The 72,089-nt window shown below is 33.1% G+C and overlaps 2 protein-coding genes across 15 annotated transcripts; both read right to left on the bottom strand.

Annotated features, from left to right (window-relative positions):
- Window positions 1–16,274: 16,274 nt before the first annotated feature.
- LOC149527997 (uncharacterized) lies at window positions 16,275–18,404 on the bottom strand. Its single transcript, XM_089810846.1, has 4 exons — window positions 17,112–18,404; window positions 16,597–17,003; window positions 16,411–16,483; window positions 16,275–16,301 (listed from the first exon to the last, which is right to left on the bottom strand). The coding sequence occupies exon 1, from the start codon at window positions 18,094–18,096 to the stop codon at window positions 17,167–17,169; it is 930 nt and encodes a 309-aa protein (XP_089666972.1). The 5' UTR covers window positions 18,097–18,404; the 3' UTR covers window positions 16,275–16,301; window positions 16,411–16,483; window positions 16,597–17,003; window positions 17,112–17,166.
- Window positions 18,405–36,731: 18,327 nt separating this feature from the next.
- Window positions 36,732–71,670, bottom strand: PRP40A (pre-mRNA-processing protein 40A). 14 transcript variants are annotated; one of them, XR_016358591.1, is made up of 32 exons: window positions 71,403–71,670; window positions 66,961–67,052; window positions 66,769–66,834; window positions 66,289–66,633; window positions 65,974–66,159; window positions 65,757–65,836; window positions 65,351–65,420; window positions 60,005–60,057; window positions 59,833–59,890; window positions 59,221–59,702; window positions 59,017–59,077; window positions 58,151–58,252; window positions 57,894–57,962; window positions 57,715–57,792; window positions 57,480–57,566; window positions 57,309–57,343; window positions 57,084–57,189; window positions 55,882–55,962; window positions 55,695–55,787; window positions 55,562–55,615; window positions 55,359–55,475; window positions 55,129–55,227; window positions 54,937–54,984; window positions 54,771–54,863; window positions 54,327–54,434; window positions 54,092–54,156; window positions 53,881–53,983; window positions 38,685–39,050; window positions 38,452–38,581; window positions 37,947–37,996; window positions 37,490–37,620; window positions 36,732–37,184 (listed from the first exon to the last, which is right to left on the bottom strand). XR_016358591.1 is itself a non-coding variant. In XM_089809358.1 (31 exons), the coding sequence occupies exons 1-30, from the start codon at window positions 71,488–71,490 to the stop codon at window positions 37,989–37,991; spliced, it is 3,423 nt and encodes a 1,140-aa protein (XP_089665484.1). In that variant the 5' UTR covers window positions 71,491–71,670; the 3' UTR covers window positions 37,403–37,601; window positions 37,947–37,988. The 14 variants fall into 14 exon arrangements, 8 of the variants coding, with proteins under 8 accessions (XP_089665482.1, XP_089665490.1, XP_089665488.1 ...); XR_016358590.1 differs by having other exon boundaries at window positions 36,732–37,197; window positions 37,490–37,601; XR_016358589.1 differs by having other exon boundaries at window positions 36,732–37,197; window positions 37,490–37,598.
- Window positions 71,671–72,089: the final 419 nt, after the last annotated feature.

Below are 72,089 nucleotides of genomic sequence, written 5' to 3'. Positions count from 1 at the left end.
GAATTAATTCTAGATTAAGTAAATATTGGTTCAAGTAAAAAATAAATATCTATAAATAAATTATATATTATTAAAAAAAATGCCTTAGTAAAAATCTAAATATTTTATTAAGATAAATGTTGATAAATATTACATTAAAAGAAGGTTTACCAAATTCATTTTATGACATGGTTTAAATTTGATATATTTTTAAAATGTTAAGTTCCACAAAAGTTTAATAATAACACATTTGTTGTTGTCACTTAATTCTAACAAAAATTCTTTACAATGCTTCATTGGTTGAATTTGAGAGATAGTAAGAGATTAATTTTAATCTTATGGATTTTACATACGAATATTTATAAAATTAATACTAATATCAAAGTAGAAAAGGAAAACTTAAACTAATGTTTACTTCAAAAATCTTGTATAACAATGAGGAAGCAGTGTTTTCATTTTATAGAGAAATTTTTATTTTGATAATAATAGAATAAAATATTTGAGAAGTAGAAAATATGCAAGAGAAACTAATTTAGAAAAATAAAATATTCAAACAAATTAAATAAATCAATAAATATTTGTTTACTTGTTCAAAATTTAGGCTATGAACTTTTATTGTTTATTTTTTTGTTGATTCTTTCTATTTTTAAATTTATTGATTTAAAGTAGATATTTAATGCAATTCTATTGACAAGTGGTAGATTTGGAAGAATTTGTATTGATACTTTGATGGAATTTAATAGCTTAAATTTTTTGAATAATCTTTCAAATTTCACATTAACTTTTATGCAAAACATTTTATATTTTAGAAAAATCAAACCTTTTTGGATGCACAAAAGGAAATGAGTGTTGGTAATTATTAATTTTTTTTTTTTAAATTAAAATATACTTAGATTATTTTGATTAAAGATTGAGTAAATTAATAAAATACTTATTGATTAATTTTTAAAAATAAAATCAACAAGAACAATAACATTAATTAGAATATTACACATATTTTTTCATACTTAAGTTTGAAACATAAGTAACAGATTGCATCCTACTATAAAAAAAATCTTTTATCAACAAAATCAATTATGAATGTATGATAAGATAAATTGATGAGCTTAAGGGGCTTTATAATGAATGGTTCATAAGGCACAACACTTGGTGAAGGTTTTGCAAAAGGGGTTGCAAGCTTTGGGTTTAACCATGGAGGAAACTTCGTAGTTAAGCGCGCTCAGGCTGGAGTAGTACTGGGATGGGTGACCTCCCAAGAAGTCCCAGTGCTTCACCCCTATGAGCATCACCTAGATCCAATGAGTGCTAAGTGTTCCATTTATTCTCATGAGAGATGGATTCATGTTGAATCACTACTCATGAAACATGGGTCAATGAGTCCTGGTGCTTCATCCCTGTGAGCATCACCTAGATCCAATGAGTGCTAAGTGTTCCATTTATTCTCATGAGAGATGGATTCATTTTGAATCACTACTCATGAAACATGGATCAATGAGTTTGACTCAAAATCACACAGTTAAAACCTAATAGCAATGTCACAATTTGACTTGCTGTGGAAATTATCTCATACTTATCAATTGATGAGCTTAAGGGGCTTTCTAATAAATGGTTCATAAGGCACAACACTTGGTGAAGGTTTTGCAAATAAGGTTGCAAGGTTAGGGTTTAACCATGGAGGAAACTCTGTAGTTAAGCGCGCTCAAGCTGGAGTAGTACTGGGATGGGTGACCTCCCAAGAAGTCTCGGTGCTTCACCCCTATGAGCATCACCTAGATCCAATGAGTTCTAAGTGTTCCATTTATTCTCATGAGAGATGGATTCATGTTGAATCACTACTCATGAAACATGGGTCAATGAGTTTGACTCAAAATCACACAGTTAAAACCTGATAGCAATATCACAAGATAAATCATGTCTAACTAAGTTTGATAATAGAAATAGATTTATCATTTACTTATTATCAATTCATTCTTACAACCATAAAAATAGAATATATAATTATATTTTTAATAAAGTATACTTATTTACAACATATATAATAATATTTTACTATTAAGATTATAATTAATATGATAATTATAATTATAATTATATTTTCTTTACAGAAATTGTTACCACTTTTGTAAATTAAGACAACTATAATATTGTTAATTTTAGACTAAGGCAACTATAATACTAAAGCTATCATCTAATAATTATAGATTAAAGCTCTCCTTGAACCATGACTATAATTTATAATGACAAGTACTAGCCACTACGTGACACTTGTTTATTTATGGTTAAAATGTGTACACTTAGATTTTTTACGCCGAGAGGCGTTCTATACTATCACAGCACAAATCCCCAGCACAGGAATATGCCAAAATAGATTCTCCGTCAATAAAAAAGAAATGGGAGCGGTTACACACTAATTTAATAAAAAATGATTTTATAAATGCATTTTCAATTTGCATTTGCGTTTCATTTCAATATTTCTTCCTTTTCATTTTTCTTTTTCCAACCGATAGAATGCAAATAGATTGGCAATCTTGTAACAACAAGAAGCCATAAAGTCATTCCAAAACTTTAAAATATGTTGGCCTTGTTGTATTCAAACATACATAGAGATATCCGATTTCTACTTTGTTTTACAATTTCTCTTGATTCCCTTGCTTGGATACGGCATCCTTAACACCCGAAATTATATATATTTGCATGCCATAATTCATTGCTTCTCGTGGAGATCTGAAGAAGGCATCTGAAGTTCAAGTTATAGCCAATTCGACTAAATAGCATTGAGTCAGGTAAGGAGACCTTTCTATAATTCTTTCCTTATTCTTTTCTCTCAACTTGTTAAGCTAAGTCAACAGTTGAGCATTATTCATATATTCCAGTCAGTAATTAGTTGTATGAATAACATTGGCTAAAGACTAAATTTCATCTTCGAAGTTTGAATTCAAGTTAGTTGATTGAAATTCACATTTGATGACCACGAGAGAGTGGTTGAATAAGGTTTTTTTTCTGAATGAAAATTAAATACGTTGTTCTTGTTTTTGCATTTGCAACCTGTCATTTCTTGGGACTGCAAATGCTAATGTTTATGTCTGAATTGCGTTGCAAAATCTAACGTTGTTCTTGTTTGCATGCATCTGTCTTAGAAAAAATTCCCCTAACTAAAATAAAATTTCCACTTCATAGTCTTCTTCATGTGAATGGACCATAATATAAATGTGTGCATTTGGTGTGAATTTGGCCATTCTCTGTATTCACTACAACATTAGAGAAAGACTACTCTGCCTTTCGGCTTCAAAACTATAAAGCTTTTTCATTGTTTACCTTGTTGACTCGAATTATATTCTTGATATTCAATATTCAACCTGCTCTTCCTTGCATGTCGCTTTCCATTGTTGGGGCATTCTTGGATGGGGCATCAATTTTACAAAATGGGAGGAACTGAAATGCTTTGTGAGCATAGAACATTATGGAGTTCAGTGCCTTATGCTGAACCATACAGTGAAATGTCGAATTACCTCTCTGCTCAACATTGATCTAAGGATTTCATCAGACACTCCTGCCATCATTGACGAGCCTAATGCCAACATTTTGTCAAACATATGGCGCACCTCCTTATACATATTTGACAAGCCTAATGCGAAGTTGGAATTCACAGGCCTTTCATGTTCTCAAAGTAGCCATTTGGAGGTCACCGCCATTGAATTATATTCAAGCTGATTTGTCATCGATGTTTTGTCAAACATATGGTGCACCTCCTTCATACGCCTTTAATCATGGTCTCAATCGATTGTCATCGTGTTCTTGGAGCTTGATGATTTTATTGATATATTTGTAGCTATTATAAGTAAGATATGTCAAAGGTATACTTTGTTATTTAATTTATTTATATTAAGTAGATCATATACTAAAACATCTATGAAAATAGATTTCAAGAATGAGAATATAAGCTAATAGCTTGAGTCATATGAGTTTGTGTTAACTTTTAAAAAGTTAATGTTTGGTCTTATTCTTAAAAATGATTTTTTATGGGTGAAATTTGCAAGGTCATGTTATTTTTCATTTGTTTTGGCATCTATTTCATGAATGGTAAAACAATCTAATTAGTATGAGTATAGAAGAAAGAAATTAAAGTAAAGATAATCCCTCTATTTAGCAATTATTTTTTCCAACATTTCAAACAAGGAAACTATTGCATTTGGAAAAAGGTACAACATGGTTCATTTATTTCTATAAAAAGTATTATAGGTGATCATTTATGAATGGTTCAATTATACAATTTATTGGCATTAGAGATGAGAATTATAATGAATTATTATTTGAGATATATTTAAAATATTTAATTAAATATAAGAAATTTTTAATTAAATATAAGAAATTATAAAATAAAGAATTAAAGAAATAAATGTTAGAGAATTGTAATGAAAAAAATCTTAAATAAAATAATAATTAGGAGTGAGGAAGATATGTTCAAGGAGTTGGGTCAAATTAGTTGATGATGATAGTACTATTAACGATAAAAATGTTTTAATTGGTTTGTCCTACAATATAGTTTATACAATTTGATAAATATAGTATACATTCCATTTGAATAAAATATAAAGACCTTCGATTGAAATAAATCAAAATGATTATGCTTCATGAGTTTCAACCAATACATTGCTACTCAATATTTGAAAAGGATGTTTGTATATTCTTCACTATCCTTCAAAGGTCATAATATTACCATGTTTCCATACCCAAAATTTCATTACCAATTTTAATACAATTAGGTTTTTATATTCATTTTCTCCACACTTGATTATACTAAGTGACCTATTATGTTTTTTCAAAACCATTATTGATTTAAAATTTATGTCCCTCTCATTAACTATGCATTTATTCTTCTTTTTTATTGGTGCTAATGCTTTCTAAATTATTTTTCAGGATTTTTTTCAGGCACGGCAACCTCTAATACATAGTCAAGCATTGTTGACATGAGCCCAACTTCTTCTATAGGATCAAATCATTTTTTCGAGACAGAGTTTCAAAAGTGTACACGAATAATTAAACAATGTTGTGCAACTATGGTAAAAGCACTTGAGAATGCAGCTTTATCAATTGATCATGTACAAGAGATAGAGATAATGGAGATGGAAGATGTTGCCAAATATGTATGCAACACTTCTGCAAAAGTAGATGCATTTCAACCCATGATGAAAGAGGTCTATGATGATCATATTACGAACAAAGGTCATAATATGATTTTAATCTCTAAAGAATATGTGATGTACTTACATCATTATGGAGAACTCTACACGTGGTCCATATGATGATTTCTCATCTTTCATTTTTTCAATTATTACTTCATCTAAATAATTGTATTAGGAGATATAGTTCTCCTTTCATCTATGTGTCAGAATAATAAATAAACGATTTAACTTGTTAGCTCAAATTCTTCTTGACTATACTTGCAAATATTTGAAATGTTTTTCCTTGACCTTTGTGTTTGTAGCTACACTATTCATGCTAAGCATAATTAACATTAACCAATGGCCTATTTATAAATGTAACTAATAAAATTATAAAAACTACTTAAGGAACATTGTAATCCTTATATTTCTCTTTAATTCTAAGAGGCGTGTCTAACGACAACAAGCTACCCTCCTAGATATAACTATAAACATAACATTAATCGTAACTCTAACCACGGTCCTACTTTATCCCCTAACCCTAACCCTAATCATAATTCTAATACTTTGTCTACCCCTAACTCAAGCTATAACCCTAATTTTAACTTAAATTCTAACCTGACTTATATTCTAACACTAAACCTAGCCCTGACCCTTACTCGAACAGTAACCCTAACCCTTTATTTACCCCTATCTCTAACCCTAACCTTAAGCTTAACCCTAACTCTAATCCTAACCTAACCATAACTGTAATCCTAACACTAACCCTAACCTTAACCCTACCCCTACCCCTAACTCTAACCCTAAAAATAACTCTAACTCTAAAGAAGAATATTCATTTTATACTCATTTTAAGTGTAATCATTACCTCAATAACATTTACTAGCCCTTCGTTGTACATTATTCACGCTAAGCATAATTAACATTAACCAATGGTCTATTTATAAACCTAACTAATAAAATTATAAAACTACTTAAGGAACATTGTAATCCTTATATTGCTCCATTATGCTAAGAGGCATGTCTAATGAGAACAAGATTCCCTCCTAAATGTAACTCTACACGGAACATTAACCATAACTCTCACCACGATCCTACTTTATCCCCTAACCCTAACTCTAACCATAATTCTAATGCTTTATCTACTCCTAACTCAAACTATAATACTAATTATAACTTAGACTCTAACCCTAACTTATATTCTAATACTAAACCTAACCCTAACCCTTTCTCTACCCCTTTCTCTAACACTCTCTGTGATCCTAGTCTTAACCCTAACCCTAACCCTAACCCTCATCCTAACCATTTCTTTACCCCTGTCTCTAACCCTAACCCTAACCCTAACCCTACCCCTACCCCTACCCCTACCCCTAACTCTAACCCTAAATCTAACTCTACCATAATTAAACTCTAACCGTCATACTAATCTTAACCCTAACCCTTATCCTAACCATTTCTTTACCCCTATCTCTAACCCTAACCCTAATCCTAACTCTAATCCTAACCTAACCCTAACTCTAATCCTAACACTGACCCTAACCTTAACCCTACCCCTACCGCTAACTCTAACCTAGATCTAACTCTACCATAATTAGACTCTAACCCTAACCCTAACCTTAACGGGCTAAATTTAATGTTGACTAAAACCCTAACCCTAGCCTTAACTCTAACCTTAACCTTGACTCAAACTCCTATCCTAACCTTAACCCTGATGTAGCTCTATATATAACCCTACCCCTAACTCTAACCATTAATCTAACTCTACCATAATTGGACTTTAATATTATACCCAACTCTATATATAGGTAACATAAATAATATATATATATATATATACTTTCTCATATAATTTAGTATTAATCTGAATTGATGTTAACTATATATATATATATATATATATATATATATATATATATATTACTCTAGCTCTAATTGTAACCTTAACCCTAACAATAGCCCTAAATCTAATCCTAACTCTAATTCAAACTCTATCCCTCACCCCAAATTTAATCCTAACTCTAACTCTAACCCTAACCCTAACCTTTACACTATCCCTAACCCTAATTCTAACCTTAACCCTAACTCTAACCCTAACCCTAACCTGAACCCTAACCTTAACCATAAACATAACTCTACCCCTAACCCTAACTTTAATCCTATCTCAAACCTTAACACTAGCCGTAACTCTAACCTTAACCCTGGCTCAAACCCTAACCCTAACCCTATCCCCACTATAACCCTAACCATAAAGATAACGATAACTCTAACCCTAACCTTAACCATGAGCATTACTCGAACCCTAACCTTAACCATAAGCATAACTCTAACCCTAATTCTTACTCTACCATAATTGGAGTCTAACCCTAACCCTAACTATAAGCATAACTCTAACCCTAACCCTAATGTATTTTATTTTTTTTTTTTAAATCGACACTAACCTTAAAAAATAGAAAAAAAATTAAAATACTTTTCTTGTTGCGCCGCGATTGCCACTAGCTTTTATATATATATATATAACCCTAAGAGTAATCGTTCTTGAGGCGCCTATTTTCATTTTCATAAATCCCACCTGTGATTAAAATAACCTTGGGATTAAATGAAAATAGGCGCCTTGAGAATGATTACTCTCAGCATTATATATATATATATATATGGGTGACCGCAAGAAGTTGGGTCGCAATTCCACGGAAGTCAGATCCGTGGAATTGTACTTCTCAGAAACGAGTACCCGATTTTTTTAAAAATCGGGTACCTATTTCTAAAATTACGCTTCGGGCACCCGAGCCGAATTTTAAAAATCAAGTACCCGATATTTAAAACGGATCGGGTTCCCGAGCCGCTTAACTATTGGGCGCCCGTCTTTTTAAAAATCGAGTACCCGATTGCTTAAAAATCGGGTACCCAATTTGTAAAACTTTTATATAGCGCTTTTTTGGCATTTTAGAGGTCATTTTCATGACCTAAAAAATGGGAGCCCAATTAGAGACGCATACAGGAGCCCGTTTCTCAGCCCTACCGACTACCCCCTTGCTGCTAGTTTTTGATACACAAGTATTTTAATATGTTTTATACTATTTTACTTTATTTTTTTCAATTTTCAATTTAATATGTATGTTAATTTATTGTTTTTTCACTTTTCATATGTACGTAAAATTGTAAATTTACATTGTTAATGAACTTAAATGTTTAAATTTTTGTATTTGTTAATTAAAATATAGTTTCGTAAATATTTATTTAAAAATTATTATTTTAGATATTTTGAAATGTATTTAATTTATGTATTTAATTTATGTATTTATTACAATGTTGAATGATTAGATTAGATGTAAATTTATTGTTTAAACATGTAATTTTACAAATAAATATAACCTCGACCTAAAACCATATAACGTTGACCTTGTTTTAACTATAACCTCGACCTAAAACCATATAACCTCGACCTTGTTTTAACTATTTAACCTCGACCTAAAACCATATAACCTCGACCTTGTTTTAACTATAACCTCGACCTAAATTTATTGTTTAAACTATAATCTCGACCTAACCATATAAATAAAATCCTAAACATATTATAAAATACTTAATCGCATAACAGCCGGCCAAGGGATCCAAACAAAAAACTTATAGTATTTAAAATGATTTTACTTAAATTGTATTGTACTTTGTTTCATGGAGTGAAAATAGATGATGTAAACTATTTTATAAATGTATATTCTTTCAGCCTTTCATACCCTGTGACATGTACAGTGGATGATTGTGCATTCCGAATTAATTTGCCAAGTGGCATTCAGAACAAATGTATATAAATTATTTAAATGGATTGAACCGAAGTAGTTAATATGAACTTTCATATGGACACGTTATTTATTTTACTTTTAGTAGTTTATAATTATATAAAAATGAAATGTAAATGTGCTCATTAAGGAATGCAATCTCTTATGTTTTTTATAAATGTAAATTTTTGTGTGTATGTTATTGCTTGCTTGGTAAAACTTTTGATTAGTTCTTTGGATCCCTTGGTTGGGCATCATTTAGGATTAGTTCTATAATGTCAATTTGTATTGAATTTAACTCTAATCATAACCCTTACTATCATCTTAACCTAAGTAATCTTAATTTGCTAAAACCTACACTAGGTAATATATAAATAATTAAATAACTTTCCTATCTTACCTTGAGTACTAATTTTATAAATGTCAAACCCTAAGATTGAAAGGTAACCTTGGCCCTTAACTAATTAATATTATACTTATAAACCAAATTGAGTTAAACCATGATCATAAACCTAATTATATATCCCAACTTAAGAGTAGAAACCTTGAATTTAACCTTAAAAATCCTTTCCCCAACCATTAACCAAATTGAACCATTACCCTAGAAGATTGAACCAAGTTAAACGTTGACCTTAAGACTAAACCAAATCACCCTAAACTAGAACTCAATAATATATTGAACACTTTAAAATAAAATTCAAACCTAACTTTTTTGAATTAATGTTGGTTTTTAATCTAAAAGCTCTAACTATAATTCTATATCTAAAACCAAATTTAGCACTTTAAAACTTAATTCAATTTATTAACTCTTGTCCTAATTGAAACCTAAGCATGTAAACCTAATCAAACAGTACAAACCAAATTGAACCCTAATCCTAAAACTAATTAAACATTGATATCAAGGTCTCAAAATGATACATCATAAAAAAATTAGAAGAGACTTGAACGAATCAGGCATCTAATTAAGTAACCCTCCCTGACCATCAAGAGGTGGAGGTGTCCACATCAGTGCGAGTACAAGCCCGGACTAGACCCTTGGATGGGTAGCATAAATGTTTATTACCTTTGTAGAATGGAAGGCCACATAACAAAATATTGCCTTATTCTATAAAAAGAAATACCCACCCCCTAGTGATTAATAGTAAGATCTTTTTCCTAATTTTACTATCAATTTTTTTGGTTAGAAGACGATGATAGTTCAAAATGATTTAGAAGATAGGGATAAAATGAGAACCATCATTCCTAGAATGAAGATGCATTATTCCAAGTGATAAACCCATTTCTATCATAAATCAACTCCTCCATCCAAAAAATTAGTAATGAGAAATCCCTACGTCAAGTAATCAATGGAGGGCTCATAAAATTGGTCAAGTGATCAATAGAGGGCTCATAAAATCCCTAGGTCAAGTAATCAATTGATCCCCAAGGGGAGATAAGAATCTCATAAAAAATTAGAGACAGGAAACTCCTAAATGCGTATCATACAAAATAATTAATGCCAAGGTCTTAGCCTCTAGACTAGAAGATATCCTACCCAAGATCATTAACCCTACACAAAAGTGTTTTGTTAAGGATATTTATGCATATTGGAGAACTTGATAACCTATTGGAAGACTTTGGATTGAGAAACATTTCTAGGATAGAGTGTAGGCATGCTCAAGTAATTGATTATGAAAATGTCTACAAAAGGGTGGAATGGAGTTTCACTATGATGATGTTGCAAGCCCTCCATCCAATATTAAATGTCAAATGGTTTCCTCTCTTATGATTGGTGTCAAGTTTTTAGTAAAGAAATTAATGGGGTTAGATCATAATTTGTAGGACTCTCTAGATCAATTATGAAAGGGTGTCCCCTTGCATCCTCTTTATTTTTTATTGTTGAACATTGACTCATTACATTATCTCCTTAGAGATAACCAGTTGTCTCTAAAAGTTAGAGGATCTACTCTCCAAATAATTAATAAGTATCTAATGTACATAGTTTGTTGATAATATATTTGTATTCTTTTTAAGCTAGAAGAGTGCAACACGAGTCATTTAATGATCAAATTGGACCTCTTTTCTTTGTATCGGGTAGTAAGATTTATGTCTCTACATCTATCTTATTGGGGCTAAATATTGAGTCCCCTACCATGTGTAGTAAATATGGTATTGGATGGAGATTTCATAATTAAGTGGTTAGGTACCTAGGGATTCCATCTGTAGTAAACCCTAACATATAAATGAAATGTGTCTTTATATCAACAAGAAAATCTTTGGAAAACTCAACAACTGGAACTCTAATTATCTCACTTTGGTTGGTAGAATTCAAGTATGTTAAAAGATTCTCTCTTTGAATATTGGGTGTAAGTTTGTCTTCTTCCTGCTCATTTTATTTAAATCAATTTGGTCTTCCATATAAATCTATTAGGACCATTTCGTGGATAGCCAAGGGATTACTTCGACAATAAAATGGATAGCCAAAGCTTCATAAGGTAATGAATTATGGATTACAATTAGAATTAGGATTATTATACGTGGTCAGGGATAGGGTTCACATGTAAATTAGTTCATTACCTGACATGATCTACACTTATAGTTTGCAAGAAGGTTTTCAACTTGGTGCCATACTCTATTTTGAGATCTTCTAAAATTGCTTTTGTAAGAGATGTTTATCTCAATACCTGTATATGTACATAATATGATGGTGCTTCCCCATACATATATACTCAATATACTTTACACATTATATGTAACTTCTTATATTTTCACCTTTACATCTTTTCCCCCTTTCTAATGTAAATGCCAAAGGTGAATTTTACATGGTTATTTCAAAATGTGACAAGAAGTCAGAACATACCTTTAGAATTAGTGCCATTGTCTTGTCCCAGTTTTCTTGTAACATCTTTTTTGTGTGCAATGTAATCTAAGCTTCTGCTGATAATTCTATCATCTGATCAACAATGGAGAAATCATTAGCATGTGCTCTATGACATGAGTGTTTTTGACACCTTTCTAGAGAATATTTTTATTAGCCAACTACTTTTTGTAGAACTTCATATGACCAGGTTTACAACAATAATGCATGAGTTAAGTTTTAGATTTTGATTCTTTGAAGAATCATGAAGTTTTTCGTATCCTTTCTATATAGTAGAATTGTCCCCTCATTCCCAAAAGCCCCAAAATTCCCCTCATCCCTAGGTGACTTAGTTAATGGGGATGCCTATTTTAAGTGTTGAGATTTGTACTTGTGTCACACAAGGTTTTTCTCTTTGTTCTTCTCCCTATTCTATTATGTTTATAATATGGTCATATGATTGCATAGAAGGTTGACTCCTTTGAATGCTCTATGACAAGAGCATTTTTGACACCTTTCCAAGAACAATTTTTTATCAGCCAACTGCTTTTTGTAGAATTTCATATGACCTACTTTACAACAATAATGTCATGTGATAGATTTTAGATTCTTTGAAGAATTGTGAAGTTTGTTCTATCCTTTCTATATATAGCATAATTGTCTTTGCCTTTGTCCTTGGTATTTAATGTTTTTTCATGTTGGATGTGTCATTGTTGATAGAAAACTACTTATGTTAAAAAGTGGATAATAGTTAGGATTCAAACTACAATCATAAATATTTTTTAATCAATTCATAATTCTATCTCTAAGCTTTCATTAGATAATTGTAACCTTAACTCTCGTCTTAGGACCATAATAAATATCTGATACAGGTAAATATAATTGTAACTAAAACCATAATCCTAGGTAAGTTCCCTAACATTAAAGGATCGCAATCATTATAATAATCTTAAGCTTAGCCATCATGAAAACTGTTAACATAAAAAAACTGTAAACCATAACCTTGTCATAATCTTAACTTTGTTTCATCCTGAGACATGAACATGTATAATCCATAATGAGTTCATACTTAAAAATTTAGTATTTAATGTTTAATTTGACTTAAGTGTTTAACTTTATTTATAATTTAATTGATATAATTTTAATAAAGATATGCACATTTATATAGATCTAGTTGATAAATTTTAGATTTAAATTTTATTAAATAGTAATTTTATCATACATGTATTATGTTGTGATGTATTTTTGATGTGTTTTATGTTTTATGTTGTTTAAATATATATGCAGATTATATTTGATGGACCCACCGCCACCCCCTCCCCCTCCCATACCCCCACCTCCGCCACCTCCATCTCCACCTCCACCTCCACCTCCACCTCCACCTCCACCCCCACCCACACCTCCACCACCCACCATGGATGAGCTTCGCGAGACCATGAGGCGTAACCTCAATGACCTCATGAGTGATATAGAGGCTATCCGACGTGAGAGGCACCCCCCTCACCTACTACGTCTTGCAGATAGCATGCAAGGCGTGGTTGACTCCATTCATCATTTTGATATAGACATTGATTCATTTAGATCATGGAGGGAAAGCATGCGTGCCTTCTACTCTGATGGCTTATTATATAGAGAGGTTTATAGCCTACATATAGGTAAAGAAAATTTTCAACATTATTTTGTAAACCCTAAGACGGGTGAAGCAATTAGTGAGAAGAAGCCTCGCATTTCCATTAGGTGGTGTACACATCCGCGCATAGCAGCACATTTTTGGGAGCGGTGGTGGATGGTATTTGACCATCCACCACACGCTAATCATGAGGTGCCCGTGTACTTCCTTAGGAATTTATGGACTGAGTTTGAGTTGGGTTTGAAACCCAACTATTTTGATATGAAAGCATTTCAGGGGGTTGGTAGAGGGATGCCTCAAGATAGGCCTGGGGCAAAGCTGAGTGACAGAATGAGAAACTGCAGGCGAGCTGAGCCCCTTGTACCTCTTCCTGCGCCTGTTGTGCCTGCTCCTCACCATCATCATGCAATTTCATCTGCTTTTACCCATTTGAGTGCCCTTTCGAGAAATTTAGTACAGCAGTGGACGCAGGCGGTACATGCTCCTCCACTTGGACATGTTTGTACTAGTTGTGGAGGCATATGCACAGGCCCCCAGAGTGATCCTGGTGCAGCACACGATGGCCATTATGTTGAGGGTGCAGATTTTGATGACGATGTATACGCTACCCATGGTGATGGTAGTGACGAGATAGATGTGTCATCATTTGTTGACCTCATGCAGCAGGGAGAGCTTGGAGAGAGTCAAGAGCAGCAGGTAAAATTTTAATTTCAATATAAATATAAAGTGCACATAATTATTTACTTTCTACATATATGTGTAATTTTATTAACTATATTAATTTTTACTTTTCAAATAATAGAGGATGGATGACACTATTCCTCCTAGGAGGCAGTATAGTCTTTTTTCGAGAGCTACAAATGTTGGCGTCCCTTATACGATATGCACTTTGAATTACACTGTAAAAATGTACATTCAAATTCGAATTTAAAAACATGTGCTCATATGTTCTTTTTATTTGATTTTGTAGTGATTGTCTGCATCTACACATACTGATGTTAGTACAAGTCCTACTCCAGTTACCACTGAGGCACAGCCTCAAATACATGCGGTATGAACTTTTGACTGAAGACAAATAATTTGTATTATTTTTATGTATTTACATTATTATTAACTTATAATCTAAACAATTTTGACTCACATGTATATATATTTTATGTGTTTTGATTTTACGAACAGGAGCATGGATATCATACTCATCCATACAGGCCTCGGTATAGTCTATTTTCGACTCCATCTTATGATTATTGTGCTAGCATACCTGTAGACACATCTATGACATTGGCTACCACTCAGGTATGATATATACATTATATATACATGTTTAATTTATAGTGTATAAAAAATGTAGTGTACAAATTATGTACTTTGTAATTATATTCATGTATATTTAATTTTGACTAAACGTTTATGTATCCATAATTTTAGGAGTGCGTCACCACGAGTGTTGCTGAGAGCACAGGACTTAGCCAGATGGAGGTACCTACATCGTCCTTTGAGGTCGGTATTGTGATTTATGTACATAATGTATAGTTCATTATGCTCTAAAATCAAATTAAAAAAATGTATGTATTGTAAATTATAGGACCTCACCACTGCTGCATTTGGTAGTTTTGACAGTGCGCCTCCTCCCGTTACTAAGGGACACCCATCTCATGTGGTATAATTTATTTTATTATGTAGTGAATATTTAATTTATTTGCAAGCTAGATTTTGAGACCCATTTCAATTAAGCAAGTACATGATGAGACGTGCCTCCTGTTACACAGGGTGATACATCTACCTCACAGGGTGTCCGACATGACGAGACGACTCATATTACACATGATGATCCATCTGAGTCCTCTTCACGTGGAGCAAAGAGGACATTTGATCAGATAGATTAGGTCTTTTTGGCACCTATAGATTGTGTTTTTATGATGTATATATATATATATATATATATATATATTATTTATGATGTATGTACACTTTGTGTTAGGATAGTTAAAACTGTATGTTAGACCATGTATTTTTTCACTTCATAGATCATGTTATGATGTATGTTAGACCATGTACTATTTTTTTACGATTTCTTATCATGCTTGTGTATGTAGTACATATATTACTATGTTTCACCATGTTTTAAGTATATTCAAACCATTTTCTTTATTTTGACATATTTTATTCATGAACACATGACACATTTTGTAAGTATATATGCAAGATGAACAATAATTTTAACTATCTATAGAGCATTATTGGATAAATATCACATCAAATTTATGCATTGAGATAATTCATACAAATAAAATTGACCTACTCGATTAAAAAATGTATTGATAACGTACCTAACAATGTATCATAAGTGATCTTAATGTGTTGTTTGGTAATGTAAGACTCATTATCACCTAATAAGACCTATTATGTGGTAGTAAACATATGAATACCTATCATAACGTATAACAGACATAATGACTTATTAGGACTCCCATGTCTCCTTAAGACACACATGTATGGATAACGTACCTAACAATGTACATCATGTAAGTGATCTTAATGTGTTGTTTGGTAATGAAAGATATAATCAATACAATGAATACAATGAGTAATGATCTTTAAATTATCATGTGCAAGTCACTTGTTTTTAATATTACAATCAATAGTAATTTGAAACTTCAAACAAACATTAATTTAAACATGCTTGAATGTAAAAGTAATAGAACAAAATAGGAGGTCATTACTTAAATTGACAATTAATTTATAATAATTTATCAAGTGCACATACCTTTAACTTTCAAATAGAAGTAAACTCTCATTTTTGAATTAGTTTGTACAACATATTTCACAATATATGTAAGACAATGTGAATGATATATTTATAGTTCACTGAACTCATTTGAAACATAAAATTGGTTGAACGCATCTCTTCAAATGAGGTCCTGTAAAATAAAAATGTAAAACAAAAAAACACATTTCAATAAACACATAAATTAATATTCAAGGTATCTGAACTATGTAAATATATATGTGTAATTTGTATGTACTTACTATGTGAAATTGCACAAGATGTTGATGTTCGATCCACTTTAACACTTAAATTTGCATAAATTGTAATTGAGACCTGAATAAGAGGTATATAAGTTCTCTAAATTGGTAGTGACAACACAAACATACATGTAATTAAATTATATAAGTACATATATATAAAAATAATACAATAATGAAAAAACTTACATGTGTTTGATTTAAATATAGTCATCCCACTGTACCATCTGCATCCTCTCTCTTTTGCAATGCATCTATGATTGTCTCGTGCTCGTCCATTGAAATTGTCCATAATACCTTATTGGCGGGTCTCCCTTTGTACCTTTCTAATTTGATATTTTTTGCCACAACCAAATGAGAATAGTGTAAAATCTTCTTTTCGGTTTGGTAGTCTTCAAATGCTAGCAAACCATTTCTTCTTGTTAGGTATCTATGTAGCCAGGTGCTAGCTACAAGAATAGACCCGATTGGATACTCAAAACCATCATCGTCTACTTGATGACATGTCATTTTTTTCTTAGGTTCCACACATCTAGCTAGCCAATACTCAGTCTGTTCATCATTATCACTAGGTGCAATAACAGCATAAACATGTCCTACAAGATAAGATAAAGTATAGAAACACTTTAATCACTCGTGTACATATGCAAATTATATAAATTGAAGCATGAGATTGCAAAAAAATCTAATTAAATTGTGCATACCAGGTTCTATGAGGTCTGAAATACGATCATAGTCTTCTGATGCAAAAGTAACATTCTAGCCTTCATTTACTATATCATCTTCAAAATGCGTGTCAGTAGGTGCTAATGATCTTTGTTGCCAATCTTCAACCCATTCTGTATTCTCACATTCTTCCCATTCACCTGCAAGACAAAATTGACAAAAACAAGCAAGCTCCCTAATCCATATAGTCCAAGTGTTAGAATCTGAACTCCTAAATGAATGACATTTAGCTGAACCACTAATTGTATCACAATCATATCTTGAAGGGATATTATTTTCTTCAACTAGGAAGAAGAAACGTTTGATTGTAGAGTTTTGACTTGATCCTGTGTATAAATATTTGTTACACCATTTGACAATCTCATGCGCATTTTTGAATTTAGCTCTTTCCTCAAATTTTAATTGCTCTTTACTAAGGGCTCTCTTCACACATGCACCAGCACCATCATGTTCTCCTTTACCATGTTCAGCCTCAAAAAAACTCCACACATGTTGGATGCTAGTTTGCTTATGTGTCCTACTCAACCAATAGAACATTCTAGCATTCTTGAATTGTCCTGTACAATTATCTGACCATATCCAATGTTGTGTCATTTGAATTTGTCTCTCTTTTAAATTATCATAAAAGACCTTGAAACAATATTGGACAAACTCAGATGAATGGAGTTTATTATCACTTAAATAAAAATGGTACTCTCTCAATATTTTTCGATCCTCCTCTGTACTATCAGGTGCATGCCTATACACTATATGAACATAAATTGTTACTTGCACTGAATTGTAATATTGTGGTTGTACCTCTTCTTGCAGCGCAAGCGTGTAGTTCTCTGCAAAGTCAACAACTGAAAGTATAGTACCAATTGGAAATGTATTCTTACATATGCGAAATTGTCCATCAAGCCATCTAGAATATTGAGAGTGTTTAACATATTTTGGTATGATCACACTCTTAAACTTATCCATAAATGCATGACAACTAACTTTATCTGTAACTAGATCACACCTTCTTCCAAACTTCCCATCCTTCAATGATATTCAATAGTTTTGAATTTTTTTACCTCAACTAATTGTTGTCCAAAAGTAGACAAAGCATTTTCATACAAACATTCATCTAACAAAGAAAGATTGCCGCACATATCACATGTACTAGAAAGACATGCATTGAAAAGAAAGTATTGATCATTAGGTGGCTTACAAAACAAACCTGATATGAAATCTTTTATAGTTTGAGGTGGTATTTTTATACCACATTCTTGCAACATTTCTTTACTATGCATGGTACCACATATAGATTGAAATACATCATAATGGTAACGAAATTGAATATGAGTTTTACAACAACATGTGATTCTTTCCTTGTTAATCCTTACATATCATAGTTTACACTTTTCAAAAGATCTTTGACTAATGGTAACATTTAATACCTTACCATCTACAAAAAATTTAAACAATTTAGTTTGAGTCATGTCCAAAAGGTGTTTAGGATGTGGATCACGTATTTTTGACCCAATTCTCAATTTAAGAACATTTCTTGAATTAGGTGATACTCTTGTATTATCATGCCAAAAATTTTCAATCAAACTTTTGATTTCACTAGTAAGTTTCATATCACATCTCGGGAGTCTACCACTAGAAGTCCATAAAATATTTGCTGGATCACATTCAAAGTTAACCCTTCTCTTTACAGCTCTTTCTAAAGTCTTACGATTCACATTAAGATATCCACTTATGTTGGTAATCAATCTTTTGTCAGATGTTGATTTGTTAACTAAAGCTGTTGTTATTGCTCGTCATGCTGCATTCTTATCTTTAGACCGACTTCTCTTTCCGATAACATCAAAGGCACTAGCAACAGTGGATACAACTTGTTTTAAAGACTCATTTTTATTCTTGGGTTTTGCATACATTCCCAACCTTCTCATTACTTTTCGCATTTTAGACATTTTAATTAGTTGCAACATTAGCTGACATTGAAACCCAAATTTCTTATTATAAAAAAAATGCCTATACAATCTATTAGCATGTGTCCTAATTTGTCTCCATGAAACCAATCCCTCAAGATTATCTAACACATCATTAGGAATATGAAAATTATGTTCAGACACTTTACTATCATCCTGACATGTTTGTTCAGTAGTTGGTGTTTCTATGTCTACATTCATGCAATTTTTATTTTCAGACACTTTACCATTTTCACCGTTATTTGGGATTTGAATATCATTTTCAAATTTTCTTGGCATTTCTTTTGGGGCAGGCATTTCAATTGGAGTGTTTTGTGCATGATCGTTTGACAATTGCTTCTCATGAAGAAAATCTAAATCGTTTAAATTGTAACCTGCTTCTAAAAAATACCAATTTCATCACGAGAGAAAATTCGAGGGTTTGGAGACACGCCTATATTGAACACATAATTAGAATGTGCACCTGAATTTTTTTGTATTGGGTTCTCTTCTTTGACTTCTTCATCCATCGTGGTATCTTCAATGTCTTTCTCCTTTGAAACATTGTTCAAGTCTCTAATTCTCTGTCTTCTCTCTCGTTGACGTTGTGCTTCATTCTCTTTATTTGCTGCAATCTCCTCATCTGTCAGAACTCTTGCTTTCTTCTTTCTTTGTTGTTTTGATCCCATGTTTGCACCAGTTTTGAATTTGAATCAATAGCCTGCAAATTGTATAAGAGGACAAGAAAATAGAATAAGCGTGACGAAATTTGGTGTTGCAGGTCGAAACTGTTGTTCAATCATTGAAATTGGGTTGGTGGGGCAACTTTTGGGACCTAATGGGTACATCAGAAACGGGTACCCGATTTTTTAAAACTCGGGTACCCGTTTACAAATCGGGTGCCCGATTTTTAAAAAGTCAGTATAACGGTTTAAAAAAATCGAGCACCCAATTTATGAATTACAAATCGAGCGCCTGATTCGTGAGACATGAGAGGGAATTTGGCATGGCTCTCAACTTTTGCATGGGGTTTTGCCTTGGGGAAAGGCATGGCATAGGCTTGGTCCCACCAAGCCATGCCTTTGTACTCCTTTTTTTTTCTAAGGCATTTAATCGACAATTTCTGGTATTGTCATAATTTTTTTATAGTCATTCCTATTGAATTTTTTGACGAAACAAAAACCCATTATAGGTCTTGCTGTTCTGATTTCAAAAATGTAAATTTTATAGTGTTATTAGTTTATTTTCTATTTTTCCATTATTTATTAATCAAAATTATCTCCTAAATGTTAAAAAGTGACATTCACTAAAACTTTAATAACTTTTTTATTTTATAATTTTCTTAAATTAATTTATATGTCATCAATCTGCATACAATTCTTTTGATGTTAAAAAAATAAAAAAAATAAAAAGTGAGATTTTGATCAAATTATGTGGTCCATACATGAGAGGTTTTAAAATTTACCTTTATAGCCAATTAATAATTAATAATAAAAAATTTATTCAATAAAAAATTAAGAAAAAATATTGTCATCAATCTTAGGTGTATTAAGTAACTCCCTTTAAAAGGATTTGCAAAAATTCATTTATTTGTGTCAAATTATGGTGTCCGTACACGAGCATGGTGTGGTCATGAAACAGGCATTTTATAAAAGTGGTTTTTAAAGATCCATACCAAAAAAATAATCTATCATATGGGTGCACAGATAAATTACATATTCAAAAACTGGATTCCAAACACTAAAATTTTTATTTCTAGAGTTTTTTAATATTCAATCTCTAAATACCTCAAATTTTGACATCAATTGACAAAAAATTTCAAAAACAGGAAAAACACTTCCACTTTTTGGCCAAAAGTGAGACCCAACTTCTTCCATTGACCCATATATATATATATATAAGCTAGTTATAATTACAATGAAAACAATATGAGCATAGGAGTGATTTTTACACCTTCTAATCAATAATTTCCCAATTTAACATGTTCTAATTCTCATTTTATTTCTTTAGTAATGCATAAATATTTAGAAATAAATAATAATTTTTTAATTATATGAAAAAGCTATTAAATTTTTTTTTTAAGTTTTAAAATTGATATTTTTCACAATTAAAATAAAATTGCAGTTTTTAGCAATTACTTGAAACTAAAATATTTGAGCAAAGCAAATAAGAAGTCAAATTTAATATTTATATAAACAAATAATCAAACTATAATAATGAAAAAAAGATTTTATATCAAATTTTATAATAATAAAATTATTTCACGATTTATTAATAAATTTATTAAAAATTAATTAAAAGTGAGATATAAAAAACAAAGCTTTTTTTTTTTTTAATTAATAATTAAAAATATAAATTTAATAAAATGATTTATAATGAAAAATATTTGTGAAATTTGAGTAAATTGAAAAATTGGCTTTTCATGAAATGTGAGTTGAGATTGCCTCAAATGATTTTTGTATAGTGTTTGAGTTCCTTTTCTTTAATAGTTATTGATTTATTTTTTTAAATAAAATCAACAAGAATAATAAAATTAATTAGCATATTGCACATATTCTATCATACTTAAGTTTAAAACATAAGTAAGACATTGCATACTATTATTAAAAAAAAAAAAAAAAATTATCAACAAAATCAATTATGAATGTATGATAAGATAAATCATGTCTAACTAAGTTCAATAATAGAAGTAGATTTATCATTTACTTATTATCAATTCATTCTTACAACCATAAAAATAGAATATATAATTATAATTTTTAATAAAGTGTACTTATTTAAAACATATATAATAATATTCTATAAATTAAGACAACTATAATATTGTTAATTTTAGACTAAGGCAACTATAACACTAAAGCTATCATCTAATAATTATAGATTAAAGCTCTCCTTGAATCATCACTATAATTTACAATGACAAGTACTAGCTACTACGTGGCACTTGTTTGTTCATGGTTGAAATGTGTACACTAAGATTTTTTATAATTACAATGAAAACAATATGAGCAGAGGAGTGATTTTTTCACGTTCTAATCAATAATTTCCTAATTTAACATGCTATAATTCTCATTTTATTTCTTTAGTATTGCATAAATTGTTAGAAATAAATAATAATTTCTCTATTATATAAAAAACCATTAATTTTTTTTTTAAAGTTTTGAAATTGATATTTTTCAAAAATTGCAGTTTTTAGCAATTACTTAAAACTAAAATATTTAAACAAAGCCAATAATTAAATACAAAGAAATCAAATTTAATATTATATAAACAAATAATCCAACTATAATAATGAAAAAAAAAATTATATCAAGATTTATAATAATAAAATTATTTCACAATTTATTAATAGATTTATTAAAAATTAATTAGAAGTGAGATATAAAAAACAAAGCTTATTTTAAAAAATTAAATAATTAATTAAAAATATAAATTTAATAAAATGATTTATAATTAAAAATATTTCTGAAATTTGAATAAATTGAGTTAATTGAAAATTTGACTTTTAATGAAATGTGAGTTGAGATTGCCTCAAATGATTTTTATATAGTGTTTGAGTTCCTTTTCTTTATAGATTTTTCTCCTATAGTATATATAAATTACGTAGATTTTTTAGTGATCATTTTATTTATAGAGGATAAATCATATCATCTCTATCGGCCCATCATTACATGCACAAAAGCAGGCAACTGCTAGTGTATTATGTTTTTTGTTTTATGATTAGAATTTATTTTTTATATCAAATAATAATTTAAAATTACATTAAAAATTACATTAAATTTAGATAACAAAAAATTATTTAAAAAATAATTAAACATAATATTGTATTTCTATTGTTTAATATTTTTATACAGTCTTGTGATAATAAATGTGTTGGTTGTTCCTCAAACTTACCTAAACTATGTTTAGAGTAAAAATGCAATGTAAAATCGAAGATATTTTCTATTATTTCCTCCTAAATTTTACCTTGTTTAGAATAAAATTGAATATTAAGAATAGAAAATATTTTAAATTTTAGGAGGAAATAATAGAAATTATCTTAAAATGATGTAGGTAGATTTTGGAAGGAACAAATACATTGTGGTCATATTTCACATTAGATTTTCTAGTAAATGTAAGAAAGAACCAACATAATTTTATCTTATTTTTACTTTGAATTTTTGCATTGAGTTAACATTATATTTTATTCTAAACATGTTAACAATAAATTTATTATATATAATTACATTGCATTTTATTCTAAACATACTTTAGATAAGTTTGAGGAACAACCAACACATTTATTATCACATTTTATATTTGATTTTATAATAGTTTTTCATTAAATTTTATAATTCTTTTATCAAAATTAATTTATATAGTAATATATATCAAGAGAAATACATAAGTTATTTTATTTTATTCTAAAACATTTTCTTTCTTAACTAAATACTATTTAATTTTTAATAGATAAAGAAAAATATTTACTTATTAAAACAATATAATAAAATGAAAATAAATGTTTAATTTCAACCCAAAAAAAATCAAATTTTAATTATCTATCATATTAAAAATGAATAAGACCGTATAAAAATATTAAACAAGATAAATATAATATTTTGTTTAATTATTTGTTTTTTTTAAATTATAATAATTTTATATAAATTTTTAATGTAATTTTTAATTATTATTTGATATAAAAAAATAAACTCTAATCAAATTATATTATATTTTTAATCAAAAAATAATACAAAACAAAAAATCATAATAGAATATGAAAAAGTAATTATTAAAAAAGCATATATTTTAAAACCTCTTACTCACATGGCAATTGCTGTGAAATTTCAACTAATGACAATATAACTAATTAGAGGTCAAATTGAAATATGAGCAAGTAAAAAGTCAAAGTTAAAAAGGAAAGGAAAAGATTTAAGGTGATACATGTTGCAATCCTCTTCCATTTAATTAAAACTCAACTAACACATTCAAACACTGATCAAAATAGAGAAGACAGTATTCTGCACCAAACAAATGAACCATAGGTTCTCCCGATGCGTATGGGGGCATGGGTGGCATGGCATGCAACCATGTCTAAAGAACTAGTTCGGTAGTCGTTGCCAGGAAGGCCTACTCCAAAATTCCAAACTCCCAACTTGTTCACCACAAGATTGGCGTCATCCCATGAAACAACCCCAAACTCGCGAGTTAGGTGGACAAGGCTCCACATGGTGGTGCGAGGTTAATTACAAGGCCCACAAGGGCATTCCAATCACGCCCTCCAAAACCAAAACGTAATAGCCTGAAAAGGGGGCCCAAATGCTACATAAATCACGCACACTGATTGAGGCAGGAGGTGCATGCTAACCTTTTGTTGAGAGTTCCAAAGCAAGGTGTAGCTAGATGCATAGGTGGTAAGAGGCCCCAAAAAAATTTGCACCCACCATAGGTGTGTCATTGGCACGTATGCACTCCCCTTCTCTAAATAGAGACATGGACCTTTTTAATAAAATTGGATGAGCCACGTTTTGTAAAAAAAAAATTTGGATGGCAAAAATGTTCTTGTTAAAATAAATCGAAAATAATAATGATGCCTCATTTTGCGTGCCTAGGTCAAAACGGCTTAGGTGCAAAAAAAAAATGGCCTTGGATTTCGACAGCATCCAAACTAGACATTTTATATATGGAAATGGGGGATTTCGAGCGCTTTGAGCTCAATTGTGATGTCTGTTTATTTTCCATCATATAAATGTTACTTGGTGGAAGCATACAATGATCATCTTTTCTATTCGATTTTTTGATTCTCCCTATAGTTATACTTTTGAAGACTTTTCAAGTGTTGATAATGATGATGACCACCCTATCATTAATGACAATATCATTTGGATGGTTATTTGCCTACAAAGTAATAATAACACTAGTTCTCATTATCCCCCCTCCCCCCATTGTGGGTGAGTTGGCCTCCCACTCTTGATATGGCTTACTAGTTGCTAGTGTTTTTTTTATGGTTCGTTCATGAGCTTGTTAATCCCTCACTTATAATAGCCAACACCTCTACTTATTTGTTGTTTATCTCTTGACGCCTTTTGGTGGTGGCTGTGTAAGGATCAATCCTCTTGTTAGGTTGTTGATAAAAAAACAAATGTGCTCATCATATAACGTTATTGGCAAAGTCCCACCTTGATGCATGGGCCCATCTTCAACAACTATTGATCTTCTCCAACCTTCATGGTATATGTGCAATGTTGTCAACGCTCTACTCTAGATGGTGACTATCGCACATTTGGGGTTCCACTAACATTTGATCAAGAGCCTATTGATACTTTGCTTAGGCAAATTGATGCCAAATGGTATGTTACACCTCCCTTCAAATATGGTTGTGTAAAGATCATCCCCCTTGCTAGGCTATTGAACTTAATCCAAAAAAAAGATTAAATGGATTTGAGAAAATAAAAATATTAAATGAAATTATGTCATGAATTTATGATTTCAAGATGTAATTTCTTAGCGACTCCATGCAAACGTAATGTTTAAAACACCTAATATTAGGTGGACGGATGGCTAAATAGGAATGCTTGAATTTTAGAATGTTGAAACTATCTTTTATCTTAAAAGTTCTATAAGAGAATTGTATGCAAACCAAAAAGAATCTATGTGGTGCGACAATGCAAACCAAAAAGAACCTACATGACTCGTTAATGCAATCGAAAAAAAGCTTGGTAATTTGATTCTACATTGTAGTATATTATTTACATGATCATTTATATAGGATAAGCATAACACTTAACTAAATGTTTCATTGAAAACAAATAAAATTTAGTTTTAGACTTAACTACTTTGAGCCTTAAATCAATGCATTATCACCACTACATAGCTTTCATCTGGTGTGTCGACAACTATGCAAGGTGAATGGTTTATAAGCATAGGTCCATATCACCACTATATAGCTTTCATTTGTTGTGTCATTAACTATGATAGGTAAATAGTTTATAAGCATAGCTCCATACAATGTGTAATTTAACAAAACAATTTACATATATTTGAAGAAGTCCATAAAACAAAAGTTTTGTATCATCAACTTTACTTTAATGCCTAATAATAGGTGGACGGCTAAGTACAATGCTCAACTTTTAGGATATTAAAACCAATCACTTTTTTCATATATTTGTATTCCTTAAGAGAACTACATTCAAAACTAAATAACTCAACATTTTCATAAATATGATTCCACGTAGTAGTAGTTTTTTCATATAATCATTTGCATAAGATAAACATCATACTTTACAAAACATTTCATTCAAAATAAAAATTTAATGGTTTCAGAATCAGCTCTGACTGGTTGCGATAAATGAACAATATGAGGAGTATAGCTTACAAACATACCTCCGTATAATTTAGATGTCTCATTATTGGAATAAATTACTGTGTTGGTATAATAATTATTTCACTTTTCAATGTTTTAGTCCTCTTAATTTGTTTATTTTTCTCTCCAATTTTTGTTTTACATATCTTTTAACTTGAATTTGCTATATTGATTCTTTTGACGTTGTTTTCGTTTCTTGTCTCCATTAACTCTTGCTTTCTTCTTTTTCGCTAGTCCTTTGATGTTGTGTGTATTAGTTATTTCCATTTTTTAATTTTCTTGTTTAATTTTTAATACTATTTTTTTTGAGAATTTTACTTCTATTATTTTTTATTAATTTGTTCTTCGTCTTTTTCTCTCATAATATATTTTCTTTTTAATATTTTCAGTTTTTATATATATTTTCATCAATGCAATTTATATTTGGTTCATTATAGATAGATAGATAAAAATTTAACGTCCACGAGGCTAAAAATAACCTATGGGACAGCAAGACAACTCAAGCAGACTTAAGTAGCACTGTTCACTTCTTGTGTAAGATGATGATGAGTCCACCCAATTGCTCAATGTACTCTTTGTTGAATAGGTTATGCCAAGAACTGTCACATATAGTATCTACAAATTTATCTCTGCTATCCTTGTAGGCCTCACATTCTAAAATAAAGTGTTGTTCAGTTTCCACTTTCCCAAAATTGCAGAATCTGCAAGTTCTCTCTTCCAACGCTCGGTCTCACAACGAAGTTGGTAAGAGTTGGTTCTCAGTTGAGCAATACGAATTTTAGCCCTCCAAGAAATGTTGGCTCCTATGTACGCTTTTTGGAGTTGAACTCATTTATATAAATATAATTTCTTCCTCCCGATATCATTTCCCCAATTTCTCTTGTAGAATTTCTCCATAACAAAAACCTTTATTTCTTTATTATTTGTGGGGCACATATTGAATTGAATATTCCATTTACTCATCCATTTGATGTTTTGTTGCATCCATGTCCTTTTTCGCTTACATAGTGTGTCACTAAAGACAACTTTAGGCCATCTATCCTCTTCCATTTTTTCAATTCTTGTTAAATAGCTTAGAAGGTGAACCATAGCAAGTGCCTCGATAAGAGCAGCCCCCATTTCACTTAGCATGATATCATATGGAACAGTGCTTTTGATTTTAAACTTGCTTGTGATCAAGCGCTTTTGGATTTCTTTGATTTGTTTCCATTGTGCTATAGTAGTGTTGCTGGCCCATAATTCACACCTGTAAAGAACAACTGGCAGCACAAGAAGACCAAACAAGGTTTGAATAGTTTTCCAATCTCACAATTCCGCTTCACAGCACCTATTCTGAAGAGCATAAAAAGTCTTTCACCCACCTAATGTCCTTTTATACCTGCAGTTAGACCAGCTTAGTTTTTTGTTGAAATCGATGCCAAGGTATTTATACTCGCAACTTCTTCAAGAACACTTTCATTGTAATAAAATTCATGTTGATGTTGTTTTTTATTATTAGAGAAAATCATAACCTTAGTCTTGCTGATATTGACCTGCATCTCCACCATTCTGCAAAAGCACTCAAGAGAAGATAGATGCTCTTGCAAACCACAAGCAGTTTTGGCAATTAAAATGAGATCGTCCGCATATAGGAGTAGCTTCATAGCAAATTCACCTAGCTAAATGCCTTCACCCTTCTGCATGTTTAACCACTCTTTTAGTTTGTCAATATATAAACCAAACAAAGTAAGAGATAAAAGGCAGCCCTATTTGACCCCGATATCGCTCCTAAAACATTATGAAATGGCATCTGGAGTTCTAATTTTGACTTTCACCTCTTCGTACATCCTATGAATAGCAGCTCTGAGATGCATAGGAATCCCCAATTCTTCCATCCTTAACCAAAGCTTGTCTCTCGGGATGGTGTCAAAAGCCTTTTTTAAGTCAACAAAGCAACAAAAAAACCCTCTTCCTTTTTCTCCCACTCTTTTTCAATAACTTCTCAGAGTGGCACAGTGATCCATTGTCGAGTGCTTTGGCCTAAAACCAGCTTGCCCTTTAGCATGTTTATTGTTTTCTTCTGCCCATTTGCTGATCTAGTTTCTATCATGCTACCAAAAAGTTTAGCAAAGAGGGGATTGATCATTATAGTCTTGTAGTTGGAGGGATTGTTAACATCACCACTCTTAAAAAGTGGTATTGCAAGACTGATTGTCCAATCTTTCAAAAACCCTTCTTGGCAGATTTTGTTGAAGATTTCAGTGATGTGTGGTGCAAGAGTTTTCATACCCCACTTCAGATATTCTGCTTGAAGCGCAACAAGGTCTTTTGCTTTACCTCCACCTAATTTCTTAATCCATGTCTCTATCTCTTGCACAGTGAAAAGTTTGTAACATTGTCAACCAAAGGTGGTTGTCCCACTCCACCCTGTTGTTCATAAAGTTTCTTAGCATATTCAAACCATTGGGTGGCAGTAATATTATTTTTAGTTTGCTTTAGTTCTTTCCAAAAACGTTTGGGATTATTTCTGCCCAAGAAAATTAGCTCCTCTCTCCATGTGAACATAAAATCAAAATTTTTCTTCTTTAGGATTTGTTTGTAGGCCTTAATGTCAAGGTTAGTTTTATTTGACTCCCTTAGGTTTCTGCTAGCCCTCTTGCATTCCTTATCAAACCAAGCATTGGTTGGAAAACAATTAGTTTCAAATTTTCTATTTTTTGCTCTCTTGCATTTTGAAAGAGCCTCATGAATCAGATTTGATAAATCATGACTGTTAACACCATGCTTATATATAGGGTGTCCCATACAAAGTTCTTCAAGAGTAGCTCTGAAAGTGTTACTGATTTCTAAAGTTAACAAAATTTTGCCCTAAGAAGGGGGTATTGACGACCTTGTATTTTTGCCCCAATCTGCCTATCATTTGCCCAATACAAATTTATTTACAATGGTCTATGATCTAATTTGAGATCCCAAATGTGCTCTCCAATTTCAACTTCTTCAATATTTTCATACAAATTCTGCAAACAAATTACATAATCTACCATACTTGCCCCGTTATATGTGTTGCAAGTGAAATTGCCCGACTTAGCCCATCTAGCCAAACCATTACAGATTATTAGATCAAATGTGCCACATAGAATGATCAATTCTTCCCCAAAATGATTGCAGCCTTTAGCATCTTTGGATATTCTTTCTCATTGATGATTTCTCTCTTTTGTGAGCCAAATAGGGTTATCATTTACTTTGGAGCTGAAAATACTTGCTTGCCAATTTGTTGTCCTAGCATTGAAATCTCCAACAAGAAGAACATACACTGCGAAAATACAGCAACATCTTTCTTTAACGCAGCATAGGGGTTATTGTGATCTAACCCACACTTTTTATAAGTTTTAAATACTTGTGGAGCAAAGTAACAGGCTGTGATCCTAAAAAGAGTGTTATTTTCCACGATTTTGAGCCATATAAATTGTTTATTAGAATCAGTCTTTTACAACTAAATGGCACGACCTTCTCTTTCTTTTTTTAGAACCATTGTACCTCCATGATCTTTACCATTTCCTGCTACCTCATTCCACACTACCATCTTCCAGTAGCCTTCAAACAATGGGGTCTTACATCCCTCATGCTCATGTGTCTCTATAAGGAAAATAATGTCTTTGCCTTTTGCGATAGGTCCTAACCCAAGCCCACGTCTCCACGGATAACCTCTGCAATTCCAACAAACTAAACTAAAGAACGCCTGGGTTAAGCTTGATTGCTATTTGTTTTGATGTGAAAGACTTGAAATTGAGTTATTATCGCTAAGCGTGATTGTTGATCTTGTTGTATCGATGCATGCTAAAGTGTTTGTTGTCGCACCTTTGTTGCCTTCTTGTTGCCCTTCATTGGAGCGATGGCCAAAATGAGCAATAATTGCTTTTCCCTTGAACATCCAAACTCTTTTGCCTTCATTTCTAGTTGTTTTGATTTTTTCCATTTCCTTCCTTCTTTCTACTTGTTGTCTCATAGTTAAAAATCCTCCTCTAAAACGAAGCGAGAACCCCTCAAGAGTTGTTTTTTGTTAAGTAGATTTTGTTTGTTGCTAATGTTGGGCATGATTACCTTGATTAGTCTATTTCTCTCAGCGTGTGGTTTGCCAACCCTCCACGCTTGGAAGATTTGTCCTTGCCACAAAAACACATCTTGTAGAAAATCCCTCGTTAAGTCGAGGGTATGTTCGCCTTACCCATAATCTTTTTATCCCTTTGATAATAATATTGGATGCCCTAAGCTGCCTTTCCTTGACCTCTCTGTCTTGTGTGTTCACACGAATCTTTGCCTCTTCTCTTGCCATATCAAGGTGTTTGCTATTTTTGTCCTAAGTTTTGGTGACTTCTAAAAAACTTCTCTCCTCTTCAACCTCTACCTTTCCCAACAAACTAGTGTTAAGAATCGTTCTCTCCTTATTATGAGATGGCTTGGCATTTGTAGTGACCTTGTTTGTTTCCAATGTAGCATTCAGGTTTTCCATTCATCCTTCATGTTCTGCCATTCAAGCGTACCGACTAAAAGTGTTTCTTGCAACATTAAGATTTGAGCTTTTAAATGTTGTTATTATCTGCATGAGTTTTATTTGCTGCAATTAACACCTGTATATTGTGGTAACTTTCTTGCTCCTTAGCCTCTAGGAGCTCCGACCTCCTGTTGGCCCTCAAAAGTTCTTGCACATTAAGATCTGGGCACCAAGTGAGAGTCGTGGAGGTAGGGTTGTAAGTGACAGAATCAACAAAGTTGCTGCTACCACACAAATGACTATCACCACCTAAATGTGGAGGAGGGCACATTTTGACATCTTTCTATTTCTTCTCTGGTTTATGCAATCTCTGCCCGTGTTTCTGCTTTTCATGTGACCCTTTCAAACGAGCAAGTCTACGTTTTAAAATGCCCTTGAACTGTTTAACGTTGACCCAAATATATTTCCATGTCTTGCCAAGTGATGCCATTTTGACTTGCCCTAAATGGTTAGTTTCAAAGTGCACCAGAATTTCTTGACCCTTTTTAACCAATGAGATGTTTTGTTTTCCCATAGTTTGCATATCCACCGTTTGTTTTCCCATTGTTTGTGTATCCACAATTTGTTTTTCCATTGATCAAAGGAAAGAAAGACAAAACAAAAGCTAACAAAAGCAAATATATAAAACAAAAAATCGAAAAGTGCACCTTGAAACCCCTAGCTTAAAGGCCTGCCACTATCTTGTTGTGGGCTGGACACAGTCTTCGTTTTGCCCTTGGAAGAAAGCATGTTTGGGATCTGAACCCTGCCTGGTATTGTGTCTACTGCCCTAGTCCCACTGTGATGCTCCGACATGATGCCCTGGTCCCACTGCGTCCCCTGGTAGAATAAACAAGTAGAGCGACAATAAATGAATGCAATTTCCTTTGGTAGCGTATGTCTAAATTCATCAAGTTGGGAGGGCAACTATCGAGACAATTTTTAGTTCATTTCATTTCAATACTTTTCTCCATGGGTCTTATCAACCGTGCCTTTGTGTTATCATTCTCCTTTCTCTTCCCTCTCCCTTCTCCAAGGCATACACATAGATTGGGGAGATCTAGTTGGTTTATTTAAAAATCATTTCACACAATTCGAAGAGTGAATTCATTAACATTGTAACAATAAATGGAGTGTTATATCGTGACATTTCTTAATTTATTTTATTTCAATCCTTTTCTCTATAAGTCTTGTCAACCTTGTCTTTGTGTTATCATTCTCCTTTCTCTTCCCTCATTTCTCCCTTCTCCAAGGCATACACATGGATTGAGGAAATCTAGTTGTTTTATTTAAAACATCATTCGTTGTAAATAAATGGAGCATTACAAAATAATTGATAGTCTCATTCTAACGCATGGTATAGCAACGTGATGATGTATTAAACATGTCATTATAATTAAATGAGAATACCATTTGTACAATGACTACAATGATTATTAGAATATATAAGAAAGACATAGAAGGTGCAATATTAAAAACAATACATTATGTAGTCTATCATTTTTTAGCCTTATTTTGTAATCAAGTGAATTCTAAATCAATTCTAGATAAGATCAGATAAATTTATTAATGTCCAACAGGTGACGAACGAGGGTCTAAGGGACTGGAAACAATACAAAGGGTAGAAACCATCACAAACAATTAGTGAAGGTACTCTTTATAAATTAAGTGAATTAAACATTTCATAAACAAATTACGAAGAACTCAATTCTTATGGTACTCATGGATGCAAGCAATGTGCTACTAATGCATGGAAGTTATTCAAGATAATGATAGATTCTCGTAGTAATGATGCTCAATCCTCTTGAATTAAACTTGCACAAACAATTTATATGAAAGTTGCACACAAAAGGTTGATAGCTATCTTGAAATCAACTATCCCTTAATATCGCATGTAGCCAAGACCATTTTGGTAAAGATATCTTGATGGGATACAAGTACAAAATGAATATGGGCACTACAAGTTTAGGTGGAGATTGATGCAATTTTTGACATTGTGGACAATTACTTATGGTGCCTCTTTCGCAAAATTACAATTTGACTAATTGTCATTGTGGGTAGTGAAAATCCACCTAATAATGACACTAGAACTAAACATGCTGAATTGAGTTACTTATTGCAGCAAAGTGTTCTCTTTCTACAATGATTGTCTCACATTGTTGAATGTCTTAAGTAGATGATAGCTTATATGAGAAAGGATATTGCTAGCAAGTAATTAAGCGAACAATGTTGTTGCCAAAATGACTGAGCTCCATTAAGTGGTGAAGAACGATGTGGAGAATATTTCCAGGGGCATAATCCATCATATATGAGGCTTGGAGTGCCCAATGGTTGCAAAGGCCACGATTGTTACAAAATCTAAGAGGAAAGTTTATTAGATAAGGATGCATTTCCCTGTCTTGCCACTTCCACATATTGATATATTGGTGGAAGTTTTTTTGGTGTGGTCTTTTCCTTTGATCCATTTTGCTACCAAACTTCACCAAACAACTAGGAGTAAGTATTGCTCATGCTCCATTGTTTTCAAGTACCCATGAAGCTATATGTGGACAATCTACATTGGCAAATGTAGTGTAGCGTACCTTTTTTATATCAATACAAATGGAATAACCTATATCAACTAATAAGTTTACTAAAAGTCTTGCACAAACATAAGTCATAAAGCTTGTTCCATGTGCACTTAGTAATCTAAACCTTATAATATCGGCAAACCAAGATGATTTACTAATTATTACTATTATTGATGATTACAAAGTGTCTCCTCAAATTAAAAACTCAATAGCCTTTAATCATATCACTAATCACATCATGTATTTACAGTATTATAGAAGAAAATAGGGCAGCTAACATATTAAGCTAGTTTTGGTATTTATCAAGAACCACTTATAGCATTACTTGACCTTTCAAACTTCCAAAATTCTAGCTTGGGGTTTGTAGAATGATTTTATATGAAACATCTTTAACATACATACTCTCCCATCTAACCCAAATCATTTCATGTCACTGTAATAGTTGATATGCACTTGCTTGTAATGTTTGATTAGCACAAATGAATGATTCATGCCCGAACTCTACATAACATATTGTTATAATGATTTTTCATTATAACTCAAAGTCCCCTTTGTTAATAATAAGTTATATTGGGGTTAAAACAAATTGTTCAACATACATCCCTGTGGCACAAAAGGTGAAAATGATATCTTATATAATTGTAAAATAATGTATCTTAGAAACAACGGGAATGTATCTTAAAAACCACCAGCATCTATCTTCAATTGCTAGGAGATTACATCACTTTATTTGTTAAAGTCATACTAGAAGAATATGGGGCTAGTTTACTTAACCAAGAGCATGTAGAACAAAATATTTCACGTGGATAATACAAACCCTCACAAAAGGTATTTGCTTCACCCTTTTTCGGTATATCTTGTGTAGTTGTTAGATGTTACCTAAATGAAAATTAAATAGAAATTTGTCGAGGCACAAAGGGAGGTAGAATATTATTTATTGTAACTTGCAAAAGTTGAGGGGGTATGTAGCAACAACTATTGCTAACAATTGTTTGCTTCAACATACCATGGAGATGCAATTGCCTAAAGCATTGTATCTCATTGCGAACACCCATTTTCATATCCCCATATGAACATCTAATGTAGATTTATGAATTTAACTTCTAGCCTTCCACAGTTTGGCTTCTGCTGAGGATGTTATCAATATATTGTGCTCAAGTATTTGGATGTTATGAATCTATTGTGCTCAAGCATTTACACAGAAACATTCTGGATTTATTTAGACCCTCTTTTTGTCTCCACACCAAAAATCATTGTGTCCAAAGACCAAACTGTTACCTCAGCTTTGTCAAATTTGGGGATCTAATCTTTATTTGACAGAGTACAATGATGGGCCCAGCTTTGTTTAGGGCGTCCACTTGTGTTTTGAAAACACAATTATTTGATTTGTACAATACTTACAAATTATATCCAAGCCCACAATGCTGCAGTCAATACAGGAGTCATTGCTGATGCCTACAAATGCACCAAGCAACAGAATGCATTCACTACCAATTGTTCTAGTAGATTCGACAGTCATGATCTCAGGGATAAATTCTTCAATCTAAGAGAGAAAAACCTTGTGAAAATAGTCATTCACAAACAAGCTAATTTATCAACAACTTACTAAAGTAAGGATTTTTTTCACTTGTAAATATGTTGTATGTACTATTTGATTTCATTTTAATAGTAAAGTATAAGCTATCAACTAGCTTACCTAATAAGCTCACAGTAACAACTTATTTTGCCAAAAGATGCAAGCGAAATTCCATCTGAAGGTGTATTATGAATAAAGCCCCAGTTATCAGTACATCTTTTTCATTAAATATCATTAGTATTTTATGTTGCCTACAGTTTTCATTCCACTGAAACTCGACAAAATTTTAGCATCTTACTAAATTTCTGTGATTTTTTTACTAAGGTTTCTTAATGGTTCTTGTTTGATATATTTTTTCCTAAATCAAGAATCTTTCAACCCTGACCCTTCCGGTGTAAGAACCAATAAACGCTCCTTTTGGATTATGAAGATTCTTGAGACACTCATTTTACTTCTTTTAATTTGAGATTTCTTTAGTACATAAATGCCAAGATGAAATATTTATGCCCAAAGATATTACAAAGATTCTTGAGACACTCATTTTACTTCTGTTGATTTGAACATCCTCGAATGCCAAGATGAAATATTTATGAACTAAGATATAACTGAAGATCCTTCACACAGACTCAAGTTACTTCTGTTGATTAAAATATCCTTGAAACATAATTTTGCTATAGAACCCTTATAGTGCTCAACGACTTACATGTGCAATACTTTATTAAATATATGTGAAAATGAAGGCTTGAGTTGTTAGAATTGCCTCGAACGTGTGGCAAGTTTATGATGAACAGTACCTGATTGCCCCTATCCACTTCACAATCAAGTGGTGTTACCAGATCACTCTATCCACTTCACAACCAAGTGATGTTAGTTGTTAGAATTGCCTCGAACGTGTGGCAAGTTTATGATGAACAGTACCTGATTGCCCCTATCCACTTCACAATCAAGTGGTGTTACCAGATCACTCTATCCACTTCACAATCAAGTGATGTTAGTTAAAACCAGACTGCTCTATCCACTTCATTTTCAAGTAAGTAAAACATGCTCTGATGTAGAATAGGTTTATGACATTCAATACAATCAATATATTTAAGGTTTTTAAAGATGTTCTATCAATGCATGGAAAAATATATGCCTCAAATTGATTTAAAATGTTCAAAAGTTGGGGGTTATCATGCCATATTGTTTATATTACATGTTTAAGAGAATATTGGGACCCTAGTCTGAAACAGTGCAATTTAATTGCTTTCAAAGCTAGCATACCTATCAGTGATTTGTGTATCTGAGATGGGACAATGCTTCCACTATTTTTCTATATTTCTCAGGCTCTACAGTATTTCCTTTTTTATGATAGTATTCTAGACTATGTGTGTTTGAGCTGCATGTGTAATGATAGAATACTAACCAGAGCTTCATACCAGACTAATAGAAGGGTGTAAAGAATATTTAAATTTTTGTTTAAAAATGTGCATTTCTTTGTAATATTCAAAGAAAAGCAACCTTTATCAATCTAGCATTATACTTTATACCAAAAAGATTAGTGTATTTTGTTGGAAGTGCAGACTAGAGTGATAATAATGAATTATAAAGCCCTTTAAATCAATTGTTTGTCTTGGAAACAAATCTCGTTTGAAATTATCTTAATTTGTGTTCAAATCATCGATTAAACAAAACTGATTTCCTATTCAATTCAAGGAAGAAGCATAACCAGTAGAAAATTTCTACTGACACAGTTATACATCAGTGCAAAAGTTATAAACGTTGGGTGTTTTATATTACAATGGTCCCATGATTGCAACTGTATACTATCTTTGGAATGTTTTCAATAGCAGAAAGAAATGTAAGCTTTTAATTCCCAGGTTCACCAGAAGCCCAACACTAACTCTACAGTTGCATTGGCAGCTCCATAATCTGAAGCATGGCTCACTTGCTACATTATAATGATGTCAACCTCATTGATATTTGTTCCACACAATGTGTCGGAGAATATAAGCCAAAATTTTGGGCACAGAAAACCTATGCTTAGAATTTGCATCTAACCAAGTTAATGCCACTAAGTATCTTCTTGAATTCATTCCCTACCATTTGTCTTTGAACACATTTCAGGAACCCAATCCTGGATAGTATTACTTGAATGTATAACAATTAAATTAGAAAATATGGCTAATGCCAGAAAACACTACAAAAATTATTAGAAAATATATTTATACATATAAATCTAAACTAAAAAAATAATCATCCAGAGAAGACATTATTCCTTCAACAAATTGGATAAAAAATATTGATAACAAAAATGAAGTATGATAGCATCAGTCAACAGCCACAAATATAATATGACAGCAAAAATATTTTAAGTTATTTTAGAGAAATAGTTAGTATCACAGATGAGTTATTATGGTTTCTATGCTAAGACATGCTTACCTGAACTCAGATGACAACTGCTTATGTAGGCATCTCTAAAAAAATGTGATTTTGCTCCGTTGATTTCTAGCACGTACTCAAATGTTGTATCGTCCCTATTTTGACAGGGCTGCTTTATGATGAATTAAGTTCTACTAGTATTAAAACACTCAAACAGGACAAATTTCAATCCAATATAAATATAGGGATAAGAAACTGAATAGTTGCATCAAATTGAGATACAAAACCATACTCTAAATAAAATGTAATAATACAAATCTCTTTAATGTTCTAAATAGAAATGTAATAGTTAACACTGTAAAATATATATTATCCTGTTAGAGTTTTGCATTGAATAGACACTACAAGTTACATAACACTTTTATCATCTAAATGATTTTGATATGTGAATCAATCTCAACATAACTATTCCACACCATAATTAAACCAGCCAACAAGTAGATTGCAGCCAACTTACCAAATACAGAACATAATATATCGTATAATCCCACGTAACAATTCAGGCACCTGATCAATAGTAGATACAACAGTCAAAAATATTGGGAGAACACTCCCCCTCATTTAAAAGTTTTATGAACTGAAATGATTAGGTTACTGTGCACTGAAGTGAAGATGCACAACTCATTAACTAATAAATATAACTGAGTGAAGAAAACAAGCAATCCACATAAACTAATACTGAATAAATGTAAGGCACCATTGAGGAAAAGGGATGCAGTGTGATATTGCAAAAAGCTATATAATTACCATTAACTGATTTCTTATATGCATTTTTGTTTCACAAGGAGGTGCATACTTGAGCACGTCAGTCAGAAGTCTACATTAAACTGAACCAAAAATCGATATCAAAATGACCTAACTATTAACTCGCTCTTTTTATCACTAAAAAACATCCAAAGGGTGAAATGAAAAAGAGACCCAAAACTAGAATAGACATGAAGATTTCAAGATAGAGGCCTAACGAATTTCACCATCCTCTCCGACTTCTCCATCCTCAAGCTCCTCTAATGCACCATTCTTACGTGATCCATCCCGGTCTCTCCGATGACGCTTATGCCTAGTTTCACTATCTGATCCAGAATCATATCCATGCTGATAAAGTTTTTCACAATAGAGAAACAAATTAGCAGAGTCCATCTATTATTTTCTATAATTATTAACATCTTAAGTAAAATATGCTAAGAAAATAACTCACCTTTCGAGAAGACCTCTTTCTGTCACTAGTGTGCTTACGAGATTTTTTGGACTCTTCTCTCTCTTCTTTTCCAGAACTGACATCCTCAGTTGTACTTGCATGACGTCTCTTATGTTTCCTGTCCTTCTCCTTTTCTCTTTCTTTGTCCTTTTTACGCTCCTCCTTCTGTGCATGACTGCTTACCACATCAACAATATCACTTGCAGAATCTCTGTCCTTCCTAGACCTATCCTTACCCTTCTCTCGGTCACGTTCTTTATCCTTCTCTCTTTTTTCCCTTTCTTTTTCCTCTTTCTTTTCCCTCTCTTTTTCCTTTCTTTTCTCCCTCTCCTTTTCTTTCTCCTCCTTTTCTTTCTCTTTTTTTGCCTGCAAAACAAATAATAATCATCTTAGGTAAATTTAGTTTCCCAGAAATATAGTGCAGCATAAATTTATTAGCACATCTGAAGTCTATTTAATCACCAAATAATCAGCAATCAATTTTGCCACAAGTTCTAGTGACCAGCAACCATGCCTCGTAAAACAATTTCAAAACACAAAGATGTCATTGCTTTGGTTCCTTATGCTGTTTACACCCATTTAATCACCAAATAATCAGCAATCAATTTTGCCACAAGTTCTAGTGACCAGCAACCATGCCTTGTAAAACAATTTCAAAACACAAAGATGACATTGCTTTGGTTCCTTATGCTGTTTACACCTATGATCTAGTTGGTACTACGTGAAATGCTATCTACCCTATTAGAAAATCATATGTCCTCTTCCTTAGGAGTTATTGTCAGTCAGCTCCACATTCATAAATTAGTTTTGCACATGGAAGTAGATCCTCACAATCAGCAATCATTACCTTTACTCTCAGCAGAAGAGGAACTGGCTTATATTCTAGACTAACAGAAGAAAGGAAACCTTTTTGATCTAGTGTCATCTACAAACAAAGGGAAGCACATATACAGTTTCCTTGACAATTGACCGATTCTTTCCTAGGTAATGTCATTTAGGTTTATGGAAAATGTGGTTAGCTCATCCTAAATTTGACCAAATTGTTTCTTCTATTGGAAAAATCAGCATGAGTTCTTTGGTATGAAATTGTAGTTCTTTACTAATAAGCTGAAAGCTCTTTAGCTTAATCTAAAAGAATGGAACCATTAAGACTTTAAATATCTATTTCTAGAAAATAGCTACTTAAGAAAGCGGAATGACTACAAATTAGTTTCTGCTCTCAAATAAAACCAATTTGGATTCTCTTTGAAAAAGAAAAAGAGGTTTGTTCAAGGCTTGATAATATCTAAAGCATGAAATATTTCTTGGGAAGGAAACTCAAAACTAAGTGCTGTCACAGCCTATAAAATCCAAAGACAAAACAAGCATCAGCTGCAAGATGGAGAGTTGTTGAACAACCTCTAGTGCTCCTCTGTAACTTTCTAGAAGAAAATGCATTCAATGGACTAGGCAGGAATTTTTTATTGACCAGATACCTTCCTGATCAATCAAATGACCAATTAGAGGTTCATGCACCATATTTCTGAAAGAGCTATTTTGGGTTGCTATCTCACGTATGGAAGGAGATAGGGCTCCTAGGCCATATGGGTTTAAAGCCCTCTTTTTCCAAAGCTTTTGGTACCATATCGGTACTAAAAAATATTGTTATATTTTGTTTGTAACAGTCATTTAAATCAACTATCTCAATTATTCAAGTTATTAAAACTTGTGTTTGCAGTAACTCTGGATCAGATTAGATAATTACTGTTCACATCCTTGCAAAGTTATTTGGTTGATTTTTTATAATAAAAATCAGTCTCTTTACCTGGAAATTTCGTAGAAGTTTTTTATTGTTTTTTTATAATTACCGAACACATCCTTGAGAAGTTTTTCAGTTGATTTTTTTATAATAAAAATTACAGTCTCTTTAACTGGAAATTTTGTAGGTTTTTTTTTAAATATAAAATCAGGGTTTTTTGACAGATTTTTTTGCATATTAAAAATTCATGTTTTCTTCTCTGAAAATTGTGACCAGATTTTGATCAATTTTTCTGAATAAAATTGAAAAAATCTATTTTTGGCAATTTTCTTTTAAAAATCATGGAACCTACAAATTTTCCAATATGCGATGATCTCAGGAAATTGCACGAGGGTTTCAAGGGTCATGTTCTCTTCCAGCATGAAATCACTGATCCATATTCCAGAAGCTTGCAAATGAAATGACAATAAAGGCCTACATGCTTGGTCCATTCATGGAAGGTTGGAATTTTCACAAGTTTCACCACCACTTGATTACACAAAACAAGGGACTACGTCCTACTTGAGACATTTGCACGTCAGCAAGCATCCTTTGAAGCCGAACTAGCTCATAAACTTCCTTAACAATTCCCCAATACTCTGCTTTGATCGGGGAAAGAGCTACAGTCTTCTGCTTCTTGCTGGTCCAAGTGTCTGCACCTATGCCCAAACTGAAAACATACCAAGAAGTACTTTCTGTCAACAACACAACCTACCCAATCAGAGTATAAAATCAAGGAGCCTAGGATCTTTGCTTCTACTGTACAGAATGACAGAGTCATGATTGCCCATCACATATCTCAAGACACTTCAGTGCAAACCAAAGTTCATCTTTTGGGGCTGACGTGATGCAAGAAATGTAGCTCACAGCACTACTGTTGTTAAGCCTAGTGGCAGTGAAATACATGACCACCAGCAATTTTGACTTGCCTGATAGTTTCAACCATTTCTCCAAGGATGGAGATGCAAGTTTGCAGTCCTGCAGCCGAAATTTATCTAGCAGGCTCTTAGCATACTTTGACTGAGAAATGAATGTGTTGCTATTTATGAGCCAAACCTCTACACCAAGACAATAATGGAAAAGTTCCAAATCTGTCATATCAGGTCTGGCACAATCTCTATTCGACATTCTTGACCCAATGTGATGTACTACCTATAAAGATCAGATCATAAACATAGATTTCAAGAAGAAGAATCTCACCACTGGCATTCTTGACATAGAGATTGCAATCAAAGAACTTTGTTGAAAGTCTTGATCAATCAAATACTTATCAATTTTGATGTACCATGAATGAGGAGCCTGTTTGAAGCCATCGAGTGCTTTAAAGAAATTGCATACTTAGTGTTCTTTACCAATAAACTTGAAACTTGGAGGTAGCATCATATAGACTTCTTCCAACAAATCACCATTTAGGGATGCACTCTTGACATCAATATGATGGATGCTCCATCCAAACTGGACTGAAATAGCAACGACGAGCCTTGTGGTTACCATTGTAGACCATGAACATCATTTTTGACTCTTGTAATCCAGTTTGGTGCACTTGGATGGAATCCAAACATATGATGTCAAGCCAGAAACCTTCCAATACCTAATTTCAAGCTTCTATCCAGACCCATCTCCCTCTAGGGTCATCTTCTTAACAGCCTATGAGGGAGACCGGGTCAAAAAAAAAAATTGCAGTATACTCTACCCCTCCAAACTTCTTGGAACATTTATATGCTCCAACATAGATTGAGCCATCTTAGTGACTACACTCAACAACATTGTTCTACTGAGGGGTGTAAGAAGTGGAAAGCTAATGCTTAATCCCATGTTTTTCATGTCTTTGGATAGTAGCAGGGATGCCCTAATTTCCCAATGTCATGTTGGAAGGAAATCGTACATTGTTATAATATCCTAGAGTCCAAACAAATTTGTAACATTTCAAGACAATCTTGGTGTAGCTAGTAGAATAACTATTAAGCGAAGGCATTAAAGTAATACTGTATAAGAATGAGGTGTGATAAGGTGTCAAACTATCTCAACACTCCATGAGGGCCCATTTGGTCGCATGAATTGAAAGGGAATTGAAAAATCCAAATACCGAAATTCTGAAATTTGTCGTTTGTTTGTAAAAACTAAAAGTAGAATTAGAATTTGCAAATCCTAATTTTGGCCCAAAATAAGCATACCTATCTTCTCTCTAAAAAGGTGGAATTGGAAAACCAATTCCAATTCCACCTTTTCCTTAACTCAATTGAATGCCTCATTGGGTTGTTGCATGCATTAACCAAGATTGTCAAGTGAAGAAAATTATTTTTCAGGGAACATTGTTGAGCCATTTTTCAAAGAGAAGGTTTTTAGTCGAGCCATTGTTCCCAGCTCTCGTTGTTCGCACGACAATTCACAAAACACATCAGTGACCATTACAGTTGAGCAGGCGGGTGCCATAACACCTATTGTGATGGCTGATCCAAAAAACAATGAGCATATCCTAAACACCCACTTCGAGAATTATCAAAAAGATTGGATCTATGACTAGATTTTGGAAGACATGCTCGGCAACGACATCATCAACACAGATGAGTGATTGTGGAGATTGCAAAGAAAACATTGTGACCTACCAAATCACTAAAAAAATTCGTCATTGATTGCATTTAGTCTAAGATGTCAACTTGTATGTTGTCATTGCTTGAGCAAGCTTCTCAAAGTGGGAGTTTTCTTGATTTTCAGTTCTATGGCGATTTTTGTTTGTCAACATCTGCAAAGTGGCATTCAGGATGGATCCCAACTATCTCGATCTCAATCCCACCAAATTTGAGTACGCAGAAGCCCTAGACACCGGAAGTTACTTGAGTTCCAAAAGAGCGCCATGTGAAATCAGTGGGCTTTAAATGTGGGATCTAAATAGGCTTTCGTCCAAGCAATCTATGTTCACAAATTCATTGGAGACAATACGAAAGAAAATCGTTGTAGTCGATCTCAAACCAAACTTGCTCTCAAGATTTCTCCAACTCAGTAAAGCCAACTTTTATTAAGTTTGCCATTATATTAATTATATTGATGAAAAGACATGTCTCATGAAGGGACATGTCTCTTCTCTTGGTTTATTCCTCATACAAATACAAGAGGATCGCTATCATTTGGAAAGTACACACCAGACATTATGGCAATGATCCTAGAAAACAACACGGATAATAAATAACAAAGGAAATCGACAAATAGAATCAAGCAAGAATTACTTTTTTGATGGAACCAAGATAGCACAAGTATCTACTCTATCAAGGACATTAAAAAATTTCCTACTAATAATCCATCTTCATTTGTTTGAAAAAAGAATGTCACACAAAGGCTTCACCAAAAGCAACTTTTTTATTAGGTTTTCCTACCCTTCTAAATCCCTCATATGTAACACTCTCCAACAAAGTAGCTTTTAGTCCCAAAATGATTGCTCTCACTTAACTTTGCAATACAATTCTCGAGTATGGAAAAGATTTTTAAAATTTATTCCCGAAAAAGGAATAGAGTTTTAGACAATTCTATTCTCAAGTGGGTATTCCAAAATCTCTTCAATGATAGTTTGAATGCTTTGCTATTTCCTAAATCTCCTAATCTCCTTCAAGCTATGTTCCCCCAAGTTTTCAAGATAGGGAAAGCGGAATGAATTTCTAAGATGGAAAAAAAATTGTGGAAGTCTAATTTGTTCTAGAAGTCAAAGTTAAGGCCCCCTAAGTGTCCCCAAGTCTCCGAGACGTTTCCGGGACAAGGACGGCTGAGAATATACTAGGGACACGTCCGCAGGTAACACTACCTTCAAGGATAATGGAACATAGCTCCAAATTGTATTCTATAGAAACTATGATTTGAAAAAATATATAGGTTTTTAGACAAGAGCCTACAACACAACAGTAACTTGTGAGCCTCTCGTGTGGGAGGTCTTGGGTTCAAATTCGCTTAACACATAAAAATAATAAATTATAATAAATAACAATAATTAATCTAGGCTTCGGTTATTTACTGATCACATATATGTTTTTTATTGCCAAGGTGATTTAATATAGTAAACATCAAGGAGGAAATAGTGGTTGCATGCACTCAATGCAATTCTCTCAATATTTCCAGCGTTATGCCGACCCTTTGAGGACAACAAGATGAGTTTCCAAAACAGGGGAAAATGGCCTCGATTTGGAGATGGCAACAAGGGGAACAATGTTTATATACTAAATATTGTACACATTGTACCTAAAATGCTAGCAATGAAAATATATATAAAAGTAAATTTGCAAATGTCGAATACCAAATACAATAATAATTGAACATTGAACCAATGGACAATGAACATTAACATTGAATAATGAATATTAAATCCTATTACAAAATAGAATACTAAATAAAATTGTTGAATCGAGAAATGGATGATTTCTATTATACCAAAATTAACATAAGATGATACATTGAGTAGTGGGGTACCAAAACAAGTACAAAATTTCAAAATGTGGTGAAGGGAGGCCTCTAATCACCCTTCTAGAGGTGGCAACCCCAAGTGGGATCAAGGGGCAATTCCCCTTGCGGGATCTTGCAACAGTGTGACCTTTGAGTTTTATTTTTTAAGTTCCCCCAAAAAGAAAATTATAAACATGAACTTTGATTAATAAATAAAATTTTCCTAATTTGTCCACCAATGAGGGACACACAAGCATCCTCAAGATGGTCAAGGGACACCTATGTACCCCCAACCATACTGGGAACATCTTCCTATCCTTGCATCCTCATCCTCATGTCCCTTGGATGTCCTTGTACCAAAAACTCAAAGGTTTGGGGGCGATGGGGATGCATCCCTATATTTCACTGAATATTTCCAAATCTAAAGAAGCCAGTCCTTCAACAATTAGCATTTTGTGAAATTGGCCTAAAATTAGAATTTTAGGTTTGCGCTAAAAAATGATAATCAATTGCTATTCAATATTAAACAACGGAGTGTACTACTCCTTAAATAGATATTAGATGCAAAGATTCTAAAGTGGAAACAAAAGACCAAAAATAAGCATTCTAAATAAGAACTAACTACGAAAAGGAAAGTTCCAAACTCAATGACCATTATAGAACATTATGTAATTACTTGAACACCCTCCGAACAAAGGAGAGTAATACTTCTTAAATAGAGATTGAAGAGTAAACGATTATACTAAGAGGGGGGGTGAATCGGTATAATAAAAACTTTTGCAATTTAAAACTTTCACAATATTTTGTAGGCTCCAACCTACTAGATGCTCCAACCCCTATGTTTATGAGCATCGACTCACTGGAAGCTCCAACTCCCACACTTGCACGTACTGACCTACTGGAAGCACCAACCCCATTGTTGTCTTCGTAATTGCCAACCCATTGTAGACAAACTTATTTTCCACCTTAGCGATGTTGCTTACTCAACCAATGATGGGCACTTCTTTAGCCACTTTAGACAATTCTTCCACAACTATACTTATGAATACTTCTTTTGATTAGCTATATTCTGCTCTTTAAATCTGTACACATTATACCTCTTACTTATCTCTTCCTTCTTATTTTATCATATATATATATAAAAGATAAATCTATATGTATCTTTTATTTATTTTATTCCTTTTCTCAAATTTATATATATGTATATGTGTATGTGCGTGTGTATATATATATATATATATATATATATATATATATATATATATATATCTGCCTACACATATTTATATATTCTGCACTGTCTTTTAAGTTTCTTCATTTTAATTCTTCTCCCCTCACAGTTCATCGCATTCTCTTTTTCTACACATGCACTTCACTTGGTCAATACTACTCACACTCCTCAAATTGCTGACTTTTTCTAATCACTGCCCATACTCTGAAATATATATATATAAATCAAATTTTTATGCTGATTATATTACTTCTCTTTAACTCTTTCCACTGTTCTCTTATTTCATTATTTTCTTATTAGTATTTCTATATTTATATTCTCTTCATTTCAAAGAACCACTATGTCTCTTTGTAAAAAGACGTCTCCATAAGTAGCATACCCCACTTCATTTTAATTAGTTTCCTGTTCATAATCTTATCTAGCATTCACGCTTCACCTTATACAAATCACTTCTTAATCAATCATATCACCTTAGTCTTTTATTAAGTGTCCTTCCCTATGCTGCCACCACTTTTTGTTTCAAAATGTCCAAACTGTTCAAATGTAATAACTATTTGATCGCCCCACCAGTGATTCTTCTTAGGCCACTGACACATGGCTGGACTGGATGATGTGGTTCCTATCGGGTTCCAACTTTGTAAATCTTTACAAATGTTATCTCTGAAAACTTTAGTCTTCTTCATTCATGACTTAGTCACTACTTTTTGAGTTGATGATTCTTCTGATACGCGGTTCGTACCTCATGGATTTGGACTCTTGACCAATGTTGTATTTATTTATTGCCACTACAGCATTTCATATTTCTGTTCGTCTCAATAAACAGACCACTATTATTGACAACTTTTATTGCTGCACAATCTTTGTCCAAGATCTGCGATAATCATTTTTCTCCTATCGTATATGTTATCTTTGTTTTAAGCAGCATGTGCCCTTTCCATCAAGTTGTATCTTATTAATTATTACTGCCTTCAGAAATGGTTGTTTGGTGCTGAAGAAAAATCTTCATTGCCTCTATAAATCAATCTCTGAATAGTTCTAGTATTTCTTAGAACTGATGGCACCTCTATTTCATTATCGTCTCTGCCTGCGTTTGTTCACCAGGCTGCTCCCGATGCCACTTGTTCTACATTTATGAATTTCCTCAGACTCTGTGTTTGACACCTGCAATACATTTGTTTCTAAAAGCCTTTGATGCATATATATAAATCCTCGCAATAACTTAAGTTGCTACATTATAATATAGATGACTACGGTGACTTTCATATTCTTTATCTAAATTTGTTTCTTTGCTGCCGGTGACTTTCATATCCTTTATCTAAATTTGTTTTTTGGCTGCCACTGGTCAATTTATGTATTTTCTCTGTAGGCTTGTTAAAGATGTATCATCAAATCATTCAAGGCTTTCGAATCTATCTGCTGCATGCTGACTTTTGATGTTTTGTCACCATGATTCTATCTACTGTATGAATGGGTACTGTAGCTTTATCTTCTATACGTAATCTCTCTTTTATTATTCTGATATACAACAAAAGTCTATCTGCTGCATACTGACTTTTCATGTTTTGTCACCATGATTCTATCTGCTGTATGAATGGGCACTGTAGCTTTATCTTCTATATGTAATCTTTCTTTTATTCTTCTGATATACAACACATACACAAAGATGTATATATGTATATACATGATTCTATCTGCTATAAGAATGGGCACTGTAGCTTTATCTTCTATATGTAATATTTCTTTTATTGTTCTGGTATACGACACACACACACAAAAAGACATATACATATACATATATACATATAAATATATAGATATATGTTGTATCAGTTTTAATAAAGCTGAATTAATGTAATATTTGATATCAATGACAATTCAATCTCCTTAATGCTTTAAACATCAATGACATTATTCCATCAGAGATTACATGCAGAGTTTCTAAAACGGAAACAATAGATCAAAAAAAACCATTCTAAATAAGGAGTTAAGAACTAACTACGAAGAGGAAAGTTTCCAAACTCAATGACCATTATAGAACATTACATAACTACTGCAACACACTCCCTTAATGGCCATTCTACTAACTACCCTATAGAAGACATGATCTGCAAGTCATTTGATCATAAATGCATAGAAGGTTGACTACTCTTAAGATGGTTCTACAATATGAGCCTGCTTCTAAGACCATCCATAGTTGGACTTCCAGTCACCCAACCACTTTATATAAGATCATTATATATTGACCAAGAAGGTTACCATAATCCTTCCCAACATGACGTTAGGTAAGAAAGTTATACATCTCTTTATCAAAAAACACTAGGATTAACTTCAAAAAACATCACAACTTTGAACAACAATAGTGTTGCCAACAGTCATCAAAACCAACCAATCATTTTGTTAAAAAATGGTCAAAAATATGAACTCCAAGTCATTTGTACAAACCAACTTTATCCTTGAAACCACAACATCCTACAAGCAACCACATTTTTTTAAAATCATCAAAACATTTTGTCAGACACAGAAAAACATGAGTTTGCAGAAAAACAAACTGTCGAAAACATTCATTTTGAGATAAATTAATAAAACTGCAATTTTCAAAATATTGTCAAAAACCAGCAAATCCACCACAAAGAAAAGCACACTTTGAAGGGGGGGAATGGACAAAGCTTAAAAAATCATAAATTGTGGGGAAAAGGGGAAAACAACATTTTACAAAAACACAGGATATTCGTGAAAAAACATATCACAACAAGATAATTGTTGTGCAAACCTCACCATCTTTGCAAGAAAATTGTGCAAAACACTCCAATCATCAAGAAAACATTGGCATGTGGTATTAAAACACTGAAAAAAACTACCAACAATAAAAGCTTCCTTCACACCAGAAACAAGACCCACAATTTTTTGATAGAAAAACTTCAAACAAAAAAATGAAGATCTAACCGCAGAAACCATAATATTTGTTCTGAAAAATTTGCCAAAAAATAGCAAAAGACCACGATTTTCTATGGAGAAAAAAAAAATTGATCAAGAAGTCCTCAATGCAAACATGGATACAATGAATGCATGCCCTAGTCCAGCTATTGCATAGGGAAAAGAAAAGTCTCAAATAAACTTCACACAATTTTCCATTAAAAAAATGCTGAAACTCTTCGGAAAATTAAAAAACTTGCTTTTTATAAAATCCAAGAAAGCTCTTTAAAAAATTCCTCAGTCTGACAAAATGTGAACTCTAGAAACCTCAATCTAAGATTTGTCAAACAAATGCAATTTTAATAAAAAATATATAAAAAATAAATTTTTTTAAGAAATTTCGAAGATACCTTCCATTTTTCATTTGCAATTCTCATAGCTATTCTTAGTTCGCTCAAAAAGTTCAAATTTTAATGCAAGAGTTGGCATTCTTTTAATGCTTCCTAGTCTAAACTTTACAAAGTGTGGCAATGTTTCATTTAAAGTTTTATAATTATTCCTTACGCATGAGTTACCCCAAGTTTCCAATATGGGGAAACGGGTAAATAGTTTTCCAAGACATTTTTTTCTCAAGGCAAGGTATGGCAGTGGGCAAAAATGGGTTCAACTTAATCAAAAAAGAGATATTTTATCTATTCATATGAAAACATGGATAAAGCATGCTTATAGAAATTATAGAACCTTGACATAAAGTTCGTGTTAAATAATTTATATTGAGAGACCAAATGAAAGTGGAAGTCAAAAAATTGTCAAAACGCAAACATTAACTTTATAGGACAAAAAGAGGACAGGTTTCCAAAAGCTTCTAACTTTTAGACAAGTCAAATTATATCAGAAATGTGTCCCTAGGTAACACCTCTTACTAATCTTTTACAAACTAATTTTTCAATAATTGTCACAGTGTTCACCAAATTTCATACTTGAAGTTAACATTTCATCAAACGATGACAAACATATAAAATTCACTAAAATTCGCACAAGAAAAGGCATGTAGATTAGCAATTGGTTTTCTCCCACTGGCAGCTAGGGTACAATTAATTGCATGGATTCATTTAGGCATATGACCACATGATACAAGATTGACGTCACAAGGCTTAATAGCAAAAAGCCAAAGCTTGAGACAAATTATTAAAAGTCAAAAAGTCAAGTTTCAACTACACCTAGTTGTATTGCAACTTGCTAGCTACACAAAGACACAACTCATAGATCAACAATTCTCCACAATTAAAAATCCTCATACCTAACTTCTTTGGCTCACCCTTTCCCTTTGTTGTTGTCATTTTATATCATTTTGAGAGTTAGTCAACAATCCTACCAACTTAATGATACAAAAGCTTGCAAACTTCTTGAACCAACAGACCACACTAAATTGTAAATTATTAGGGAGACTAGTAGATCCATGAATTCCCATACTTTTTGTAACATAGGAGAAGTTGTCGACTACACCACCTACACAAAGGCCACCCCTTCTTGTGAGTTCTTGATTGTCAATCAGTCAAGGTCATAATAAAACCTTTGCTTAAGAATGTAAGGTCATAGGATGCACTAACTTCGCAACAGTATCCAAGTCACATATCTTTCAAAATGCGATCTTTTCAAATCCTAAGAAAAAGTGCAACTCTAAAATGGCAAGTGTGATGAAGTAAATTGTTGAGGTAATGAAAATATTTTGGAAATGAGGAATTATTATTAGCTGCCAACAATTAATGACCCCTAAGTGCATGTCCCAATATAGGATACAGGATTGGACCAGTAAACTTTGACAGAGCCTATTGTAATTGGTCTCTAGGCACCTTGATAACATGCCTAATCCTTCATCAAATTTAAATGGTAGTAAGGTTGGTATGTTTTGTTAATAGTAATATATAGAGAGAGAGAGAACTTAATCTAATGAGATAAATGAATAATTCTCTTTACTTTGAATGTCTTGACTGAATCGTTATATCTTTATCCATTTAGCTTAGGACATAAATATTAAATTTGGTAATGACCAAGTCTAATCCTAACAGGGGGCATCACAACAAGTGGCAGTTGTTTCTAGTCACATTGTATTAACATAGGCCTTTGTTTCACAAAGGCTCATATTTCTCACCCTGCACATGTTTGTAAATATGTTTAGGTGTCTTATAGGTTTGGTTAGCTTTGGCTTGTCATTTTTGCAAAGCAACTCCCTATCCTCTACCACCTTTTGACTCTATAGCCCAATGGATAAGGCACAAGGTTTTGTTCAGGATTATGCAATTCTTTGTGTCCTTTCAATCCTAGTCCCTACTCAAAGCAAGGTAAGGAGAGCTAAAAATGAGCCATTGCATAGAATAAGTGGTAAGGAGTTTTAGTGGCATCGGGGAGAGAGTTGAATTAAGAAGTATAAGGGTAGACCAAGGACATATGACCGATAGAGGATATAGAAAGTAATGGGGATCGAGGGCTAAGAACAAAAGGATGTTGCATCCTTCGAAAGCACATTCTTTGAAAGCCTATTTTAATACCATATCATAGGAGAAAATTAGGCATCAAAACGAGTGGTAAGAGGGAAGTAAAAATTAATGAAAAGACAAGGATATGGGATCGCCAATAAGGTCAAGACTCAAGAAGAGTTTTAGGCTAGGAAGACATAAGGAGATACTAGGGAGCAAAATAGAGATAAAGAAAGTAAATAGGGAAATATAATGCACTAAAGTAAGAGCAGCAACATACAATGGAAACTAGGATACCGATTCGTCTGGAAATGCAAAGGCTTCCGCATCGGATGCGGACGGATGCGGGATGCTTCTGGAAGCCTTGTGGATGCTGACCGGAAGCCACCTGTAGGCTCCCGGATGCGTTTGGAAGCCAGTATCCAGCTTCCAAACGCATCCGGGAGCCTGCCGGTGGCTTCCGGCCAGCATCCACAGAGCTTCCAGAAGCATCTAGGAGCATCCACAGCCCCAGCTGCATGAAAAGTGTAAAACTCATTCATGTTATTTATCTTTCCAGCATTCATGTTATTTACACGCTGCTTATCTTTGTTATATATATACATATATGTTTTCTTTAAATGCCAAACTTTGATATTGCTAGTGCCTAGAATATTTGATTATTAAACAGTATGTAGATACAACTTTGTTTATGATGTATGATTCTTAATATTTGCTGCTAATCAAAATCTTTGACCAAAAGTATTCACGCAGACTGTATGTCTTTACTGGGTCTTCAATACTAAATACTCATCTCAGTTGTTATATATTAATATATATAGACATATATTAGTATATTTGATATTTCTTGCATTTCTTTGCATATATATATATATATATATATACACACGTTTCCTCCCGCATCCGCATCCAAAAAAAATAAAAATCCCCGCATCCCGTATCCGCTTCCGGAATCCACTTCGGAATCTGCATCCGAATCGGTAACTTAGAATGGAAACAAACTATAAAGGTGAGTGTGCCACCTTAAAAATTGTAAAATATTATATGCAAGGGATAATAAAATATAGAGATTAAAATAAGTCCAGGGTTGAGGAAGTAACTTAATGATCCATAAGTGGAATAAATGCATGTCATAAATATTGCTATAAAGTATAATGGGAAGAAAGTATTTGGAATAAAATAAATTAAGAGATGAATAAAGTCTATAGAAGATGAGGGTTTCCTATTAAAACAAATGAAAATAATGAGCATAATACCTAACATATTTTATTTTTGCATATGAAATAAATATCTTTCTGATGTATATAAATTATTCAAAGATCTTATATATTCTTGGGAGAATATACAATTACATATATTCTTGGGAGAATATATGCCATGGGAATAATCCTTGTATAGTTCAAATAGTAAAATATAACTGAAGTTCCCATTAGCTATCCACAATATTTATAGAAATAAGATCATTCCAAAACCCTGAGTCAAAAATTAGAAGAGAATAAAGGGTGAGCCCCAAGTGGGGACATTACAAGTAACGAAAATATAAAAGGAGCCATTTTTGTTATCCCAAATTTTGAATTTTTAAGGGTGAAACTTAAAATTCTCATTCACAACTTCTTTGACTCGATTTTCCCCTTTGTTGTCAACATTTTATATCATTTTGAGAACCAGCCAATAATCCTACCAACTTAAAGGTAACAAAAGCTTGCACATATGTGAGCTTTAGGGTTCAAACACATGAAATTTGGGGATGAGGTCTCCTATTTGTAGCATCGCCCACTCATAGCTCCATGCGAAGAGCATTGATTTTAATAAAAACATTAATTATTTTTATTCAATTTTTATTTTAAAAAGAACACTTAAAAAATTATTTTATTTTCCTTTACTATTTATATATTGTAAACTTTAGGGTAACCCATCTAAAGCAGCAGTTGAAACGCTGGCAGCCACCAAGATGTCATTGGGCCATTATGCTAGTAACCTTTGTGCTCACAGGTTGTAATTGTGGGCTGTTTGGCAGCTTAAAAAGCTGTTGTTTAGCAATCCAATAATTATGTGTATATATTATTGTATTTGTAAAAAAAATTAATTATATGAAGATTTGGTGTCATCAATTTTTTTTTTCTTTTTCTTTTTCTTGCCTTGCTTAGCTTCATATAAATTTTGTCACAGAATACACTTGAATTCAAACCTTGTGACTTAGCTTCTAAGCTAATGGGACCAATATTAAATTTATTGCAAAAATAAGAAAATTCTAATCTGACCGACCTACATGGTCTGAAGCATTTAATCAATGAGATCTTGACAAATCTAGACATGTAACATGAAATAATAAACAAAGGAAAGAAAAGTATAAGGTTGTTTATTGTTAGATACCTTTTCTTCATCCCGTTTGCGTTCCTTTTCCTTGACCTTTTCTTGAAGGTGTGCAATGTACTCATCAAATATCTCCCGACGGAAGCTTTCATCACTAATTGCCCTGAATATTCATGTTAAAATTTATTTATAACTAATTATAGTGGATACACATAAAAACTATGCTTTTATCACTAACACTAGATTATTCATTAAATAGTTGCTCTTTTACCTGTACTCTTGGGCATCTTCAAGCAAAGGTATACATTCCTCCCATTTTGAGGAAGCATCAATTTCCTGAAATGAAAAAATTATATAATCTATCATCAAAGTAAATTAAAGTCCAGTCATGACATGGATTTTTTATGTACAGCATAATACAAAAATGTACCTCAGATGTACAAAAAGCAAAATAAAAATAGAATATATTTGTTAAGAGTATTTTTTTTCAATGCAAGAATCAAAACCTTCAAAGAATAAAGTAAATCCATGAAATCATCTGCCAGCCGTTGCCTCTTTTTTGCTTCCTTTTCTTCTTTCTCCCTTGTCCGTTCAAGCACTTCTTCAAACACAAGCTGTAAGAAAAACACAAGATGCCAATCGGACCAAAAAGTCATATATATCCCCAAACAACTTGCATTAATCTCAACTTTGGTAATTCATTGACTTTGACCTAGGGCATATCCACAATCTACAAATGAGACCAGGCTGTTGTGGATTTACAATGGTAATTCTTGCCAGCACAAAACAGTTTCAACATAATACAGCTGGTATAATTAGAATTTTAAATAAAATATGAAACAGCATAACACCCAATTGACATTGTTCATATTAAAATCAGATCTCAGATACTCTCTTGTAGATTAATTCTGCGCTGAGACCAAAAATCTAGATACAGAACTAATACAAACCTTAAGATTTGTTTCAGATGCAGCAGCCAAATCAAATACTTCACTAATGGAGACTTTGAACTTGTCAAATGTCCATGCTGATGTTATTGTGAACTGCAATAATCAAATCAAATCGATTAAAATTTAATTTACATTCCATAGAAAATTCAAAGGAGGAAAAACACACCTTCCCTGCCTTCAAAGCATCTTTTATGTTTGCTTTGTCCTCCTGATACTGTCAAACATGCATTAGATTCAAAGTCAGATTTCATCAAAGAAAAGAAACATGCATTGCACTGATTAACAATGATTCAACCTGACAGTAAAAGTGCAATTAACTTCTGCAATAAAATCATCGAGCAATTTCAAACATCCATACCTGCTTTTCCACCTCTTCTGCAACATCTTCAAACAAATCCTTAGGCGTTGAACCAGATGTGTTTGAAGCCACGGCTAGATAAGCAGGATGGTCCTTGACCTTAAAGAGACAGATAAAGTTCTTACATAGCACATAATCTCAGAACAGGCTTAAATAAAACTCAATTTGGAGTAATGATAATAAAAAATGTTCAAATTTTGTACATGTACAAAAATCTAAACATCTAATACCTTGGCACAGTAATCACGCCAGTGTGTCTTCGCTGTAAGAAGGCCACTGGCCTTATGATCCTCCATTAATCTTCGGAATTCATCCCGATTTTTTCGTTCCTTCCGACGCAATTGTTCCTGCAGTTAAACGAATATTCAAGTCATTCAAATGTACAAAAGTAAAACAATAAAAACTATGGAAGCACTACTCTAATTTTGGACACCTTTTGAATCTTCCGTTCTTCTTCTTCTTCCTTCTCCAAATCACGTATATACTCCTGCCATAGCAAAAGCATACATTAATGGCCAAAATAACCAAATGGTTGAAAAAATGAAGAACATAGATTTTAATGTCACCTGGAAAATCTCCAAGCGGTCAATTTTATCCAGTCTTGAGCATCTCTCATCATCCTCCAGCCTATCTTGAACTTTTCTCCATTGAGAATTTGCCTACAAATCAGAGAAAAAACATCAATCATTCTAATAAAACTTCTTACTGTAGCAGCATTGTAAAACATTCTGAAACAAAAACTAAGGTGTGCACCTTTATGAAATCGCAAGACTCCAAAAAGGATCTATACTCAATAATATTCCTTTTCCGCTCCTCTCGTGCCTTCTCCCGTTCCTGAACCCTCACAAAAGGTTGGTATTTTATTATAATTGGCATCACAAATACATCAAATCTCTGCATAAATAGGCAATATCATGATAAAAGAGGATTGTACTATCATACCCTGGCTCTGTTTTCTTATTTTGTAAATTAAAGACCTTCTAAACCGATAAGTAAATCAAGGACAAAATGTTAAAGGGGGAACAAGAAAAAGCCTTCGTATGTACGAGTAGCTAAGAGAGAGTGTTATTTTGTGAGATTGTATCCAAGTCTGTGAATAAATCAAGGAAAAAATGCCAAAAAAGGAACAAGCAAAAAGCCATTGTATGTAGTAGTAGCTAAGACAGCCCGTTATTTTGTGTTATAGTATCCAGGATTCTGAAAATCTAACATTTGAAGCAGAATTCTATATATCAAATGAGTCGATAACTCATACCATGTTTTTTTCATTTTTAGTTGAAGTAACAATCTACAGCAGGGAATTCTAAAAGAACATATTTTAGCCCATGATTTCTATAGTTAACTGAGCTTTGTCTCTAACCCAAGGATTTATGTCTTAATTTCCTGTAAAAAGGCACTATCATGAGTAACCGTGATTTGAGATAATACGTGTAATCGAATTGGCTGAGCCCATTTCACTAAGTTTTGTCACAATTAAATAACCAGCAGAATCACAAATTTGAAACTTTATATTTACAAAGATAACACAAGAGTTATCATTCAACAATCAAACAAGCCAACTGCCATAGTTTATTCCTTCCATCCTTCAATCCTCTTTGGAGGAAAAAACACCCACATGCCATAAACTCACATCCATGCTACTTCAAAATGTTATTTACCCAAAATTTAAAAATATCATCTAAAATTTCCACAACATTTTATAATTTTAATGTTGTGAATTGAGTTTGACTGCACCCTTCTGCTTCTAGCCAAACCATTGATAATGCCACTTGGAAAAGAACATAGTCAAGAAAAATGTTCATGGCTGAAGATGGACATATTACACTAATTATAAGGCCAATTGGGTTCAATGGAAACATACAGACAATCTACTGGTTCTATAACAAACCATTTGAACATGAGAAATACTCAAAATGCAGAGACATGTCATCGCAAAAATTCAAAGCATGACAAACCTTTCTCTCCAACTCAACTAGATAGCCCTCAAAGAGCTCCTCTCTATCTCTTCCTCGGTCAACTGCATGAAACCTTGCATCACTCTCAAATAGAGTGACAGCCTTGCTGCACATTGCAAGTTAGAAGTATTTGTTTAACCGATCACAACTTATGCCACAACTCTCTGAACTCCAAACATTAAAAAAATCCCAAAATATACTAGAACGTTAATCAAATGAACCAACCTCCATCGTGTTGCTGATGTAAGCTCCTTACTTTCCTGAGAATAATATGCAGATGTCAAGCCAATATTCAATGGAATTTTCATTTTTTGTTGAATTCTACTGATTCGGTCCTCCAAACCCATATTTAAGTAAATTACATTTATTTTATGAAAAATATAGCACAAACATTACCTCCAACATAATGATAAACTCTTCCCGAGCCCTTTTCTGCCGTATGCGACGTTCTTCAGCCTCATGCTTCTTACGCTGGGCTAAGTACTAATACACAAGAATTGCAGAGTAAATGAATAACATTAGCATTGGAGTTCCATCCTTAACCATGCTTGCATTAACTAGTAAATCTAAACATTATTTTTGTTTATATAACATCAAATTGAATTTCTTAAGCAGCAAACCGCTGTCATACTTCATTGAAAGCTTGTTTCCTCTCCCCAAGGGTTTTGAGAGCTCCATATCGCTTATCATTGATGATTATCCGCATAGCCTGTAAATAATATTTTCATTTTTCCCTTGCATTAAAGAAAAGGAAAAAAAAACATCAATTGAATAAAAAGAAATATGCAACTTAGGAGAATTCTGCACAACCTGCTCCCATGTCCAATCAGATTCAACATGGGCAGACTCGAGAAGTTCCTTAAAAGCATTTTTTGCCTCCTGAGAAAGGAATAAACCATGTAATAAGCCCATAATGATGAAAATAGGAACACAATGACTGAACTAAATGTCAGATCCACCCATTCCTTGAGATAGAATGAATTTACATTACAAGCTGAAATCACCAGACAATATATCTGATGAATTGCTCACATACAATAACGGTTATCAAAGATAATATTACATACTATTTTGTTTGCATAAGTCAAAGGCTCCTCATCAACAGCTTTCTCTTCTGATGGAGGAATTGCATTAACCTTTCCAGTTACTGGCATCACCTTTTTAGCCTCCTACATTTGACACCAAATACAGTATCTAACATTAAAAGGGAACAGATAAATAGTCCTTTTACACAATCAACCAATCAACCACTGCATTGTACCATAAACGGAATAGTGTGAGATCCATAATAATCCATAATAAAGATGCTTGGCAACATGCATTAGATACTCTTAGCTCGCAATTCAAGGCAGTCACTGCAAAATGTTGTCAGCAATATGTAGCAAGGATAATATTTGTAGATCTAACTTTAAAAGCTTGAGTTAAAAAGCCACTCAGCCTAAATATTGCTTACTAAAATAATAGTAATTAACTTGAGGACTGAATACTAGTGATCAGCTGTAGAATTTATTAAATCACATAAAACATTCATAACAAAGCTGCATTGCCCTAAAATTCAGCCTGGTTTTCCTAGCTGAGATGCATGTAATATTTAAGGTTCCCAAGATTTATATTAAAAATTGTGAGCCTTAAATCACACATTGAAAATTAAAAGAAAGCAAATGCAGAAAACCATACTTGATGTATCACGGAACAATTTTTCTACATTAATTTTGAAGATCAATCATAGATGTTAATAAAAGAAGCAATCTTAAAGATGGACAAGCTTTGTTTCAATGAAGATAACAAAATTTAAAATAGACAAGCTTAAAAACAGCATTGTGCTATAAGATATTATACTAATCTAAACAGATAAAAGCAATAAAATAATTATTTGCATCTATTGTTCTTTGAAAACAATCTAAATAAGTAGATATTTAAAAACATGTCCTACCTCCTGATCTTGGGCAGAAGTCTCGTCCATTCCTCCTTCCTTTGAATCACCAATTTTTGACCTAATGAAACATAAATATATAGTAGATTAGAAATTTTCAGCTGAAACTGTTACCTCTTCCATGCATCACAGCCTTTTACAAACCCAACTATAAAATTTGTAGTGAACAAAGATTTTGTGACTCGCTAAATAGAATATTCATACAGTGTTGTGTCAATTGTGGCAGTTGTAGCTTCTACAGTCATGACAGGCACTACAGTAGTTGCAGCCGATGCCGTAGCTAGAGGGACAGCAATATTTGATGGGATTGAAACAGGTGGAGTGGCAATGGATGCTGACACCACCGTGGCTGTTGGCATGACACCAGCTGCTGGAGTAACTGTGGGAACAGATGCAGCCAAAGCAGGTGAGACAGCTCCAATCAAGGTTGGAACAGTGGGAATGACAGAAGGCATTAAAGTAGCTGGATTTGTTGGCATGAGAGGCATAACTGATGCAGAAGCTGCTGAAGGCCCTGTTGGAGCTAAAACCGTGGGAGTGCCAGTGATGCTGGAAACAGACATATTTGGGGATGCTTTTGCTGGAGAAGAAACTACTGCAACTGGAACAGGTGACGGAGCCATAGATAACGATCCTTCAGAGTTTGTGACCGGATTTGCTGCTTTTTCTGCCTGCTCTCGAGCAATCTGAAGAGTCCAGAGGCAAAAAGAAAAAATGAAATCGTCAAAACAAAAATGAATCCCTTGTTATTGTAGAAGTTAGCAATCATCAAATGACTTGAATTTTCTGCAGACAGAATAAAATAGCTATACAAACCCTTAGATCATCTGGAATTGTCCACTTGGAAAGTTTTGTAACCTTATTGTAATAATACCTGTAAAGCAGACAACAAAAATCCAAATAGTTAGATATCTTATAATAGTAGAGCTCGAGGCAATTGAAATTGTCCAAAAATTGAGAGCATTTTATGCAAGGATAAGATTAATACTTTCTTCCTTCTGGGGTCGTGAATTCTTTCCAGACAGTGGATGCATCTGCACGCTGTTACACAGTGGAGAACAATAACTAATTATTGTTAAAAGAACAAATGATATTAAACAAATTGAAAACTCCCAATTGCATCTCAATAAAGCTACCAGACCATAATTTCACTCCTCTGACATGTCTTAGTTTCTAATTTGCATATATCCAAAATGTGTGAGAAATAAGACAAACAACTACCAAGAAACTGAATGTCACTTGAACTTAATACAAAGAGAATATTAAGCCAGACTAGAACCAAGTGGCAAGAAATTCATAAATAAGCCCATCACTAAAGAATCAAACTCTTAATTAGGACATCAACTTCAACAAATCACTTAACTCTTAGTAACAATATTTGAAAATTATTTGCATTGATGTTTGAAGGTTACAGAGACAACTATAAAGATATCTTAATCCAAGCAATTTAACCATGTTGACATAGCAAAATGAGAAGAGTAAGGAAAAACAAATGCTCAGCATGATAGGGTAACTGGTAACCTGCAACACTACCAGCACTGATAAACAAAATATTGTACTTATCAATAATCAATAATTTCCAATATAAAATTGGCAATAAAATCAATTAACAACAGGATATTTCCTCAGACCATTACATAGAATTAGCAAGCAAGTTTTGTATCAATGTTTCAGATCACACTCCATACAATGACAAAAGTCTGTTCATAAATGCTTCTGAAATGTGACCTAATGTTCAGACAAGTCTCTCTTTGATGATATCTAAAATTATACCAAGTACAAACAGCACTATCTCCATGACACCTACCCAGTGTAATGTTTTTGAATTGATATTATCCTGCTTTCAAACCATATTTTTCATTATTAAAAATCTACTGGATTGTCCAGTTTTGACATTCCTTAAGTTGACATAAAATATTAAATATGAATAAAGCAACTTAGCCAAAGTGTTTAGGATGGTGAAATATGCACAAACCCAAAACACTTTCCAGTTTTATAATCAAATCAAATATAAAAAGAGATATTAGCAAATACAAACCATTGCTGTAATTTTGGCAAACCAAAAATGCTTCAGAGTGATTCCCATTGTATTGTGCACAGATATCAACTATTCCTATTTGCACTGCATCTGAAATTTGAAGGTTCTAGCAACCTAGTATTACAGACATGGTTTATGTGTTCATTTTTTTTATTTGCGTTTGAAGAGAATATATAAGCATTTGATGACTCCATGTCTACATTTAACAAATCTCTTTAATAAGCTAATGCAACTATTCCTATTTGCACTGCATCTGAAGTTTTGAAGGTTCTAGCAACCTAGTATTAGCATTATTTGTGTGTTCATTATTCTTACATGTTTGAAGAGATGATGTATAAGCATTTGATGACTCCATGTCTACATTTAACAAGTCTGTTTCATAAGCTAATACAAATGCAATACAAATGTTTCCAGCACTGTGAGCAGGTTGTTAGAACCTGATAAACAAAAAATCTGCAGCAGCTAGCTAAAGAAGCTAAGATGAATATTGCTGTAAGAATAAATAATGGAATTTACAAAAGGAATAATGATGCTTCTCTATGTATTCCAATATTACTTGTGTGGCTTTAGTTGGCATGCCTTGTCACTTAAACTGGTCTTTCTCGTCCCTTACCTTTGTATCAACACCAAACATAAAACATTAAACTACCTAATTCATTAAAACATAATAAGCAAGAAGCATGCCAACTATAAAATAAGGTTTCCAAAGAAAAATAACTGACTAGAGATTTAGGAAACAAAAATCATTACGCTCACCACAGAAAGTGATTTCAAAGAAAGCATTGCAATAACCATCTGTAGTTAACTGAAATAAAGAGTGAACAAGCAAAAGGATGAAAAAATAGAACAATTTCAAAATTGATACAAACAAATATATCCTAGGCCATCAGTCAAGTTATCCACGTAAGAATCATCTAAGGAGCACTGACATTTGAGTTGAATCAAAGGATAATGTTTTCTATGAAACATAAATGGTCATCTTCAAACAGACTAGATGAAAGAACACAACCAACAAAGACGGGAGAAATTTCAGAAGGAGACAGGTATATTTACTATATTAGTATTAGTGTGCAAAGAATAAACAATTATTGTTCACTTAAAAATTCATCAGTTTAAAATAATAGTATTTCTAAAATAGATTGCATGAAACAAATCTCCTAAGCGCATATAATATAAGAAATACCTTCATTTTCACGCAATCTCACAAATTTCTACTACTCATGAGATAAAAATAAACCAAAAAGCATATCATTTACATCATGTACCCATAATGTCGTCAGCATCATCCAACAAATTTAACCAGAAACTTTGCCATCTTTTTCCCTGCTAACAAAACCATACAGAATAGCACATGTTTAGAATTTCCAAAAAGGTCATTTTGGATATTATTATATACTCTATTGAAGCATTGAGAATTTGGCATATTGTATCGCCCAAGGCGAGGACAGACAACAATCTAATTTTCATCTTCCATCAAAGCCCCGCCTGAAAACTATGATGTTAGAAAATTGATCGTACACAACCTAAGCAGGTGAGTTAAAAACTAGGTTATAGCTTAGAATAGTTCTTAAAGGAAGCAAAAGAATTTGCCAAAAAACCTTTGGTATATATCCTTTACTTCTTGTTGGTAACATCTACACCAATTAGCATGACTAATGACTTTTGGAAAAGGCTTATGCTGCATTAAACAAACGAGCATCCTAGGGTAATGCTAGTTGAAGCAAGAGCACCTTGTGAGTGGTACAAGCTTCAATATCCCACAAAGCAATAAATTAGCATGACTAATGACATTTGGAAAAGGCCTATGCTGCATTAAACGAATGAGCATCCAGGGGTAATGCTAGTTGAAGCAAGAGCACCTTGTGAGTGGTACAAGCTTCAATATCCCACAAAGCATTAAATTATTCCACAGGCAAAGGCATCTTCAATCAAAGTTCATGTCGAGCATTAACGGGCAAAGCATCAATGTACGGAACAAAGAGTTAATCTAAATGAGAAAAGAGAAAAATGCAGAGTCAACCCAAAATATGAATAGTCAAGAAACAAAATGTTGGAAAATCAATTTCAATTGGTTTTTTATAATGAAAAAGGTGAACTACTAAAGGGTCCAACTCTTGGTGAGGAAAATGGAGGCGTGATATTCTTTTTGGTAGACCATGACCCTTGAACGAGATGGAAATACTGAGCAGTTTGGAAAGAGAGATCAATTGATTGCATACAAGGTTAACAGGACCTGCAATATATTTTTTAATCTATATCGTTGCTGCTCATTGTTTCTGCGTATTTAAATTTGAAATAGAACTATGGTATTTTACTATTTTGCATCTTTATAGTGCATAAGGGCTGTGTATTAAATATGGATGTAGGCTGCAAGGACAAAGGCTACCATTAATTTGGTACAATATCCTTGACTGCATCATCTGTTCATCAGTGCAGCTAATGACCTAGAGAGGTATATTATTTCACATTCAGAATATGTTCTCAATTTCCAAAAACATGATAAACGTCAAAGACAGTACTGGTTAGTGTGTTTAACTAGAAATCAAGATACACTGGAAATGACTAAATTTAAAACCTTCAATGCACATTATGGTTCAAGTCCATAACCGTAACCTGAAGCTATGCAAATGAGACACAAGATTCATGAGAGTATTTTGGTGTCACCGTGTGTTGTGTACTATAGTAAAGACCAATTTGCCAATTCCAGCTCTTTAGATGGGCAAAGAATATCAAATTATCACAATACAGTTGTACTAGTTTCATTATTAAAAAAAACGTCGACACTACCCTGCAGTCTAATTTCAAATTTATCAGCTGCTGGAATAATCAAAGGTCCATTTCATGGCTATTGCGAAAGAGACTAAATTAATACTCTATAAACCTAAATCTCCAGGAAAGGAAATTTTAATCCTACAGCATCGAGATGCTGAACCAAACTGTAACAAGAATTGACCCCATAGCTTAACCTGCCAACATACATAAAGGTAAGTTTGTTGAAAAATTAGGCAGTTAAAACATCTCAAGATCTGTTGGTGACATCATCTATAAGATATTATGGATTTGAATTGATGTTCTCAAATAAGCTATTAGTTATTATCTATTGATCTTTAATTCATAAAATAAAGCCACCTGGTAGTTATCAGTTCACAATGCCCATCCATGACTTTCAAAGTACTTAATGCTTAATTCTATACAGCACACTTGCAATATTAGTAATGAAATGTCATTTATCAAATGGTGACAAAGTCTATGCAAAGTTCAGACTTCCTCATCCACATGCAATATTTTCTCATATATCACAGCATTAACCAACATTTAGAACATCCAAGTAATGTTGTCATAAGAAATCATATACAAAATTCAGCTTCAAGATGCATATAACTTAACATATTCAAGCTCATGCCAAAAACCAATTGGATTGTGCATATTCTTTTAACAGCATGATATGAACAATAAATATCAAATCTATTCATTTCAAATAGTGCTCCTGTAATCTATACATAAATTTTGAGGAAAATCTAAACAAGAATGACATTAACTCAACTAGGTTCTTTCCATTCTTTCCAAAACTATGACAGCTAGCACTATTCACTCGCAATTATTGAATTTTCAATCTTTAGATTCTCCATTTCTTGTTCTTCGGACTAATATGACCTAGATTCTCTAAATAGATATAGTACTTCCTTGGAAATTATTAACAGCACTTTTTCATTCCTACGTTTTGTTTGATAATTGGTTATATTTATTTTTTTCGTATTAAATTGTTTTTTTGCAAAATTAATGTCTGGGAGTATGTCCCGACAACAACCCATTTCATGGCCTCAGTTACAATTCCTCCATTACAGATAATTTAAAATTATAAATGCTACATTGTTTTTGCATTAAGAGGGATCAGAAATCATGAAAATGACAACATTCAACATTTTTTATTTGGTGCAAAAGTACAATTCCCTCATAAAACTAATGGTACAATTTGGATATCAAGGATCACCCAACTTCATAAGACAAAAAAGAAAACATCCCACCTTAGAAGTAGGCATACAGACCTGTTTATTGATCTCCGATCTTGCCATAAGACGTCAACTAAAGAGTGGTAGGCCATGCAAAGAAAAACGTAATCTACATGAAACAAGTTCAATCAACTAGTCCACCTTTTATCTACCATGTGAGGGATGACTAAGATTTTATACATTCCAAGGATATTCAACAATACATAAGTTAATAAACCATTCTATGGTAACAGCATATATATGCCATTTGACATAAGCAAAAGGTAAGAAATCTTGGATGTCTCACCTCAATTGGTGTCATCAATTCTAAAGGCTTCTCCCAACTAGACTGCCTTGTCCTTTTATTGTAATAGTATCTACATGAAAACATAAATCTTAAGTTCAGTGATATGACCCACAGATATCTAAAACATGCATGAACAGAACTGAACTAGATCATATAAAGGAACACTGCATACAGACTAAGCCAACCAGGATGCCCAACAAGAAAACATTCCCCCCATTGTTATAAATGACTATCAACACCTCAGAATAACACTTTGTACCTTTTCTAAAAGGTCAAATAAACAGATATGTAAATTACTGCCAAACGCATATCTCAAAATAAGACCATATCAAACCCAGCTTGACTCAGTAATGCTGTTTATTAAAATAATAAAATCTAATGCAGTTCCAATGTATCAACTTGGTACCTCCTTCCATCTCCAGCAGTATGCTCTTGCCACTCTGAAGAACTTTGTGAATTAGAATTCAAAGGTTGTACAGGAGGCCCCTGAGGAAATCCAAAAGAACTGTTAATTTCATGGAAATAACATTCCTTGTGCCAAGCTGAAACTAATGACAAAACCCTTTTCACTACATCATGCGTAGCAAAATCAAATCAGTAAAGTCTATGGGATGGAATCTTACAGAAGCAGAAGCTGCCTGTTGGTTTGTTTGTACTGCCTGTGGTACAGCACTATTTTGACCTGCAGATCCCCATTGCTGCGTTCCAGAATTTACTAACGGCATATGCTGAGGTTGTGAAGCATGTTGATAGGCTGGATTTGCATTGAATGAATTTGGCGGTTGTCCATATGGAGAGGATGTAGCAAACTAAAAAAAAGATAAAAGGAAAATAAGCTTATCCATAGCATGCACACATAACCAACTACTTATGCAGACATTTTTTATAGAAAGCAGAAACAAATGAAAAATAATTGCAACATATGAAAATAAGTCTACCGTATAGGATGATGATGGTGGCATTCCCATGCCCCCCAAACCTGGTGGAGGTGGCATATTCACAGGCTGTGATGATTGCTGAGATTGCTGGGACTGAGAAGGCCCAGTTACCATTGGCCTTGGTTGCTGAAGATATGACATAGATGGTGCCTGTGATGATGGTGGTGCCTGATGCTGCTGCCCTGGGCGTGGAGGCATATGCTGCATCTGTGGTGGATATTGAACAGGCTGTGGCTGGACAGACATGTTTGGTGGTGGCATGCCTTGTGCTACAGGCCGAAACTGTTGGCTACCTGGATTCATAAATTGCTGATTTGTCTGTGGAGCTACTCCTGGTCTAAACTGCTGTCAATCATCAGACTTCTTTATTAAAAACTTCAGGGAGAATAAATCCAAATGCTAATGTTTTCGTGCAAACATCCAAATTAGAACTAGCAAAATAGTTATGATTAAAAATTAGTCATAGGTGAGACAGCATACTTGGACTGGCATCGGAGGTCCAAAGTTCTGAGGCCCTGAAGATATCATACCAGGGGGTCGAGGTGGCTGACAAGATAAAAGTAGAGAGAATGGGGGGGCATAGAAGGAAAGAAAGGACAAATAAATTTCAGATCATCAGAACCTCTGTAAATGTTAAGGAATATTTATTTCAAAATTTTCACGAATGCTTACCAGCGGTCCAGAAGATGGAGGGTTCCCTGCCATGTGAGCTTGAGGACCAGAAGGATGCCCAGAGACTGATGGAGTAGTTAATGAGCTTGGCCCTGAAATTTTGATTAGACAACCGATACAATTTATTTTCTTGGAAATAGTTAAAACAGGACCTCAAGACTACATAAAAGGGACAACATGCTTAAAACAAATTGTTGTCAAATGTGTAATTATGTACATTGTCACAACTAACTGCTCAAACCCCACTAAACATCACCAAAACATCAGCAACATAGCACTAGTAATAACAGCATAACCAATCAAGACATGCCCCACACATCACTTCAAAATATTATGTTCCAAAGAAGAGGTGTCTGTGGTCAAATATTTTTGGATAGCCATGGCAAACACCAAATAAAGCACTGAGGAAATCAGAAACACCGCTATATATGGCAAGCATGCTCTTCACAAGTGGATTTTGGCACCTTCTACATTAATCATCAGGCTGGCCAGTGAACAAAATGACAGTTACGGGACTGAGAAACTAGGGTTGGATTACACCAGATTTTAATCATATACATCTTCCTTCTATCAGCTGCAATATCATTATACCCTTATTCATATACCAGCAACCTGGAAATGGCATCCTACCCAACATAGAAGTTGGTAGTTACCATGCATCAAAATGCAAATATCAATCTTAAAATCCACCAATTTAACAAGTGGGCAGGATGGACACAAATATCTCCCTAGTAGTAGACACTAGCCACTGCACAACAAACTTTAGTTGAAAGACAGCAATCCATCCCCCTGTTCATGCCCATGTTTCCAATTAAACTTCATTACAATGCAATAATGATAATAATCATTTTCACATACATAACCTATTTTAAAAATGACAGCCAACAAAACCCCACACAACCCATGCTAAAAATGCACCTAACCTAATTTTATAGGTTCATGTATCATTCTTCAAATCTATGAGAACAAAGCTTAAAAGTGAAAAGAAATAAGTTCTGAATGCAGTGGCTTGTAAAACGTAAAACCAATGATTTTATATTATTTTTAGTCTAATGTATATCCTGTGCACATCTGTCTAAATTTTTCTTCCATATAATCAAGTATATCATGGACTGGAAAACCCCTTTGTCACGAGCCATTATTGATGTTGATATATTTCTTAATACGAATGTAATTGGTTTATAACTTTAAATTACATTGCTTTACTTAAATACATAATTAATCAATATAGTAAAATTATTAATCAATATAATTAATTAATAGCATATTATTGATTAACCAATATAATACTCATCCATGTATAATTAATCAGCATAATAAAAATCAATAATATTAATATTATTGTTAATCAACAAATGTCAGTCAATAATATTAATATTATCAATATTCATAGCCAGTCTTTTTAATACAAACTAAAAAATCATCTTTCATCTACCAGTAATGGTGTCAAACCATTTTATCATTATCCAGGTTAATATTAACATCAGCAGTCTGATTTGGTGCAATTACTTGGAACCAAGACAGGGAAATTGGAAATTACTTGTCGTTTTGACGAAAAAACATTAAGATTAATTGAGTTAATTGATCACAAGGATGCAGTGATCCATTTACAATGGATGTGATCTTTGGTGGAGAAACGTGGTTTAAATGGATGTGATCTTTTGTGGAGAAATGTGGTTAAGGAAATACGCATCTTTCTGATATCAAAGAAATGGATCACAAAATATATAGTCAAGATCAAATCCTTTTCCCAGTGGAGTAGGGATCAAGGGAAAGAAATGATAATTTTAATATAATTTGTGCAGGTTACCAGACATGAGATTAGGAAGTAATGATTGAAGGTTGTCGATGGATAGAATGGTCTTGTTTAGTATTTGATACTGATCCTATGAAAATCAATCAGAAATATTAAAATAGGAATCAGAATATATAAAATATAATTATTACTCTCCGAGGAAGATATAAGAAAGGAGAGGAATCATTACAATGCTGGTAAGCATTGTGTGACAGCAAATTATGCTGTAAAGTATCTCTTGATTGAATACTGATTCACAGGCTATAATATTTGAATCTTAGAAAGAATAAAGAACTCTTATAAGATCATATAAATAAATATTTATATTTGATATTAAAATAAGAATTATAAACATCTGATAATAATAATGAAACAAGAATTATACATATATTTATGTTGTATTTCAGATGTGAATATAAATCTATATCACACATATGAATATGGATGAAATCAGAATCATCTCTATAAAATGTACATATCTAAATGTTTCCTGACATATCTCAAAATGATCTAATATTTACATCTGTAATGTATATATATACTTTATGGTATAATGAAGTCATAATCATATAGATATGCCCATGTCAGATCTGTTACTACTTCAGTAATAAGAAGGAAAGGATCAGAATGTTTCCAGGAGGGGCTTGTCTAAATCCAGTCAATAGTATCAGTCCCAAGGCAGGGTAGGAGGGAGCATCTCGGAAGCCTTGAGGGAAATTCCCAAGATGGTATACAGGCCGGGATCTATAAACTTTGAGGGAGCCTAGTGTAATTGGTATGTAGGCACCTTAATTACATGTCTAATCCTTCATTCAGTTGAAGTAATGAGGTCAATATGAAGGTTAATAATATATTCAAATAACTTAATCTAATAGATGAATGGATAATCATCTTTACTTTGAATGTCTTAGACTGAATCATTATACCTTTGGTAATTCAGCTTAGGACATAAATGGTGGATTTCGGACCAAATTGAAACCTATTAGAGGACAGTACACCCTTTTATCAAAACCAACTGTAAAATAAAAGAAAAAACGGTTTAAAAAAACACCTCAATTTAGGCAGACCTCAAGTGGTAAAAAAGTAGAGGGACTTCATGAGCAGAAACAAGAGTATTTACAAGAATGCATCTCAAAGAAACTGCATGTTTTATGAACCAACATTACAAATTCCACTCAGCAATCCACCACCAGGGAGAGGAAAAGTCATTACGTGTAGTGGTGCCCCAACAAACACAACAAAAGCACAATTTCATGAAATTTGTGGTGAAGGATAAACTAATTTATTTCACAGCCACTCCAAATATCAGTTTAAATTATCACGTTCCTTGTAGAATCTCACTAAGGCTCTTCTTTCGTTTTACCTTCTAAATTGTTCAAACTGTGTTCTCCTCAATTTTGTCTTTATGACCGATCTAAGGAGTATACAGAACCTTCCAATCCACCTACCTCTTGACCACATTCATCTCTATCTCCCTTAAGAGGTTCATGATATTATCCAAAACAAGTACTTTCAAACAGATAATGAGTAGAGTAGACAAAATAGCATCAATCCTTCCATTTTGTTGACTGGTGTGAGGTCAGGTAGTGAGCTTGAAGGCTATTATGAAAGAGACTTTGGTCAACTCTTAAGGGAGCACGATAATATATTTAAATTGGGTAGAAAACAGCATCCAACCTACTAGGTATATTTACCCCAACGGTGTAGAACAAGTGAAGGTGCATCACTCTCCACGGGAGTGTGGGTTTCCAAATGAATTAGTGAATTAGTACAGGCATGTGTCCGAGGAGTGTGTGACGGATGACATGCACCTAATCTGCAACTAAGTAGACAGGCCCTCTAAAACCTAAATCCTGAAACCATCGGAAATCCCAAAAAATAGTCATATTTAGTCACATTTATCTACAGAATATCTTCAATAAATCCCGTGAACATCAGTGGCACTGGGGCAAATATATTGTTTCGGCGCACAAAGCTCTTTCAGATTGTCTTATTGTTCAGGAAAACCCAGAGGCACAAAACACTTTAAAAACTGAGTGAAGAAGACAAATATAAAATTAGCCGTAAACTAATCCCAGATTTCAGAACGGAGACCCTGATACAAGATTAACTATTTTAATTGAATAACTCTAAGCCTGATTCTCTGTGGCCAAGGGATGACACCAGATGCAAGCTCCTGATAAAAGCACCCCCTCGATCTTGCCAAACAACTCTAAAAGTACTTCTAAGTAATTTTCTTAATTAAAATTATTGAAGCCCTGAGCCTGAACCCAAAAAATCGAAAAACACAAGCTTCTGTAACATATGGTCCAATTCATCTTGGAAATTTTATCCAAATCGTGACAAACAGAAGTATTAGACAAATTAATAATTCAGGTGCACTAAGTTCTATGTAAGCGTATCGGTCCGCGCCGCACATCCAAAAATAATTATGTAGGTGATACACAAGATTATAAGCAAACAAAAAATAGCATAAAGACAGACGCTATGAAGTTTAACAAACGTAGTCAACAGCCATACCATCTTCAAAGATGAGCGCTTAAAAACACTTGCACTAAGCTCTCCAAAACATAAACCCTAAACAACTTAAACGTAAGAACAAACAACCCGACTTAAACCCTAATATAGAGTCAACAAATAACATTACCGTTCATCCAAGGTGCCATCTGCGGTTCACCCTGCTGCTGTTGTTGTGGCTGAGCCTGTTGCTGCTGTGGAGGAGGAATGGCTGCCATTGATATGGTATTATAATTGCTCGCAGCTAGAGATAAAGATGCAAGGAGTACCTATTGAGAACACGATTTCGCAACCTGTTGAGATTTTATGCTGCTAACCCTCGCCTACCGTTTTCCGTTCTTAGAAAAAAGCGTAGGCCAATCGCCTCAGAGAGGATTCACTCGGAAAATAATTGTGATACTAAAAATGGGGTATTTCTGCTTCAGTTAATATTTAGTTTGTGCAACTCGGGCTGTAGGGGACATAAGTATTTTAAGGTCTCTCTCCATTATATATGATACTAGCACTTGCACCCAACACAGGTGTAAAAGGGTATGCTTGATAGGTGTTTGATTGATTTGAAAAGCATAAATGAAGTTTTATATAACAAAAATAAGTTTATAACAAGAGACGCAATGCGTCATAGTTCTTGACTAATGCATAATGGTTGTAGAGGTGTAGATGAGTGAGAATCTAAATTAACATTATGAATGCATTCATTTTTGCCTAGAAATGCACTTATGATATGATAGGATTGCTCATCTTTTGTTGTTAAATTCTCGGCCTAGAAATGCACTTGTGATCTGATAGGATGGCTCATATTTTGTGGTTAAGTTCT

This window comes from Cupressus sempervirens, chromosome 11 (assembly GCF_028749045.1).
Source record: "Cupressus sempervirens isolate cs-2001-9-10 chromosome 11, ASM2874904v1, whole genome shotgun sequence".
Taxonomy (NCBI): domain Eukaryota; kingdom Viridiplantae; phylum Streptophyta; class Pinopsida; order Cupressales; family Cupressaceae; genus Cupressus; species Cupressus sempervirens.
This window is presented reverse-complemented; position numbering and strand designations above follow the sequence as displayed.

Coding starts and splice junctions, on each gene's coding strand:
- LOC149527997 (XM_089810846.1), bottom strand. CDS start 18,096: ATGGATAAGTTTAAGAGTGTGATCATACCAAAATATGTTAAACACTCT.
- PRP40A (XM_089809356.1), bottom strand. CDS start 71,490: ATGGCAGCCATTCCTCCTCCACAGCAGCAACAGGCTCAGCCACAACAA. Junction 57,963..58,150: donor TGACTTATGCAAACAAAATA/GTATGTAATATT, acceptor TTCCTTTCTCAG/GAGGCAAAAAATGCTTTTAA. Junction 54,435..54,770: donor CATCTGAAACAAATCTTAAG/GTTTGTATTAGT, acceptor TTTTTCTTACAG/CTTGTGTTTGAAGAAGTGCT.